At 45.9% G+C, this 70,641-nt stretch overlaps 1 protein-coding gene and 1 long non-coding RNA gene across 5 annotated transcripts; both read left to right on the forward strand.

The window, feature by feature from the left end:
- Positions 1 to 1,325: 1,325 nt before the first annotated feature.
- Positions 1,326 to 5,472, forward strand: LOC310916140. The gene is made up of 4 exons (XR_014591265.1): positions 1,326 to 1,501; positions 2,773 to 3,068; positions 3,692 to 3,793; positions 4,313 to 5,472. It is a non-coding gene; the product is annotated as an uncharacterized lncRNA (long non-coding RNA).
- Positions 5,473 to 5,711: 239 nt separating this feature from the next.
- Positions 5,712 to 45,410, forward strand: ARHGAP40 (Rho GTPase activating protein 40). Of its 4 annotated transcripts, none has more exons than XM_083873369.1 (15): positions 5,712 to 6,012; positions 27,926 to 28,128; positions 33,250 to 33,470; positions 34,600 to 34,675; positions 35,450 to 35,601; positions 36,210 to 36,375; positions 36,699 to 36,790; positions 36,909 to 36,986; positions 37,756 to 37,915; positions 39,142 to 39,224; positions 39,955 to 40,161; positions 40,418 to 40,558; positions 41,459 to 41,619; positions 42,453 to 42,508; positions 42,864 to 45,410. In XM_083873369.1, exons 2-15 carry the CDS (start codon positions 27,948 to 27,950, stop codon positions 42,968 to 42,970), a joined length of 1,881 nt encoding a protein of 626 aa, XP_083729495.1. In that variant the 5' UTR covers positions 5,712 to 6,012; positions 27,926 to 27,947; the 3' UTR covers positions 42,971 to 45,410. The 4 variants fall into 4 exon arrangements, with proteins under 4 accessions (XP_083729495.1, XP_083729496.1, XP_083729493.1 ...); XM_083873370.1 differs by having other exon boundaries at positions 5,712 to 5,992; XM_083873367.1 differs by lacking the exon at positions 5,712 to 6,012 and adding an exon at positions 18,562 to 18,713.
- The last annotated feature ends 25,231 nt before the right edge of the window (positions 45,411 to 70,641 follow it).

Raw genomic sequence — 70,641 nt, forward strand, 5'->3', positions numbered from 1 at the left:
ACTTGCCCAGGAGGTCACTGACACAGCCCAGGCACCTGCCACTCCTGTGCCACCAGCCCCTCTGGAGATGCAGGGAATAGGGAAGGCCTTTCCCTCTTATTTCAGCCCCCATTCCCTGGGGAGATGGGGCTCCAGGGTGGGACCATCCTGCTATGGCACCAAGGACATCCCAGGCTGGCTCAGCCTGGTGAGAGCCAGCGTGGACTCTAAGGGCTTCCAGTGATATGACTGACACAATTCATCATTAAAATTAAACAGATCACAGCTTCAGCTCCTTTGCATCCCTCTCAGCACTGCCTCTGTAGACAAACTATCAACAGCCTGATTTCCAGAGGTGCCCCCAACCTGCCACCCTCACTGTGTGAAATGGGGACTCCAATATTGAGCATCCTTGAAGCTCAGGGCATTAATGGCTTTCCTCACTTGTTTACCCAATGCACAAAGCAGGGCTAATAGCTTTCTTTTATCATGCAGAGGTGTTATTAATGTGAATTAATAAGAATTTGCAGAGTTCATTTAGATCTTGGGATTAAAAGGCTCATTTCAAGGGGCTGTTACTACATAAAAACATTTACATCACTGCTCTCTTCTCCTGAGAGCTACACAAATAATTAATCTAGCCAAACAACCCCCTGTGAGGTCAGCAATAGATTATGGCTTTATTTTAGTGAAGGAGAAACACACAGCACAATGAATATCAAATTATCAAGTCACGTATCTGGCTTCTTTGATCACTACTGAGCTCCTTTACTCTTAAGCAGTGCTTTTATTGACACACATCCTATGAAATGTGCTAGTTGCCTTTCTTGGAGGGCAGGGAGACAGAAGGGCAATTAACATATAAAGGTTTATTTCCCTAAAGGATTAACTTTAGATGAGGATAGATGAGGATATACAGAGTAGGCTAAAAATAAAGTCTATATGGGACGTATTCATGCTCTACATTGAATAAGGGCCTGGGAGATGTATCTTGTATCTCCTCATCCTCTACACCTCTCTGGAGGGTTGAATCTGTTTTATTCTCAAGAGCAACTTTGGCTACTCAGTCCCAAAGTGGCCAAAGCTCTTGGTTCCCTCCCCTATAGCCAAAGACAAGAACTATAACTGCAGTTTTAACATAAGCCTCAAAAGCTTCCTAACCTGCATTTATCCTTTAAATAGCCGCTGGAGAAAAGGTCCGACTTGATTGGCCTTTTCCAGTTGCCCTTATCCCCTGTTAATCCCTGTGCTCCCTCCCCAGCGCGGGGCTGTCCCCTTTGCTGATTTATCACTCCTGTTCCTGCCATCCCCAGCGCTGCAATGACAGTTATTAAAAGGTGGTTAGAAAGGGGAGCACTCGGGCCGTGCTAAACTTAGTGTAACCTGAAGCAAGCCATGAGGTACCCCCTGGTCCCTCTGGTGAACGAGCTGACCTTTCCTCTGCTTTTCTTCTGGTTCTGTTTGCCCTTTGTAATGCTGCTGATCATCGCCATTATCTGGCTACAGCTGCTGCTCAACGAAGGTAAGTTCTTGGGCAGCTGATCAGGTAAAATGCTGCTGCATGAAGTTAACTTCCTCTTTAAAGCACTCTGCTATTTTTAGGTTAAGGCCACTTGTCACAGGAGGAAGCTGAAGGTTTGTTAGTGCTGGTGGTAGCATACAGGAAAACCAAACAAATTATTATGTTTTTCAGTTAAAAATGCTGATAAGACAAACAAGCCGCTACTTACCCTTCTTACACTCTCCCTTTTTCTCAGTGGTAATTTGATTTAAGAAGGACAAAGGAGAAGTAATTTTTATAGGTTTCTTTTTCAAAAATCCTCCAGGAAGCAAGCCTAATCCTTTAATTCTGCACAATTAAAATTCTGGCCTCATGGTTCTCTTGCACCTCTCATTTTTGGGGGGGCATGGAGGGTTTTATTGGGGGAGCTGATACAGAATTCTTTTATGCTGAGGCTGACAGAAAGTTTTGAAGGGAGAAAGACATGCATTTTCATTTATTTGTGTATTTTGCCAGTTTGTTTTTCCAATCCACCCCTGATCCTTTCTTCTAACATGTCAGCAACCAATAACAGGCTTTGGTTAGACTAGTAAGAAGCTTGTTGTTGCACTCGTGAGGATAAAGTCTTGCTACTGTGCTCTAATGCTGGAGAAAAACATCTAATCCCAGCAGAGGAAGTTCAAATTGATTGACAAAATACATTTTTTACAAATCTGTGACACGTCCTTTCACTGCAGTTGAGTGCTCAGGCTTTTGTCTGGACAGAGTAAATTCTCCTGATGTTTTGAAGGAGATTTTTCAGGTTATTCTTGCTACATTTACATTCACAATTTCTGGCCCTGTAGTGACTGCTGTTAGCACCAGGCCTTCAACTATTTCCACAAAAGCTCTAAATTAATTTTAACCAGTAAGGCTAGACACGTTACTAAATTTTTACATACCAGCATATTTACAGAATAAGAACATGAAGGCTTTTCTCAATTACTAAGAGATAAAAATAAAAGTGCTCTTTTTAATAAACTTCCTAACCAATTCAGTCATATCCACTCCTTTCATGCTAGTTTACAGCAAGCACAAGTAAAAAGGAAGTGTTTCAGTTCTTCCTTTAATATAATTACTGGTTAAGAGCTAATTAGTTAAAATTAAACACTTGCAAAGGCCTTTCATTGTCTAGTTTGGTTTAAAAATCCTTTATTTTAGCTGGAAAAAGTTCAGAGGAACCTTGTCCAGCTCCTAGATAGAAAAGAGTCATATACAGGTGTTTTACATGTTCCATTTAAACCTGCTTCTAGCACAGATGCCCAGCACAGAAAGGATTGAGAAAGAATCTCCTGATGAGCCTGATTCTGACTCTGGGGATGAACTGACAGAGGAAGAAAACCAGAGTGATGCATCCAGTACAGAGGTGCAGGAGGAGTCACAGTCCAGTGGAGCTGTGGGAAGACTGAGGCCCAAACCTGCTTATCTGAGCTCAAATCCAAAAAGCCAAAAGAAAAGTCTTCTTGCTGTGACCTCAAACAGCTGGTCCCAGAGGCAGAAGATAAGATATTCCCAGGCTGAAAAGAGCATTTTCTATAACATCCTGATGGTGAGTAGTGGGACCAGGCTGCCTCCTTGTATTATCTACTGCTTTTGTGCCTCAGCCCTGACTTCTTTCACCTCGCCTGACTCAGAGGCCTCTTGGGCAAGACAAAGCTCCAAGATTGGTTTCTGCTGGGTTAATAACTAACAGGAGGTTTTATTTTCTGCCTTCTCTATTTGTAATGACTCCTGTTGTAGATGAGGTAAAGGTAACACAAAATTGTGCAGAATGACTATTATGAATATGTGTGTGTATAAATATTTAAAGGTACATATGCATATTTTACAAGTCCTCAAGAACTGCATTTAAAATGGCAGAATTTGCTACTTATTCCTCTAAGATAAGAAGTTTAACTCAACTGTGTGTAGAAACCCTCCTGGTATTTATGGCTGATAATACATATTTTTAAAAGTTGCTTCAGATTTCTTACAGTGGAGCATGTGACTAAAAATAAGATATATTTCTCTTGCTCAATAAGAACTGAGGGCAGAAGTCTCTTTGCAAACACAGCAGCCCTAATCCTTTTAGGCTTTACACAAATCCCAAGAGATAAATTTCAAGCAGTGGAAGAGCTTTGTGTCTTGTGTGTCTTCTCTTTCCCTGTGCCTTGACTGTCTGTTCCTTTGCAGAAGGGGCTCACAAAGGAAAGCTGCTCTGTGCCTCCACTGTCACTATTCCCAGCCCTGTCTGCTCAGTTACATTGCTGGGATTTTTGAATTGCAGCAGCTGAGGTACTCACTCATGTTTTGTTCCACCAGTTCTGCTGCAGTGCTGGCCTTGCTTAGGCTGGACTAGCCAAGGGCTGGAATCATCTTAAACTGTTGCAGTTATTTGACTAACACACCCTGAAGCTGAGCTTTAGCATGGCATCAGCAGTACCTCAGTTGAAAGCATTTTTAAGACTATTAACACCACCAAGGCAGTACCAAATCAGCGTGGTGACAATTTATTTAACATTCATTAATTTCATAGTCTTTTAAAAGCTAACAATGCTAACAGACAAACGAGCTTGGTCTTGTCTAGGGTGCCATTTGCTTCTCCTAGAATTCCTCACATGTACAACTATTGACTTGAGCACAGCTGCTTGAACTTATCTTTTTGTAGGACATAACATTTGTTGGTTGTGTTAGGTGGGTGAGGGAAGGGAACAAGCACTGGTGGTTTCAGAATCCTGTATGTCCTGCTGAAAATAGAACCTCTTCCAAAGACATCACAGCAGTGACAACTTTGTTCTTCCTTTTCTCCCCCAGCTGTTGTTTGCCTTGTTTTCTTCTCTCACCCGGAATTTTGTCTGCCTGTTGCTCCAGACCTTTAACATCCTGAGGACTCTCCTGCTGCCCTCCTATCTGGTTACCTACGTGGCTCAGCTGTTTGCTTTGCTGGGTGAAAAAGCTGGGACAGTCCTGGGCTCCCTGGGGCTGGAGAGCAGAGGGCTGCTGCTTTCAGTCCTGGGGAGGAAACTGCAGCTGAGCCAAGCTCAGAGAACCTGCTCAGGGTGAAAATAAAGCAGGGAGTCCCATGGCAGTCCAGATCAGCATGGGAGACAGCTACTGCAGCATGGCAGAGGGAATCCTCTGGAAAAGGAACCCACTCAAGACCAAGTCAGCACCTCCTCAGCTCATCACAGCTGCTTTCAGAGTGTTGACTGGCTGAATGTGAAATGGATGGCAGCAGCCAATTTCTTGTTCACTCTGCTCCCCTCCCACCTCAGAGGGATAAGCTCCTTCTTTATAAGGACCAAGCACTCCACCAGCACCAGTGGTGGTTTCTGCTCACCAGCACTAATCTTTGATTTCAAATAAATCAGATCAAGGCAATCTCTCTCTGTAGTAGCTCCTACTGGATTTTAAACAAAATACAGCCATAAGATTAATATACTCAGAGTCCAATTAGCACTTTTCTCATCTGCAACTTGTCAGTTCTCAAAGTAGGAAATGACTTTTCAACACTCGGGTCTAAGAAATGAAGCAGCCCTACCTCCAATTAACAAGAAATAATTAAGCCCTCGGCAGATCCTGAGCACGCATGTCCCTGATTTCCGTTCAGCTTTGCTCTCCAGCACAGCTGGCAGGCTGATGTAAGGTAGATTACAGCCTGGAGAGGCACTCACCGACAGCTTCATTTAACCACTTATTGGAGCCACGAGGAGGGCGAGGAGCCTGGGATGAGCCATCCCTTTGTTGCCTCAGGGTTTATCGAGGTGCTGGTTTTGAACAGAACAGCTGTGCGCTCTTGTGTTGGTGCACACGTTCAACACGCTCTTTTGTTTCCGAGAGAACCTGAATTACGAAGAATTCAATGAACGCGGTGCCGCTGGTGAAGTTCATTGTTTGCGCTGCCCGTGTGCGGTGCCGGTCCCTGCAGAGCCTCCCCGGGCTCACCGTGCAGCACCAGCCGCAGAAAGGTGAAACCTGCCCTGGCCGTGTTTGCCTTTCCCTCCGCATCCCCCGAGCCCCGCGTGGCCGAATATTTGTCCGCGCTCTTAAATAAAACTTGTCTGCCCGCATCTTTATTTTCGCGGCGCCTTTCTTTAGAAAGGAAAACATAAAAGAAAAAAGAAACCCTCTGTTTGCTGAGGACATCCCCCTGTCCCGGGGGGGAGCCTCGGGAGTGTTCCCAGGGGAGTCTCCAGCGGGGATCCCCCGTTTGTTCCCCCGCCCGTCAGCGGCCGGGAAGGGTGGGATGCTCCCGGCAGCGGGCGGGGAGCGGGGCGAGCTCCGGAGGGCGGGACGGGGGCGGAGGGAAGAAGAATAAGGGTCTCCTCTGCTGTTCTCTCCTCCACCGAGCTCCGCGCCCGGCCCTGGCGGCTCCGGCCAGCGGCTGCTGAGCTGCGGGGTCGGGAGAATCCCCCGCTCTCTGCTCCTCCTCCTCCTCTCCGGCGGTGATCTGCAGCGCTGATCCCTCCAGGGGGGCACTACTGACCGCTCCAGGTGGGCGCTGACCGCTCAAGGTGGGCACTGGATGTAGGATGACAGCTCCGGGTGGGCACTGACCCCTCCAGGGAGGGGCTGACAGCTCCGGGTGGGCACTGACCGCTCCAGGGAAGGGCTGACCGCTCCAGGTGGGCACTGACCCTCCATGTGGGCTGATGCTCGGCGGTGCTGGGAGGCTCCGGCCGTGCCCCGCAGCTCTGGGAGTCTGGGTGCCGTGGTCCTGCAGTGCTGAATTGTCGCTTTTCCCGCAGAATTTGGCTTCTGCCCCCTTGGGGAAGGGGGGTATTGTCTTGGCTGTGCTGACATCTCAAAGCTGTCTTCCCTGAGCCAGCGAGAAGGAGGTTTGCTGGTAGTGTCAAGGTTTTTATCTTTACCTTTTCCACCGTGTGCACTTTAAACGTGTTGGCAAGAAAGGCTTCATCTTGCAGCTGCATTGTTGGGGATGCCTCTAATATTGCAGCTGGGGATGGTACCTCCTGTCCCGTGGGATTTCACTTGTTTAGGCTACTTGAGTCTTTTAGACTCTGTTCAGAAAGAAACCCAGTTATCTTGAGGTAGTTGCCAGAATGCACAGTTTAAGTAAAAATGTCATACTGGGACTGTTGTAGTAGATGAGCTGAGGTGAGTAAATAAACAATCTAAAGGTCTAGGAGAATATTGCTTCTTGTGCTGCATGGTGATGTTCTGAAGCCTGGTGCTCCCAGAGTGTGTGCTTTGTGTAGTTTTTAGTCTGTGTAAATACACTCAGAATAGCCTTAGCTTGGCTGGGCTGGCTGTCCCTGGCAGTGTCACTGTAACAGCAGGGAGCTTGGTGCCAGCTTGCAAAAACCTGCTTGAGAAAGCTACTCTGAGGACTCCTAGTTCCTGCAGAATTCCCCAGTACCACAGCTATGCTGATGGCACTAGTGGTTTAAACCTGGTTTTCCTGTCTTTGAGCTATGAGAAATAATGCACAAATAAATATTTTGCTGCTAAGAATAGGACTTTTGTGTGTGAATTTAGCTAAAAGTAGTATAGAAAGGGCATTTTGGCTCTGCTGAAGGTCCGTGCCTCTTGTAAGAGGTTGGTGCTGTGTGGACCTGGCCTGGAGAATGGACACAGACCTACAGATGAGGGGTCTCCCTTTGAACCCTGTAGACTTTGTTTTGTGACCCACATTTGTTAAAATATTTCCTTTCCCCAAATCTGACTGTGATATCTGCCTGTCTTTGCTGGGCATTTGGAGCTCACAGCATGGGTGTAGCATGACCTTGCAGCTGCCTTGTAGCCTGCAAGTGCTTCAATAGCATCCATGAGTTTGTGCTTTAATTTCCTTTTGCTGTTATGTGCAAAAGCTGCTTCCTGGGCATCAGCAAAAGGGTTTGCAGCCTTGGATGCTGCAGTGGAGCTCCTGCCAGTGTGGTTGTTTACATTGACTGTGAATAGTTTTGGATTTACTTCACCTGAGGGTCTCTTGTTCACCTGGTGCATCATTTCTCATATGAATCCAGCAGCCTCTGTCCCAGACCTTGTCCATGCTGCAGCAAGCAGGTATTTTTCTCAGCTGAAAAGATAGCAAAACCTGGATTGAGCACTTTGGAGCACAGCATTAGTGAGAGTTGTAATTTGGTAGTTCCTTTTGGCTGAAGTGAAGCCTCCTGGGAGGTGGAGGATGCATTTCTGTGTGCCAAACTGCACTGTGTGCCTTCTGTGACCTTCTGCACATCACTTAATCTCTTTTTTTCCCCTCCTTGTTTGTAAAGACTTTACTTTGCAGGCATGTTGCAAGGGTGGGTCTGTTAAACATTAAGACTCTGTTGGGAAGCATTGTATGTGTAACAACATAGATAACAATTTCTTTCTCCTCTGAGCTCAAAACTCTGGAGGATGTCAGTAAAAACACCCAAACTCTAATCTAGAGTAAACTGAAGTGACCTAACATGTTTTGGTGGATTTAAGTGATAAACATATCTCCAATCACTTTGTTAAAGCATGTTGAAGGTCTTGCAGCATGTGGGGACCCCTGACTTGTCAGCAGGACCTCTGTGAGTAACAGCTGGGTGAGCTGTGGCTGTTTACATCCTCCTGCAGGAGTCATGGGATGATTTAACTTGGTTGACATCTGTTTCCAGTAAGGAGGAATTGGGGTTCTTGGGTCCAAGCTGTAGGAAGAAAAATAACACTGAAGGTTTGGCTCGAGATCCCAAGAGGGCGCAGCAGTAGCAGCAGCCAAGCTCTTGGGTTAATCAAGACATATTCTTGAAGTCTTTTTTTTAATATGGAAAGGAAAAATCATAACTGTTGTTTCCCACTTCACAGCACCTTTGATTAGTTGGATAGAGTCATGTTACTTGTCAAAGCTTTATAAACTGAAATGAGTGAGTGTCCAGCTTGCCTTAAGGAAAATATCACTCACTGGAGTGCTGAATGGGAGCCCAAAGAGGTGCTGGCACCTCAGTTCTTTACAAAACCCAACTGGCCAAAGCTTTCAGAACCCTTCTCTGGCTTGTGTCTGACCCTGCTTTAACAGGAGGTTGGCTGAGGTGGTGACCTGAGGAGCCCCTCACATGAGCTTGTGATGGTGTAAACTGCTCCAGGAGCAGTGCCCTGCCCTGTCTGCAGAGCACAGAGCCCCCACCCTTTAGGGCCTCCTTAAAAATCACTGTGTGACCTGCACTGGGATCTTCTCTTTTGGGTAAGGAGGTCACTAGGGCATACACACAACACACTCTTAGCTTTTTATATCCTTTAAAAGTTAGAAACTCCCATACCTGACTGACAGTATTGGGTATTTTAGCTTCATTTGCCTCTTAGGCTCCCACTTCAGCAAAATATTTTCTTAATTGGGGATGTTATGGCCCATATGCTTCTATTCCAAGCAGTTTAAATGCTTTCAGTTAGAGACATAAAAATATCTTAGTTGTGACATGATGTTTGAGCCTTCCTGCTGCGGATGCAAAATCCATATGGCAACAAGGCTTAATTGAAACCTGCTGGAGTTACTTTTCTCCTGCAACATATTATATGAAATATTCTTTATGCAGCTGGCTTGAAAGGACTACCCTTAATTCAATATTTCTAATCAATTAGTGCTTTTGGAAATTCTGTTCCTTTCCAAGACTCATGATTTTGATTTATGTAAAGCACTTCAGTTTGATAAACTACATAACAAGTACAGCCTATGTGATTTATTCATTATTTATTTCACAGACTTTAGGTGTAAGTCATCCATTACAGAGTTGTTGATTGGGTGGGTAAGTCCTTCCAGGTGTGTTGTGTAGGGAAAAGCTTGTCTGAAATCAGAACTTGTTGCTTGAAGAGTTGTGTCTCTAAATTGGTTTGAGATTCAGATGTTTGTAATGTTGCCTGGTATTTGTTGCTGTTTGGTCAGACCTTGGGTCAGTTTGCAGGGGAGTATGTTTTGTGATTGCAATTAAGATTGGAGAAAGAAATGCAAAAGCTGATGTAGCTTAAAGCATACTCCCCAAAGCAGATTACTCCAGGAGTCTGGAATGTGTTGGTGGGAGGCTTCAGCTTTAGTGAGATGTTGCTCCGTGCATGCAGGAGTCCTTCCCTTTCTAAATAATTGTTTCCATCTGCATGGCTTATTCCATCAGCCCCTGGGGCTGCCAGTGCCTGGACTGCTGAGCTATTAAAATCTGTGTCTCTTGTAAGAATGAGGATCTTTCTCGCTAAATATTCTGTGCCAGCTGTGTGCAAAGGGAACTTCGCTCTGATCATACTGAAAAATAACAGGGCAACCCCCAGTGGGGACCTTTTAGAACAAACAACATCCTGGTATTTCTTTCCCATACTTTAAAAATTTTAGAGGGAAAATTTCAGGACCCTTGAATCTTCCTGCATAACATCTGGCAAGCCCATTATGAATTCACCAGTTCTCTGAAAGTTGTTTAGTTCTTATATAATATGGAATTTTGGCCATCTGTGATAACTTGAATTGAAGGTGGTGGCCTCTGGTCTGTGAGATGTCCTTGTGAACATACACACTCCCATCATATGGTGGAGCCTGAGCACAGGGAGTGACAACAGCCTGCTTGGCCATTACACACTGGTGGCTCAACAGGAGCAAACTGGGCAGCCTGGGCACGGAGGAAGCACTGACAGGAGGCTGCTGGCCAGGAGTTATTTTATATTCCTCAGTTATCTCTGCTTGGGTCACCTAGGGAAGCATGGAAGGTGCATCATTGTAACTGAAGAAACATTGGAAAGGCACAAATCTGGAGTACTCTTCACTGCCTTGCCTCTGCACTTTTCTCTAATTTCTGAATTAGAGTTCAAGTGATGATCACTGGAAATAAAGGTGGAATTTCTTGTGTGTAAGCCCTTGAGTGAGCAGGAGCCTGGAACTCTTGTGAAACCCATAGCAGGTGGCCAATATATAATGGAACTGGAAGGATATCCTCTTTAGGCAACAAATAAATACAGCTTTGCTGATGAAAGTTGTTTTTCTCGGTCAAGGTAAAGCTGGGACAATGTTGCTGTTTGAGAACAGTGGGGCTGACACAGTGGAAGGAAATCCCTGTGTGTCTCCCAGCGGAAGGGGAGGCATGCAGGGCAGTGTATACATCCCTGCAGCTGATCTCCCAGCCCCTTGTTTGGGGCAAACATTCCTCAGCCCTGGCCTCCCTCCAGCCTGTGCACAAGCAGGGGAAAACTAGATAAAGGGAACAGCTGCATTTAGCTCCAGTGTTTCCTTTGACTAACGGGGAGAGGAAGGATCCCTCCTGGGAGCAGCCCTTGGAACCATATCCCTCATCCCAGAGTGTAGCTTGGGTTCTGTGTTTGACATGTTTTGGTTTTTTGAAATTCTTTTCTTAGGGATTTTTTTGTAAACAGGAGAGACGTTTTTCTAACTGTACCATGTTATTTATTTATTTTTTTTCTAAGAGGGACTTCTTCCTGATGTCTCTCTGGTCTGACTAATGTGAGTAAAGAAGTTTACCTTTGTGTTACCAATCAAATTGGTCTGTGTAAAATTGTATATGAGAGACACAACTCGAAAATAAGAGTAATTTTCAACCTTCTGATGCTCAGAGTCTGTGTTGTTGTGGTGTAAAACAGTGTCACCAGTTTCAGAGTTCATTCACTCCGTGCTTCCTACGCTGCTGGCGTGGAGCAGGCGTGAGGCTGCAGGATGTTTGCTGGCCAGGAAGGGTTTGGAGCCAGCACAGAACTGCCAGCTCCCTTGGGAGAACCCAAGGCTTGATGAAATACCAGCACTCACCCTGGAAAAAGCTTTTTCTGGAGAATGGCTTTTTGCGAGGCTCATTCTGGCTGTAATAATGTGTTAGATGGAAGGAAACCTGACGGGGGAGTGCAATTGATAGATGAGATCAAGGGATTGCTGCTTTCCTGTGAATCCTGCTAGTGTGGTCTGTGCAGTTTTCTAAAGGATTAACATCACCTCATTGTTAACAAAGCAGATAGCAAAGGAAAAACAGTCTTTGTGAAGGTCAAGAAGCTGCTAGCTGGGGGTCTATGAGTATCATTTAACCCCATAGAAGAAGCTGCTAGCTGAGGGTCTGTGAATATCATTTAACTCCATAGAAGAAGCTGCTAGCTGGGGGTCTGTGAATATCATTTAACTCCATAGAAGAAGCTGCTAGCTGGGGGTCTGTGAATATCATTTAACCCCATAAAAATTCTTTTTCTGACACTGAGTCAGGCATCACAGCTCATTTGGATCTCTCACAGTTCCAGGAGGATGTGCACTGTAAAACCAGCTTTATTATGTGAGCTCATCAGGTAAAAAAATTCAAATGAGGGCTCAGTCCCCTCTCAGTGGGATGGTAGCTTGTTAATTCTCTAATTAATTGGTTAATTGAGAAATTCCCTAACTGCCATGCTTATGAGGAAGCTGGTTTCCCATCCGATGGTGAGAATGCTCCTCCCTCCTCCTCCAGCATGGTGCAGGTACCACAATGGGCAGCCTGGGAGCCTCAGCAGTGTGGATGCTCTGGGGTCAGCTTGAAAGCGTTTTGGATAAGGTGATATATTTGCAGCTTCCACCATGGAAAATTGATTTCTGCCATTCCTGTGGGTTCTTCTGAGGAGTTTGTCATATCAGAAACTGCCTAAGAGTTGTCTTTGCAGAGATGCAAGCACAGCAGTTCTCATCACCTCCTCTCCTTTGTCTCTGCCATATGTGTATCTCCTGTTTTAGCCCAGTGGCTGCTCCCAGCATAGATCAGGCTGAGCTGTATCAGCATTTTTGGGGCCAAAACATGAGTAGGAGTCAGGTCAGCAACCACAGCCAGGTGATGCCTGTGTCAGAAAATGGTCATTGTACAAAAGTTTGGTTGTTTACACAGGGTTAAAACATGTGTTTCTGAATCTTAATTGGGTTAAAGTGTTTCTTCATTAAAATTACTAGAGCTGTGAGGTAAAAGACAATCACTTTAGTTCTCTTCTTGTGTATTTTTAGGTTTGTTTTTATGAGATCTTTGCAGTTGTGAGTCCAGGTTGAATTTCTGCTTCTTTCACTTGTTGTTTTCGACTGTAGCTGATCTATATAAAATCTTCTTTTGGCCTTGGCACCAGCCCTGCATCAGTCTGACCTTGCACACCAGGCGTAAACTGAACAATAAAAATCTGTCTTGCATCACTTGACACTGATGCCTGAGACTTTGTGTTCCATCTCCTGTCTGGCCCTCGAGTTAGGGTAGTGGGTTTTATACAGCAAACAGCACGTGGGGATTTATGGGCACTGCTCTAATCCCTGACTGACCTTTGAGATGATCTTACACCACCAGCCTCACCTGCCCTCATCTCTTCTCCTGTAAATCCTGCACTACAAAGCTGTTTGGGAATGTCTGTAGCAAGCTCCTCCATCCCCTCAGTGGCCCCGAAGCTGGATCATGTCTGACATCTTCCAGTCCTGGTTTTCAGGAAGACTCACGTAATTAAACTTCGTCATTAAAATTTGGGAAAAACAAGCCCTCTCCTAATGAGTTAACAGGCTCTTGACTACAAATAGCTCTGTAAGAGCTGGGAGCTGTGTTGTGAAATCAGGTCCAGCATCTCAACCAGTTTTGTTCCAGCTGTTGCATCGTTTATAGACAGAACCAGTACAGACAAGCTCTGTGTGGTGACTTCAGAGCCAGGCGCCAGCAGAGCAAAAATAGTGGATGTTGACTTTTTTTTTTTTTTCACTTCTGAGCCTTTAAGCAGCAGTCCAGCTCTCTTCTCGAGGACAAATGGGGAGAATGCCCATAAATATAAATTACAGGCCACTTGTCATCTCTTTCCACACAGAGAGGTTTGGATTCTTCCTGACAGACCTGTTACAGCTGAAGAGGCGACAAAGTGGAACAGAAGCCTGTTAGGATAAGTGATGGCACTTTGGAGTGCAACAAAACTGTTGCTTATGAGTGGAATAATTGGCAGTTACAATTGCCTGGCTGCTAAATAAGAGCTTCTGATACTGGACTGTATTAAATCTTATTTTTATTTTGGAAATAACTGATTGGGCAATCAGGATCTGTGAAAATGCAACTCCCCTGGAGAGGGGGGTGTCCTTCTGTTCTCCTTCTCAGAGTCTGGTGGATCTACCCACAAATGGGCACAGTGGCATTTCATTCCCAAGTGAACTCCCAAGAACAATGTGTGTGGGGACCTTTTTGGGAATTATTTTTCTCTGAATCTTGGAGTATTTAGGTGAGTGTATTTAGGTTTTAATGTAATCATTCAACAAGACGAGCTTCAATAACTGGGGGAGGGAGGAGGAGTGTCCAGTCTAATTTCTGAAGTAGTTTCAGCTAGTCTGACCCAATATAAAAACTTACGAGGAGATTTTAAAAACCATAATATGCTAAAATCTATTAAGACAAACAAATAAGAAAACCTAAGTGAAAAGTTTCATTTCCTAAATGAAACATTGCTTTGAAAACTGTATTTGTACTCAGTCCACGCTCAAGTGTTTCACTTTTAATCTTAACAAACAGTTTGGTTGTGTAACTATGATCAGGTCACTCCTATTTTCTCCTCCCCTTGTCTTACCATCCTTGCTAAAACTCCAGCTTATCAGCAGCTATTGTTGAGCTGTCTCACGGCCTTGGTAGCTGCACTGATTGTGGGGCCGTGCCATGGGCATGACTTCTCCCAGGAGTGGATGTTTGGCATTCTTTGGGCAGCAGCTGCTGTGGGATGCCCACAAACAGACTGACTCACGGCGAGTTCAGCCCATCCCGCTGCTGTGATTATGCCGCAGGAAATAAACAGGATGACAACCTAATCTATCACATCTTCGGGCTGAGAACTGGGGCAGCCCAGTAAGAAAGTCCATTTCTGGCATTCTTTCTATTTGTTGCTCCATTGTCCCATCCCTTTCCCAGAAGGGAACAGAAAACCCAATGTGCAAAAGTCAAAACGAGGTTTGTGAAATCGGCTGGGGTGTGAGCTTGGGAACTGGAGCTTTTGCATATTCTCCTTCTGTGAAAATTAAGGGTGTTCAGGGTGCTCCTTGGAGGTGGTGCTGGGGATGAGCTGTGCAGACTGGAGTCTGGAGGAACCCTGTGTGTACTCACAGCTGGAGAGGGGAGTGGCTGCTGGTCACTGGTCCCACCTGCCTCTCCTCCAGGGTGATGTGTGGCACTCTGTCCCTGGCTGCAGGGGTGATAGCTCCCTGTGCCTGGAGGAAGTGAACAAGGAGCTTGCTGGTCATTACTCTGGTGCCTGTGACTCCTTTCTGCTCTCAGTGTCCAGCAAGAGAGAGATTTTTTTGGGAGGCACAGCCTCCTGTAGATACCAGGCATGAGTTTGAGCAGGGAGGTAAATGAGGTCATCCTCTGAAACCCGCTAAGGCTTCTAATTTTACACAGTGCCCAGGAGGCAGAGGCATATTCAATTTACATTGATAAGTAAGTCTTGGTTATTCATCAGAATAAGTGTTTTTGAGTGTTAAGAATAGCTACAGTCTTAGTGCTTCCTCCTATTGTTACAACTCTTCCTTGAGCAGTGGAAATGTTTTGGGTGATTTCAATTACATTTACAGTAGTAATTAGGTTTAAGCAATTTTGCAGTTGACTTATCTGAATATACATCTGTGCCTAAAGAGAGTACAACTTTTTTTCCCCCCTGCCCCACATCCTTCATTTTCCCAAGGCAGGACATTTTCAAACAGGGTGGGCAGCTGGAGATAGAGATATTTATTGATATTGATTATTGATACCCCAGCTCCCCAGGCATCCTCCCAGCAGGATGACAGATTAGCTCCTGTCTCATGCAGTAAAGTCATGACTGGAAACACTTAGTAGGTCCTGAGTGTTGCTGGGGCTGTTTCTTGGCATCTCTTTCCCTGTGAGGTGCTGGTTTTCTCTCCCAGCTCAGGGCAGAACCAGATGTATGGCAGCCCCTAGGTCTGCCTTACCCAGACCTGACTGCAGCTCACTCTGCTGCTCCCTGCCAGGCTGGGAACAACTGGGCCTTGGATAATCTCACCGATTTAGTGACTCCAGAAACTGCAATAATCTCTTAATCTCAGTGAGTCTGTGTGATGGATTGGTAGCATCACCTGAGGATTTTCTTAAGTGGTGGGATTGAGGGGGGATAAATGGTTTTCAGCTTTTCCTAATGCTATGTGACCTCAAAATAAACCTGAGAAAAAGGAATTGCATTTTATGGGTTTGGGTTACAGCCAGGTTTTCCCACTCCACGTTGCAAGTGTGTCACTTGCATTCATTTTTCAGGGTAACAAATTAATTTTGGGATGCTTGAAAAGTGTAATTGTGCCATAATATCTTGCACTGCAGCCCGTGGATGTTTTATTCCAGCTGACCTGATGTCCAGCTCTGTCAGGCACCATGCACAGGCAGCTCTCCCAAACTACAGAGAGTTCCTGCAGTCTTTAGTTCTGCTGAAATTCCTGACTGTCCAAAAGCCTCTTGGATGTTTTTCCACCTCCTTTTGATCCTGAAAAAGTCAGGCCAAGTCATGTCAGCTTGGCAGGATGTGTGGATAGCTTCAGAAATAACTTGTGCACTAAAGTGGTGACGGTAACAGTGCTGGGTCTGTTCTGTGATTCATTTGGACTAATTGGCTGCTGAGAGCATCATATGTCTTTTTGTCTCCATATTTGAGTAAGATTCAGCTCCTGTGATCCAGATCATCTCCTCCTAGTGAGCTTGTCTCATCCCTAATGATGCCAGGGAAGGCTGTCCTGGAGCATGAAACATGCTGGAGAGCTTGAAACCAGAGTTGGAATATTTATCCTGATTCATTCTGAAAAAGCAGACTCAGCTGGCCTCTATTCCTCCACCTTGTTCCTCACAAGCACAATCTAGGAGATAAACTTACTGATTACTCCTCTCAAATAGCATGAATAACTGAAGGCCAGACAGGAGTGAGGACGTGAAAGGCTGTAGTGCAGCTGTTATTATCCACAGAGATCAGAAACTTTCAGCAGTGCTTGTGTACTCTTTGTGTGAGTAATCAAAGCTGAATGTACTCTTAGAGAATTCTGTCTTCATCTGGATGCTTTAAATTTGCCTCAGTTGTGCAACAAGCCTGGCTGAGTTATTACCACTGCATGAGAAACCTGAGGATGAAACTGCCTGGTATGAATGTCTGGCAGCCTCTGCCTGTAAATTGACCCATTAAAAAGGATGATCAGCTGGCTGCTGAAGTTATTAAAAGAAATTTAATGACAAGGAACAGCACTGAGGGACAAAAGAAATATACTTATGGGCTGTGGTGCCCATCTACTTGCAGTGCTGGCAGGTTAGAGGCGATTTTATGTCCAGGAGAAGGAATGGCCTGAAGCCCAACCCCTTGTTTCAGGGCAAGGTGTGCTGGGTGGGGAGTGGTTTGGAAAGGCTGAGTGCTCCCTGGGGAGAAAAAAATGCCTTTCAAAGTTTGTGAAAACAGAAAGCAAAGAGCAGCCACATCTTCTCTCACAGATGGTTTTGTTGTCACCCTTCCTTGCTCTCCCCTCCTGTGTGTGTGGTCACACATGATGGTGACACTTCTGCAGCAACTGTAGCCTGGGTAGCTGCACAAAAGGATAAAAAAAGATCTTTAATTTGCTTTCTGCATGTTCCTACAGTCTTCATTAGTGGATAGGTTTTTATGATGGATACTAGGACGAAATCTTTCCCTGGGAGGTGGCGAGGCCCTGGCACAGGGTGCCCAGAGCAGCTGTGGCTGCCCCTGGATCCCTGGAAGTGTCCAAGGCCAGGTTGTTCAGGGCTTGGAGCTCCCTGGGATAGTGGAAGGTGTCCCTGCCATGGCAGGGATGGCACAGGGTGGTCCTTAAGGTCCTTCCCAAACCATTCTGTGATGCACTGCCTGTGTGTAATTCTGTGCTATAAAACCTGTGGTCTGTGGGGTTTGGGTATAAGTGAACTTCACAAGTTGGCACTTTGTGTGGTTGATCTTGGTTTGGGGCTGTGGATAAACCTGAGTTTTGAATTACGGGTGGAGGAATAAATTTTACAGGAATTGTGGGTAAGGAGGAAAATAGGAAATTCCCATGAATATTTTTGCATAGTGAGTGTGAGGAGTTGTGTCCCAGAAGCACCTTCCCAGTGCCAGCCCTGGGACTGAAGCTGGGGAGTGGGACAGAGCTCCTTCAGCAGCAGGGCGGGCTCAAGTGATTGGAAAAATAGCTCTGTTAGTAGGAGCAAAACCAAAATGGGCTCTTTTATGATGAGGGGTTGTCTCTAAAATATCTGCTGCTGCCCTTGAAGCTGTTGGAGGCAAAGCAGGCTGAGCTGTACATCCAGCCTAACTAGAGATATGGGACACAAAGTGAGATTATCACTCGTGCTGGATGAACTTTGCATGGCTGCACTAAAGAACTTTAATAAATTACTCATTCCTTTAACTTCGGGATTATGAATAAAAAATGTTAGAAGAAAGGAGAGTTACTGTAACACGGTAGAGAGAGTAACAAGGAAAGAACAAAACCTGCCAGGAACGGCTACAGGGAATCCGATTGCTTTAACCCTTTGCTCACTTGTACATTGCATGTTGGTGAGATTTTTAAAGAATAATCTGGATCTTGCAAAATATTCTCTCTGGGTGTTACAAGTTTGCACTGCTCTTTCAACATCAATGTCTTACATCCAGCTGGGGTTTACTCACTGCTCAACTATGGCAAGAAATGCTGAATTGCTTTTTTAATAGGCACTCGGGGTTTTTGTCCTGCCCTCCCCACGTCCCCGGGCAGATATTTTGTTCTTTTATCGATGTTCTCTTGGAAGTCCAACGTTAAGGAGCGAACAGGCTGCTCGGCTCCTCCTTCCTGGGCCGCCTTTGGGAGTTCCTTTTCCACGTGGGCTGAGCCTTGGGTTAATGTTTATCCCTCCCGAGCCGCAGCCCAGCCTGGGGAAGCGCCGGGCGCTGTTCTCTGCTCGGGCAGCGCGGGGGGCTGGCCGTGCCCGTGTCCCGTGTGGGCGGCTCAGCCTCGGGCAGCGCTGCCCCCGGGGCTCGGCTGGACTGACTGTCAGCGCTGCCGGGCGGGGGACACCGCGGGCACCAGGGGATGCTCCTGCAGCGGGCACCCCGCGGGTGACGGGAGCGGCTCTTCCTTGGCAGCAGCGTGTGGACACCGGGGGTGGACAGAGTGTCCCTGTGCGGACAGCACGGATGGACTGAGTGATCTCCCCTCCCGGCTGGACATGGAGAAGCGCGGCTCCAGGATGGGCAGAGGAGCGCTGGGCAGGCCCCGGGCGGTGCTGGCCCCTGTCCGGGCAGCCAGCTGTGCCCAGCTGTTGAGCAGGTATGGAGCGCTCCCCTGGGCCAGGGGAGGTGGGGGCCGGGTGAATTCCTAGAGGTGAGCGGGCTGTGTTGTATGCTCTTAAAACACTGCTTTGAGTGCCTTGATCGTGAAATGAAACCTGTGGGGTTTCCCTTCCTTTTTCCTCATAGTAAGCCCATGAAAATCCCCCTTTCATTTCTCTGTGCTCACTCTGGGCTGAGTGCAGTGAGTTGGGGAAGTGGGGCCTGAGGGGCTGGGATGCTTCCCTGTGATACAGGACCTGCCAACCTGCCTTGGGGTCTGAGGGCTCCTCAGGGGTTTGTGGATCTATATGAACATAAGAAATGATTTATCACTGCAGTAGTGGAGGATAGAACTGGAGTTTGAACTGCTTTGCTTGACAAACACCATTCTGATTCTGTGTGCTTACTGGAGATTATATGAGTTAAGAATTCATCTAAGGTGTATTTGCATCAGTTGAGAAGTTTGCACTGAGTTTTAGACTGTTTCCTTGCTATGGTGGTCAGAATATGTTGATTTGGGGTGAATGTGCTGACAGTGATTTTACTTCTAATCACAGCTCACATTTTCATGTGTCTGTCTGAGTTCTCAGTTTTTCCGGTCCAATTTGATGAGACTGTGCATTCAAAGACAGGAAATGTTTAGAAGATCCCAGGCAAAATTTGAGTTGTGAAAAAAAAAAAAAATTAATAATCATAGGGGGCTGACACAGGAATGATAAGGTAAATTACTTTATAATTACCTACATGTAAGAGAACAAGATTGAAACCTTCAGTATTGCAGGCTTTCTTTGATAAAAATCAAAATATTTGCTAACAACTTAAGGCCTTTGCCAAACGAGTTAGTTGAGTTCCAGTGTCTGTGCTGGTGCCAGAAAACACCTCTGTGGTCAGCTCTGAAGAGGTGCTGCAGCAGGAACCTCAAACTTGCTCACCAACTTTGCCCAAAAACGTTGAACTCCAGCCAAGTGACACTTCCATCTGCTTCCTCGGGACTCACCACAGGTGTGAGGTGTCTGTGTAACTAAGCCTCTTTCCTAGGATTGACCTAAAACCTGCCTGTACAATAGGGAAGGATATGCCAGACTTCTTTCTTAATTAATTGACCGTAATCAGTGTTTATTTTTGATCAGCAGCTCTGACATGCTCATTGAGTTCCCATAAGATTCCTACTGGCTTGTATGGGGCTGGTGGTGCTGTCATAGCTCCAAAACAGCACCGGGCAAAATCCACTGCTGAGCCAGATCTGCCTCCCTCCTCCTCTTCCTCTCGGTGTTGTGAGGCTCATGGGCAGGGCTGGTGACACTCCAGGTACAGAATTGGTTATAAATCCCGGCCAAGGGCTTCTCATGGCGGGGTAACAGCCAAGCACCTTGTGCTGTGTGTAATAATTCAGCCCTGAGAAATCCACACGAGGAATTTATGGCTCCTCCCTGTCTTCCTGCAGCCCTAAAGCTCTCATGAGTGAAGCAGAGCTGGATTCCAGCACACCTCTCCACCCTCCTTCCCTTGTGCTGGCCAGCACGTCACTCCTGTGGCCTCTCCAGCATCTCTGGGCTGTTCTCATGCAGCTGAGCAACACCTTGCAGTTACTCATCCTGTGCTCCAATGCAGCTACAGCTGGTAGAATGGGCTACAAGAAGAAATAAGGATGAGTTCTATCATCCTGATTTACTCCAAGTTCAACCTTTAAGAAGCTGTAGGATAAGTGTTCAGTATGTGTGAACCTGCTTCAGTAAAAGGCCTTTGCCTTAATGAATGATCACACAAGAAATAAGTTCACAACCCTTTTGTGGTGGATTCAGACACGCTGGCAGCCTTTCCTCTGGAAGCCAAGTGGTCCCTCAGCCCCTGGTCCCTCAGCTCAGTGTCTGAGGTGTGCACAGGCTGAGCATCTCTCTTGAAGTCCCAGCAGTGATGGCAATAAAGCAAAGGTGTCTCAGCTGCTCTAACGGTGGCGTGTTGTGAGGATGTGTTTAGTGACTGGGAGGTATTGACTCATCTGCAAAATCCCTGGCAGTGTGTGCTCGGGGCTGTGACAGCAAAGCCACCAAAGGGCAGAGATTCCCTGCCTGCTGCTCTCCTCGTGGCACTCCTGTGCACAGGCTCAGCCTGGGGCAGCCTCTGTGTGCAGGAGAGGGGAGTGGGTGAGGACAAGGTGTGGGAGCTACTGGGCTGTGGGGTTTGCAGCCCCATGGCAGCTGGGCTGAGGGGTTTGGGATCCTGGTGCCATAGTGACAGCTGGAATTGGAATGGCAGACCAGGTCCTTGTGGGAGCAGGATCGACAGAGGTGCTGATGTGTTTAAGTGGACATGGATTCAGTGGAGATGGAAATAGGGTTAGGAATGCCACCTTTTAATTAATGATTGCCATCTAATCATCCTGCAGCTCAGCTTTATCAATTCACAACCACATTAAAGGTCCCAGTACTACTGAAGATTTGTTTTGGCCAGGTACCCCATGCTCCCAGCAGGATTTCCCTTTGGATGAGAGCCCTTTCCTGTTTGGCTTACACTGCTAAAGCGGGGAAAGTGAACAACGGGCTCCACAGTGACCTTACAGTCAAACACAAAACCATGCACAGAGAGGGTGGCTTGTGTCTTCTGAGGCCAAAACAAACCCTAGTGTGGTGGGAGAGACACCCAGCTAATAGTCTAAGCTAAACATGGCTTTGAATATTTTTAATTTGGCTGTATCTGCGTGGGGTTATCAATCCTGTCTTTGCTCTGCTCTGAGTTTCAGTCAGAGACGCCTCTAGGCAAATCTGTAATTAAAGGCAACTTTCCCTGTTCCTTAGCTTGTTTATTTAGCCCCTTACTAGATGGAGTAGAGACAAATCTATTCCAGATGAAGGCCTGAGACAAGGAACTAGAGATGGAGATTCTTTGCCCTTAAATTCTTTGATAGAGATGCTAATTGTCAGGAAAGTTACAACCTGTGCTTTAGTTGAGATCCAAAGCTGTGGTGGAGGTAACAGAGTCATAGAATGGTTTGGGTTGGAAGGGACCTTGAAGATCATAAAGTTCCAAACTGATCCATGGGAAGGGATGCCCACGATCAGATCAGGTTGTTCCAAGCCCCATCCAGCCTGGCCTTGAACAATTCCAGGGATGGGACATCCACAGTTTCTCCACACCCTCTGGAGTTTGTCCAGCACAGAAAATACTGGAGGTGCTGGGCTGAAGCAGTGGGATACACACAAGCCTCAGGATCCCCATCTTTCATTTCACACAGCCCTGGGCACAGGATTGCTGTTTGTTTTTCCTGGTGTCACCAAGAATGCCGGGACAGGAGGTGAGGCTGTGCTTTCTGCCTGCTGCACCGGGGGAAAGCTGCAGCTGGTGGGAATTGCTCCACACACACGGCACGATCCGGCATGTCCTCTTTATCACTTGCAGAACAGGCTTCTTCAAAACAACCTGAAGTGACGCTGCTCCCTGAGCTGCTTGCATAATGGAAGATCTTGATGAGCTGATTGCTGTGTTACTGAAAACAAGCTGTAATCTTATTAGCAAATTGTGGCAGTGACATCTTAGCTATTCTCGCTGGTGCTGTAGAGACAGACCTTCAACTGTACCATCCCACACGTGCAAAGTCTTTGATAAAATGCCTTAATGGGGACATAAGGGGGGGTTGGCAGCAGTGCTGGATGAAGTAACTGGGCTAAAGGCACTGTGACTTCTCACAGGGGATACTCTTGGTGAACTATTAAATATGTGAGGAAATCTCTGGTCAGAGATATGCTGATGCACATCAGCAGTGGCAGACTACTGCTAAAATTGCTTTAATTGTGGCTTTTTAGCTGCTCAGGTTGAGTTAAGCCAGGGAAAGGAAAGCATGGTAAGAGTCTGTTGAGTAAGTTACTGTTCATTGCCACTGCAGTAATTTGATAATTAGGCTCTCTTTGCTTTTATGGTCTGGTCTGAGGAATCTGAACCAGCCATCTGCTTTCCATTTTCCCCTAGGAGTAAGAGAACTCCTTAGTAGTTCTTTTCTGCTTATTGGTGTGGGCAGAAAGGAGCAATTGATAGTGGTGTCCATGTACAAAATCTGGGGTATTTTGAGGGTAACTAAGCCAGGCATTAAAAATTTGCAGTAGGGTTTAGACCTTTGGTAGAAAAGTTGTGGAATTTTTTGTTCATGAGGCATCTCCTGCATAACTTTGCTCTCTGTGGTAGGAACAGAATTTTGTGTAGTTCTGTATGTCTGAATTAAATAGTGATCATGTGCATTTCATGTAAAGTTTTGATAATGAGTAGATTGGCTTCTTCCATACAGGAACCTGTTTTTATATTTGCATTGATAATTTTGATAGACTTAAACCTCCAATAAGCAAAATAGCTACAGCGATATCTATGTTTTGAAAACAAAGTATATATATGTGAGTTACTGCTTCAGGATTTTCTCAGTTTTTCAAATACTCCTGTCTGTTATTCCTGGATGCCTTTATATCCCACTACATGATAAGCAAGAAAAGCTAGTATGTTGTGTTCATGTGATGTGCTAATCTTTAGGTGACTTTTTTTTCTCTTCAGAATTAACTACACATTTCATCATTTAGGTTCAAACTGCTTGCTTAGGGGTAAGAACCTGGAAGCAATGTGAGGAGAGCCTGCATGGACTTTTTGCTTGTTTCTTTCAATTTTTTGCTTTTATACCCATGAGTTGGCTTTGACCTTGAAGTAAATTGTAAGCAGGCAAGATGTGCATGGTTTGATATTAATGTAGTTTTGTTCTCTGACAAAAGGTCTTTATCTGTCAAATACTGCAATCAGTTGATAGACTAATCCCTCTTTTTTCTCTTGCAAGGTGGTTGTGTTCCATGCTCACGGCCTGGGTTGTTGTGAATGATGCTGTGACTTGATGTGCTACTCCAAAGCTGCTCTTGAGGCTCATTCAGACTTTCTGTCTGTTTCTTTGTTCCATGTGTGCCTTTGTGCTTGCTCCAGATCTTTGGAAATGTCTTTAAAGGCTGGGTGCTGCTTGTGTGGCAGGACTGCCTTGTCTGCCTGAAATCTTCTGTTCCTGCTGCATTTTTCTCATCTTACTTTTCTGGAAGCAGTTTTAAAAGAATTCCATTTTCTTGGCTTGCACTTGTTGCCTCTTGGTCTGTTTGAAATGCTTGAGAAGGAACCTTTTTATTTATTCATCTGCTAGAGAGGTATTTCAATGAGGGAGGGACGTTGAGCAAGCAGAAAAGAAGCCCAAGCAGCTCCAGGTCCTTTGAGAAGCTCTCTCATGGGAGTGATTCAAGCCTGGAGTGAACATAGCAACAGTGTTTATTGTATTTTGGTATTCAAGAGGGCAAAGAATTACATGAGTGTTTGCAACATATTTGCAATGTGTTGACAGTATCTAGGAACAGATCAAAAATTACTCTGAGACTGCCGAGGATCAGTGAGCCCCCAGCACAGCCAGGCATGCAGGGTTTCCAGAGGTCCTCATGGAGGGATATTGAGAAGGAACAATAAAAAAATGAGCTCTGTAAGGTCTGTGCCAGCCTAACTCCTCATAGCTGTGTTATTAATGCTGGGAAGTCAGGCTTAGACTGAAGGTGTCAGGTGAATCTCAAGCCTTGTTAAAACTGGCTGTGCTCTTAAACAAGAGGAGAAGGCTGGATTAAGATGCTCAGTCTTTCCACAGAGCCTTTCCTCTATGGCTGTCCTTAACAAGATCTTTCTGCCAGCCTCCTTTTTGTTGGGTTAATTTTTAAAGCTTCATAATCTGATGCTTTTTTTTTTTTACATTGACAGTGCAGTGGAGTGCACTCGATTATTCCACCTACTCTTTGCCCAGTTGCACTGAGCCATTAACATTTTAAGCCAACAATCTCTGCTTTCAATCTCAGCTGTTGCTGTGCTTGCACGCCACAGGTTGCCCTCCGGTTGACTCGGGTATGCAATGAGGAAGAACAATCTTTTAGGTGCACTGAGTCTAAAATTAGCCTTCCACCTGGGCAGCTGGATCTGCAAAGAGCTGTGCACTGAGTTCAAGGAAAAAAAAAAAAACCAACTTAGACCCGAAAATAAAACCTTTTCTAAATGTGAAGGCCTGATTTTTATGTTGTCCTGTGAGGCAGGAGCAACAGCTCTAGTTTAACACAGGCAGAGCTGGGCTCTGGATCCTGCTGCCCCTCTGTAGAGCTGCTGTGTGATATTAACATCCTGAACTCAATGAAACCAAGTTTAGTGCATCAGTAATTGGGCCAACTAAGGGAAAAAAGTGAGGATGGCTTTTGTTTGACACACAGGTAGTTCAGCTGTGGCTTTCCTAGGGTAGGTTTATAGTGTGACTGGTGGGCTTTTGGTGCAGTCCAAGAAGATCTGTATTTCCAGCTGTGGAAGGAAGCAAGGTAACTGTGGGCAGGGTGGGAGCACAGGCAGGCTGGGATGGAGTGCAGCAGTTCCCTGTTGTCTGACAAAACTCTGTCCTTGCACCAGAACTCTGTGATGTGGACTGAATGTAGATCAAAACCAGCTGCTGGCAAGGGCATAGCCTGAAACCTGGGCTGTGAGGACACTGTGAGCCTTCTCAGGTGTGCTCCAGGAACATGCCCTAATGCCTCACATAAATAATGGTTCACTTGGAGTTACATCTCCTGGCCTGAAACTGGCATTCAGAGCCTGGTGTCTGGGTAAGTAATGCAAAAGATCTAAGTCGAGAGCCACCCTATGGAAAGAGCTGAAGGTTTTATTTATGTTGGCCTAAAATGGTGTTGTTTTTTCCAGGCAGGTATGGGGAAGAGATTGTCACAGCCATGTGTGACACAGGCTTGTCACAGAGAACATCTGCTGGGTGCTCCTGCTGCTCAGCTCTGGGACAGGTTCTGCTGGGGCTGCAAACCTAAATTCTGTTCTGGTGTTGATCCCTGGAGATTTCTGGGTTTATGAGGCAGCTCCAAACCAAGCTGAACACAAAGGAAAGGTGCATTTCAGAGCTGCTTTAATCTCTATAACCTGGATCCCACAGGAATACAGGGCAGTAACTCAAGGCAAGAAGAGCTGTTTTGTGCCTGCTGAAAGCCTGCAGTGCAGCATTAGGAGAGTTTCTAAGATGGTTCCTGAGTGTTGTGCACTGGGAGACTTCTTCAGTGCAAGTTTGTCTGCCAGTGTCCTTGATAGGGACAAAACCAGCTCCCTCAAAATAATCTGAATTCCTCCTTCCACTTAATTTCATATTGCAAGTGATGAGTTCTGTTGACTTCTAGTTCATAATAGAATCCTAGCAGGGTGTTGAACAGTGTTTTTTGATGCTAGCAAGGTATCTTTGTTTAAATCTAGTCTTATGGTTGTTAGCAAATGTGAGAAAATAGAGAGGAATACTGAAGATGAAGAGTTAAGTTGAGGGATGCAATTTAACTTTTTAACTCTTAATGGTAAAGATAGAAGTAAAAAGTTGAAAAGAGAAAAAATAAATTGAGTTGCTGCAGCAGAACTGGGAGAGTTGGATATGAACTATGCAGGTAAAAAAAAAAATTAAAAAATCTTATATTGACTATTTAGGTGTTTTACCAGGTTTTAAATCAGTATCTTGAGTGCTATTTGGATATTTATAACCTGTTCTACCAGGCTATAAATCAGTATCTTGAGTGTTATTTGGATATCCCAAAATAGGGAAGCAGATCACCTCTGTTCCTGCCTGATGGGTGGTAGAATAGCTCAAGTCAGTCTTTTACTTTTGTCTTCCTGTAAAACAAACAAACAAACAAACCCCTTTAATTCTTGTTCTAATCCCTGTGGCTGCCTCCAGATGTTGCTGGAGGGGTGGTAATTGCTGTGGTTCTGCCCCCCAGGAGAGAGGGGCTGCCTGTGTGCGTTAGAGCAAGGTGTGTGCATGATGTGTGTGCACGTGTGTAAATACAAGTGCAGAATGGCCCACAACATTGTCTCTTAGTCGTTAGAGTTTCAAATTTAGCCCATTATGACTTGAAAAGCTTCTCATGACTGAAGCAAGTCAGTGCCAGAACTGCTAATAATGACTTTCTGGCTAAAACTTTCCAGATATTTTGCCATCTGTAACTTTTGGCTCCAAGAGCTAGGAGGCTAAATAGCATTTAATGGGTGTTTTGTTGTCATGGTTTTCAAGGTGTAAGATTTAGACTTGATTTTTTTTTTTAATGAAACTAGAAAGGAATTTTGGCCTGTGTTTGGTGATCCTGGCTGTTCGTGGGTGTTTCTCAAACCACCCACAGTTGGAGTAGTGTTCCATCTCTTTAATTTTTGTATTCATCAGTGGAACCATTGAGGTGCTCTCATAAGTATGTTCCACTTATCCCATTTCTTTGTAAGTCTTTGAAAAATATGTATAGCAGGGCTTAAATGGCTTGGCACTCTTTGAAGACAATTATAGCCCATTTTAGGAGAGGCAATGTTTTATGAAGTGATGAGAAGCTCAGAGCACAGGGGCTGAAAACTGAACGAGGCCAGTCTGAGACTTCAGCTGTGCACGAATGAATCAGCAGGGTGGTAAGAAAATTCCTTGTGCTTGGGTTTCCCAGGACACCTTGTGTTGTTTCACAGCTGAAAAATCTGGTCTGGGCAGGCAAAGGGGGCCTCAGCCCTGTTATAAATACATATTATATGATTGGCTTTTTGCAAATATTGAAATGAATACTATGTGTGTTATTAGAAAGTTATGTTGTATTAATATAGTGTGTCAGAAATGTATGTTGTAAAGTTGACTTCTTGCAAGTATTAATGTGAATGCTATATGTATAAGGACATAGTTTTGTGAGTTATTTGTGCAGGGGATGGAGCTGTGCCAGTTTTTGCACGGGGAGCCCAAACCTGCTGGGTTGGGGCTGCTGTGGTGGGAGCAGCCAGGCTCCTCCCTGTGCCAGGTCCTGGAGCACACGTGCACTGAGCCTGGAACATCCTGGGTGGCTGGGAATGCACAGGGTGCCTGTGCAGACTTGCAGGGAACTCTTGGAATGAGTGTGGGGTGGTAGGTGGTGTGCCGGAGGTCACTGGAGGGACAGCACTGAAAAGACTCTGTTGATCCTGTGTCCTCTCACATGTTTGGACAGCAGTTTTCCCCATTCTCAAGGGGATTTGGTCCCAGCCTTGTCTGTATTGCTAAACACTAAGCAAAGGAAGCTCAGCATTTACCTCTGTTTGGCTTTGCTGCAGTCATTAATCAGTGGAGGCTGGACACCAACGCCGTGTGTAATAAGTGGAGCTTAATCTCTCTCTCCTTATCTCTTCCTCTCTCAGCACCAGACATTGCCCTTGGAAAATGAACCAGCTTCCTCCAAAGAGTCCTGTGGCATCCCCGGTGTCAGAGAGCACGAATTCCAGGGGAGAGGCTTTGGACAACTTGTCAATGGACAGTTTTTGGCTGGAAGTGGAGAACATTAAGCAGAGTGCTGAGGCCGAGCAAGAGGAATGCAGCCTTGCAGATGTCAAAACACAGGAGGGTAGGTTGCCAAAAATGTTGGGAGTGAGGGGAGGAATGTGAACATCTGAGACAGAAGATTTGCTTATGCACCTGAACGATTCAGGAGCATGTTGGAGTATGGTTAGAATATTATCAGTCAATCAGGGATAGAGATATTATTTTAATTGGGTGGTGGATAATGCCCTGCAGAAGGGGAGGGTTGGTCTGGCCTGGTTTCGGCTTCTGAAGCAAAGCTGACTGCAAAGACCAGCCCCAGGAGCATGTTCAAGGCTCCAGGTTTTTCAGGCAGCCCCACCAAGGGTGGGGGCTCTCAGTGCCAGTTCAGGTGGTGTGTGGTAAACACTCTGTGAGAGCTGGGGCTGTTTGGGAAGCCTTGTTTGTGTGGATGGTTCTGAGATTCATCAGAGTGGCTTCTATGGGAGCTGCTTCTGTGGAAGGCAGACTGTTCCCTCTCTAATTCCCTGTTCAAGAAACCACAATACACACCCAGAAAGCCTTCAGTCCATCCACTCAAGGTTTTTCTTCCATATCCTTTTTTTTTTTTCTTTAGGAGAAATGTCTATGGGGTGTTTCTAATGCACTTTCTGTAGCACAGATGTTATCCAGTGCTTTGGAATAGTTGGAACCTGAGCCAGTTATTCCAAAACTTTTGGAATATGTTTTTTCCTCTATAGAATCATAGAATCCCAGGATGGTTTGGGTTGGAAGGAACTTTAAAGCTCATCCAGTGCAACCCCTCCTATGGACAGGGACACCTTCCACTGTCCCAGGCTGCTCCAAGCCCCAAAGTCCAGCCTGGCCTTGGACACTTCCAGGGATCCAGGGCAGCCACAGCTGCTCTGGGCACCCTGTGCCAGGGCCTCCCCACCCTCACAGGGAAGGATTTCTTCCCAATGTCTAACACAGCTTTCCCCTCTTTCAGTGTGAGCCCACCACTCCTTGTCCTGTCACTGCAGTTCCTGATGAGCAGCCCCTTTAGACATGGGAAATGCAACACCCCGGGGTGCTGGAGGGGTGATAAGGGCTGATAAACACCCAGTGACCCCTCAGGGGAGAGTCACACCTTTCCTGGGTCCATTTTGGAGAGATGGAGGCGGTTGGCTGTGCATCCCCTTGAACACAGGTTTGCAGCCTGCACAGCTGCCAGGCTGCCTGATACTGAGAATGATCTGTGTCCTGGGGAAATGTTTGTGTGACAGTCCCAGTGTGCTGCTGTGCTTGGGAAGGGCCAAGAGCTCTCATGGGGGCATAGAGAGGCTCTGGAGAGCAGGGTGGGAATGTCATTGTCCCTGTCTGCCATCCTTGGCAGGACATGGTAAACATGAAGGTCTGCTGTTAATGTCCCTTCATAAAGGACACAAGTTTGACTTTTGGAACTGGAAGAGATGCAAAGTGATTCAGAAAATGAGTGCACCAGGAAGGAGACTGGAAAAGAGACCATCCCATGAGATGAAAGACTGTCTGGGGTATCCTAAAGACTGATATGCTGGAGGCAATTTGATTACTGTGTATAAGCAGGGATAGGAGGAAAAGTGTCTTTTAATGCTGTACCTTAATCTAGCAGGCAGGAGCTGGGTGCTTAATTGGCCATTGAAACCAGACAGGCTTGAAATGATGCTCCAAGTAGCAAAGCCTTCCCAGCAGCCTGGGGAAGGAGGTGGGGCAGTCTTGGGCTCCTGATGCCTTCTCTGAAGGAGCTTAGGCAAATAAACCTTGTGCAGGGAGTGGGGAGGCTTTGGATGATGTGCAGGGTTTGCCTTTCACCTCCCTGCAGCTCCTGCTTGGAGCATAGAGGCTGTGGGGCTTCTCAGAGCCAGAGGCACCATCACTTTTTGCATAGATCTGGGGATTGAGGATTGGGCAGCTCTGTCTGGAGACAGCCTGGGAGATGGCTGTGATAACCAGGGCTCAGGGACAGTGGGGAGGCTATGTGGAGATAAGGCATTGCAAAAATGCTGACCCAGCTGGGAGCCCTGGGCTCCTGTGCAAGCCCTGGCTGAGGGGTGGTGTCCTGGGGAGCTGCTGGTGACCTGGTGGCAGTGGGAGGTGTAACTGCACATCTGGGGCAGCTGGAAGGTGCTGAGGGTACTCGTGGCCTCATTAACAGTTGGTGGGAGCAGAAAGTAGCTCTTTCCTGAAATGCAGCATTGTGCTGTCCCTGCTGTCACTGTTTGGCCAGCTCTGTGCAGGTCTGACAGCACAGCCAGCTGGGGACACAGGCACTGCCACTAAAACACCTGTTTGTGACCTTACAGCACAGAACCACGGCTGAGAACTGTCTGCAAAGGGTGATTCTTTACCTTCAAAAATCAGATAGGAAGTTGTGCTCCATGTTTAGTCTCAACATGTAGGATGCTGTAGCTGTCCTTTAAATATCTGGAAAGTGAATACTTTATTGTGAGTGCTATTTTTGACTAGGTTATGTTTCAAGTAAATTTGTGGAACTGGTGTGGAATGCAAAATCATTCCTGATTGTGCCCTCCTGAAATGCTGCTTGCCTGGAAAACTCACAAGGCAAACCTTAGCAGCTCTCCAGGCTTAAACCTGCAGCTCATCTCCTGTGGATTTCTCCCTTCTGACCTGATTCTCTCCATTTTTTCCCTTTTCCCCAGAAACAACCCATTTTGCTGGTTTCCTTTTGTGTTACTGGCAAGCACAACTGGGCCAAAATAGTAAATAGAGGGATTACAATCTGGTGCCTTGGCATCAGATGTGGCAGCAGCTCACACGGATGTCCGATGGAGGGGCTGCTGTGTGGGGTTGTGTATAAGATCAGCTTCCTGTTATGACTGGAATTGGCTATTTTCAAAATTTGCAAGCAATACACTTCACTTCCTCTAGTTCCCAAAGGCAAAATAAACCAAAGGCTTTTTGTGTGTTGTTCTGCTGTGGAACCATGGATGTAGGACAAGGAGGTGTTTGGTGAGGAGCTGTGAGTGAGACCACAACTGGCTGTGCCCAGGGGATGCTAACTTCTGTAAACCAGACAGGGGAAAAGACCAAAACTTAGGGATGTGTGGGAAAAACAGACAATTTCCTACAGTATTTGCTTAGAGAAATTCTTGTCTTCAAGTTCAGCTCTATTTATTGTGGTGTGATGATGAAAAAAGCTCTGTCTCATTATGGCATCTAAAGTCACAAAGACCATGCTCTGAAGACTGAGTTTTAATTATGTCACAACATGTACTGTGCATGAACATGAGGTTTCTCCAGAAAAGTTAAATTATTTAATCTCTTAGGGAGAGCTGCATGGCTGCTTTTTATTGATGCTGCAATAATAAAACTTGGCCTGAGCAGCTGTGATAGCTGAGGAGGTAGAACTTTGCATAGGACAGGGAGAGTGGGAATGAGCTGCTCTGTGCCAATCAGTTCAGTTGAGATTCTTCTTTTTTCCCAGTTTAACCTTTGGTAGGGCTGTACTGGAGCTGCCTGCAGTGAATGAATGTGGTAGATGGAATTGGACAGATAAAGGCTTTGTGGTGTTTGCTGTGTTACAGTTGAAGTCACCTGCTAAATTGTTTCTTTCATCTTTGAATTTCAACTAGCTGCCTTGCTCAGGGCACTTTCTCACTTGCACTTCCTTATGAGTGTATCCCATAAGAAAAAAAAATCTTCTGTGTTTGAAGTGCAACTTTATATGTATTGAAGAATGAAGTGGAATTGATTTTGTTTGAATAATGCTGCTGTACTGTCTCCAGGCTTCTCACACTTCCTTCTGGAACTGGAATGGTCTTTAATTTTAATGATATTTTGAATAGGCATAGACATAAAATGAATGCATAGGGTAAAGATAACGTTTTTACTTTAGTCAAGTATATTGATACCAATCCACTTAAAAAATTAAAGGGTAGGGGTGATGCACACAGATAGTTCAGCAAGTATATTAATATATTAGGTAAAATACATTTGAGCCTACCAGATCAGGATCCTGGATATTAAATTATTTATATATATATATATGCATGCATATAGATTGAAAAATAAAAAGTAAAATAAGCAACCAAGGCATTTGGAAAAGTATAAAAGCCAAATAAGCAGTGTTGTGTGCTGTGGCTTCTCACAGACCTTTTGTCCATTCTCAAAGTTGTTGAAAGATCAGGTGGGATCCAGGGAAGCCCTGCCATTCCTTCTGAGAGGATGTATGCTGCTGCCAGAGCTCCCCTTTGCACAGGCAGTCCATGGAAAGGGAGATTTATCAACTCCACCTGACTTCACTCCCATATCCTGTCACAATCCTTGCCTAAATACCCCCCAGAGTCACTTGTGCCCTGTTCTGCCCAGCTTCGCTGAGAGCCTGCACTCCTGGGAGTATCTCTACCTCCACAGTTCTTTCTTCTCCCTTTTCCTCACCTGGAATGAGCAATAAGACCTGTTTGAGCAGCTACACCAGCCCAAAGAGCTGTGTGCTCTCTGGTGTCCCCCCACACCAGCTGGGCACTTGGGATTAGGGCTGAGATTCTGACCATGGCCATGGCTTCAGCACAAAGCTGTGGCTCCCTCCAGTGATGTCCCACTGCCAGCCCAGACAGGGAATGGCCCAGGCTGCTGCTTTGTGCCTCTGAAGCACTGCAAGCACCCAGGTCACTGCTCTCTGCTCACCCTGCCTTCAGTTTAGGAAGGACATTGAGTGCTGTGTCCAGTTCTGGCCCCTCAGTTCAGGAAGGATGTTGAGATGCTTGAGCAGGTCCAGAGGAGGCCACGAGGCTGGTGAGGGGCTGGGAACACAAACCCTGTGAGGAACAGCTGATGGAGCTGGGGTTTTTTTCAGCCTGGAGAAAAGGAGAATCAGAGGTGACCTCATCACTCTCTACAACCCCCTGAAAGGTGGCTGTGCTCAGGTGGGGTTGGTCTCTTTCTCCAGGCAGCACTGACAGAAGGAGAGGACGCAGTCTCAGGCTGCACCAAGGGAACTATAGGCTGGATATCAGGAAAAAGTTTTTTACAGAAAGGGTAATAAAATACTGGAATGATTTACCTGGGGAGGTGGTGGAGTGACCATCCCTGGATGTGTTTAAAACAAGACTGGATGTGGCACTGGGTGCCAGGGTTTAGTTGAGGTGTCAGGGCTGGGTTGAACACAATGATCTTGGAGCTCTTTTCCAACCTGATCATTCTGTGATTCTCATGCCCCCCTTGGCAGAGGGAGAAGCCGAGGCCGAGTGGCTGCAGGACGCGGGGCTGTCCGAGCTCCTGGGGGATGCAGGCTCAGACAAGGACAACCTGGTGCTGCTGTCCACGCTGACCAGGACGCAGGCGGCAGCCGTGCAGCGCCGGCTGGACACGTACTCGCGCTCCCGCCGCAGGAGGAACAAACACCCCGTGCGCGACGTCCGTGACATCTTCGGAGTGGCTGGCTCAGAGGTGGGTTGGGCTGTGGGGTGTTGGAACCCTGGGAGACGAGAATTTGAGGCTTTCTGTGCTAACAGGCCCTGGCCTCCAAGAAAGGATCATTTGGCCAAACTACATTTGGCCTGAGGCTGTGGAAAAGGCTTCCAAAGCTGAGTGATAGCACTGGGATTGTGGGTGTGGAGTTTGAAAAGAAGTGTGGGATATCACAGGGTCGAAAAAGTTAAGAGTTTAAGGTTTTAGAATATAGTAATATATATAAGGCAAGACGGAGGATTTAGGGCATAGGGTAAGTTCTTCTTTCACCTTCTTCTCCTTTCACCTTCTTCTTCATGGGTTTGGGTGGTGTATTGTATTTGGGTGAAAAGGTCCGCATTGCAGACCATGGGTGTTTGGTTATTGGGTTAAAAAGTATAAATAATATAGGTGTCATCTTGTAATTGGACAATTAGTGCTTAAAATACCTTGGAAAGAGATAGAGACAGGGGCACTTTTTACCTTTTGGCTGGAACTCACAGCTTGTGAGACTGTGCTATAGATAAGAATTAATAAACAACTGAGTACGAACACAAAACTGTCTCCCGAGCATTTAGTTCCAGCTCTAATAGAAAAAATGGAGATAAAACCCCCACAATTGTGAGCTCCTGAAAGAGCTTCTTGGGACCTGGCTTGGCTTTCTGGGCCTAGGGCTCCTGTTATGGCTTCATCTCTTGAACTGGAAGGAAGCTGAGACTAGAGAAATCCTGGTTGCAGTGTTGAGGAGGTACCAGAAAACCTGCAGGTCCATGGCCTTCCCAGGCTGGAATAACATTCCTGCTGGAATGCTTCTATATAGCGCAGACAGCATGGCAGCCTGGTGGAGCACTGGCATCGTTTGGAGCCCTCTTGTGTTTTCTTTGTTCCAGTGACATGTTAAATCACCGTTAAACAAACCTTCCCAAACTCAGTTCTGATAAGCTGACCTGGTAGAGATGGAAATCCTGGAGAAAGACTAACACTGCCTGTTTTTTGCGGGGGGAAGGTTTGTTGGTTTATTTAGATTTTTTTTTTCTTGATAAAGAATTCATAACCACAGTCTTTTCATGTTTTCCTGCAGTTCTGCTCCTTTGGTTGTGGCTAAAACAACTTCTTTCTTATTTTTCAGGACACAGCAGCAGAGAAAGAGGAGTCCAGCCCAGATCCACTGTGGCACAATCTACGGACTTCAAACACCCAGAAAAGTAAGGGAGACTTTTTCTTCCATTTTTAAATACAGAGTAGGATCTGAAGTAGGGCTGGAATTGGAAGGAAAGCCACACATACTTAAGTATGTACAGGTACTGAAACACTGAACTTGTTTGTGTTGGGGTGTGGGTTTCTTTACATGATAATTCACATCTATGGATTAAACTTTTCCAGGCTCCAGTGTTGTTAGAATTGTCACTCAAGCTGATCATTTTAAGTTCTTGATAAAGCAACTGAAAGGTGAAAATAAAATCAGTCTAGTAAAGATCATACAGTGAAACCTTATAAATGCCATGAGTAGTTGTGTAAAGAGATGTTCAGCCATAAGTATGTCATTTAATTTATGGCTGTGGTCTTGTCTTACCAGTGACCTGGTAATTTTAGCCATAATGTTGTGACTTCACACTGATCATGGAATCATTAAACTTGGAAAAGATCTCTAAAATCACAAGTCCAACCACTAACTCAGCACCAGTGTGTTCACCACTAAACCATGTCCCCTGGTGCCACATCTGCATGACTTTTGAACACTTCCAGGGATGGTGACTCCACCACTTCCCTTGGCAGCCTGTTCCAGTGCTTGACCACCCTTTCAGGACAGACACCCTACTGATCACCCTGGGCTATGGGGACACTCTTTTCATGCATTACTGCAGGATTTTTTAAAAGCAATGAGACCAAACCTATCTCAAACCGCATTTTTAGCACATTTGCTTTCTGAGCTTCACCCTCCTGGCTTGCAGAAACTCAAGACAATTTCTCCTCTGCAGCAGAAACCCAGGATTATTCCTGCACAGTTCGAAACCCTGGGAAAGAGGAGGTGTTCAACATGGATGTTGCCTACTCAGAGCAAGCAGCTGTCCTGCTCAAGGGATCGTTCCTGTCTGAATCCAGGAAGTTAAAGGATGGAAATGCCCTGACTGTAAGCACTGGAGGAATTCTTCCTGTTAGAATTTACTAGTCTTGGCTTGTCAAGGTGGTACAAGACACCGAAATCCATTCATATCTATGGGTAGTGTTGCAATGGGTCTGTGTTTGGTGGTATTTTTGGGTGTATTCTGCTGTTATCTTTGCAATGTTGGGTAAGGATAGACATTGTGCAGTCGAGGATCAAAAGAAATAAGTCTTTTATCTGAAACTCTTTATTTTGACAGACATCCATGTTGTTTTTGCTGAAAAGAGGAGAGTAACTAACTGCACTTTTTTACTCATAATTCTAAAGTTTTCTCCTCTCTGCAAATGAACTGGGCTGCTTCCAAAGTTCAAGTTGATTAGGGTGGGTGTCAGGCTGCCATTAACTTGGAAAAACTGGCATCTCCAGTATGATTAAAGAGCAATATTGAAAAGGGAAAATATTTATTCAGCTGGTGGTTGAGTAGGAGTAGTTTTGGGCATATGTCTGGTCTTGAACACAGCAGGAAGAACAGATGCCTGGTTATGATAAAAAATAATAAAACTACAGCAAAAGTTGCTCATTAGTGGAATTAATAGTGACAATTGAGCTGAACATTTTGTGTGTGTTTCCTTTAGAGATTTAAGATCCCGAAGGGCAGACTAGGAGTGACCAGGATTGGAGATCTGTCAGCTCAGGACATGAAGAAGATCCCCACATTGGCCCTCATAGAACTTACAGCTCTCTGTGATATTCTGGGCTTTGAGCTGAAGAGAAACAAAGCAGCAAAACTGAAAACAACAGGTTAGTTGTGCTTTTTTTGTATCTTCTTTTTTATACTCATTTTCTCATCATACACTCATCAGTTGTGTTTCAAATGTTAGAACAGAGGGTCTTTGATAAGAAACCTTGTGACAGGTGTCTTTTCCTTGGATTTCTCCTGGAAGTTAGTGGATCATGACATCAAGACCTACTACCACATTCATGTCTAGCTGCAATTGTGCTGTTTAACTATTCCTCTCTTTCTCCAGTATCTGTGTTTACAAAAGTACCATCTTAGTGGGGGATATATCCTTTACACCTCTATTAGGGGTGATACAGACTTGGAAATGTTGTTTCTGTTGCAGAGAAAAGACTCTTTGGAGTTCCACTCAACACCCTGTTGGAAAATGACCAAAAGCTGCTGCCCAACACCAAGGTCCCTCTGCTGCTCCAGGCAGTAAGTTCTGTACTGGTTTCATTTACACCTCTGGTCCCCAGAGTCAGGAGTGTGTGATTAGGACAGGCGGACTCCTTATCCTCTGTGCCTAAGAGATTTCTGTTTCCCCCTTTAACAGCTGCTGTCCTGCCTGGAGAAGAGAGGACTTGAAACAGAGGGCATCCTGAGAGTTTCTGGGTCCCAGACCAGAATTAAGGTAGGAGCCCTTTAGCTTTGTTTGGAAGTGTCAGGGGTGATCAGGAAGCTTGTTTACTGAAACAAGTGCTTGAATGATCTGAATCATCTCATCCCCTTCCCAGTACAACCAGAAACATCCATTGCTGGGAAATCCTGGAGTGTGTGCTGGGGCTCTCTGCACCACTTTGACTTTGATGTCTTGCCCTCCCAGTGCTCAGCTATAAACTCCCTCTTACATTTGCTTGTTAAATGCTTGCCACGCCTTGAGTGCTGTGTCCAGCTCTGGCCCCTCAGTTTAGGAAGGACATTGAGACATTTGAGCGTGTCCAGAGGAGGAAACGAGGCTGGTGAAGGACTTGGAAAACAAGCCCTAGGGAGAATGACTGAGAAAGCTGGGGTTGTTTAGCCTGGAGAAAAGGAGACTCAGAGGTGACCTCATCACTCTCTACAACTCCCTGAAGGGTGGCTGTAGACAGCTGAGGGTTGGTCTCTATCCAGGCAACAACTGACAGAATGAGAGGACACAGTCTCAGACTACACCAAGGGAAGTATAGGTTGGATATCAGAAAGAAGTTTTTCACAGAAAGGGTGATAAAGTACTGGAATGATCTGCCTGGGGAGGTGGTGGAGTCACCATCCCTGGATGTGTTTAAAACAAGACTGGATGTGGCACTCAGTGCCAGGGTTTAGTTGAGGGCTGGGTTGGACTTGATGATCCTGGAGATCTTTTCCAACCTACACATTCTGTGATTCTGTAAAGCATGTGATAAATTCCATCTCTTTCACAGAGCCTGGAACAGAAGCTGGAAAGGGATTTCTACAGTGGGCTGTTCCGCTGGGATGAGGTTCACCAGAACGACGTGTCGGGGCTGCTGAAGAGATTCATCCGAGAGCTGCCGGCCCCGCTGCTGACAGCAGAGTACCTGCCTGCCTTTGCTGCTGTCCAGAGTGAGTGCCTGCCCTGCCCTGCCCTGCCCAGCACCAGCTGGGGTTGTGCAAAGCTCCACAGCTCTCCTGCCAGGTGTGTTGGGAGCCTGTGGATCCAATGATGGGAGCCTGCGGATCCTCAGCACAGCCGAGGGCTGGAGTTGCTGGTGTGTGACTGAATGTGCCTTTCTGTAGAGGCTCTGTCCTGGGGTGTGGGTTTGTTCTCTTATTTTCTGTTAGAGCAGAGATTAAATGCTTGAGAGACTTTTCATGTTCAGATTCTGATGTTTATTAATTCTTATCTATGGCACAGTCTCACGAGCTGTGAGTTCTAGCTAACAAAGTAGATGATGGCTCCTGTCTCTTTACAAGGCCTTTTAAGCACAAACTGTCCAATTATGAAAGGTCGCCTGAATTATTTTTACATTTAACCCAATAACCAAACACCCATGGTCTGCAATGTGGACTTTTCTACCCAATTCCAAAACACCACCCAAACCCATGAAGAAGAAGGTGAAAAAAAAGGACTCAGCCTATGCCCTAAAACCTCCATCTTGCTTTATATATATTACTATATTCTAAAACCTTAAACTCTAAGTTTTTCCACACTTCTTTTCAAACTCCACACCCATAATTCCAGTGCTATCACTCAATTTTGGAAGCCTTTTCCACGGCCTCAGGTCAAATATAGTGTTTTTTTGAGGGTCAGTGCCTGTCAGCACAGAAAGTCTAAAATTCTCAATGTCCTGGGTTCCAACACTGGGGTCTTCAGTTCTGTGTCACTTGAGCCTGCAAGGCTGCTGCCATCAGTTAGGATAAATTGATCAATAAAGACACACAGACTGAGGTGTAGAAACTGGCCAGGGCACACTGTCTGCAGGTAATGTGCTGTTCTGCAAGCACATTTCTCTGAGGTTGGTGCCTCTGTAGGTAGTTTGGATGTGTTAAGCTGACTGAGTGCACAAGTTCTTTGTTAAAAAATGGAGAATTGTGGGTTCTTTTGCTGCCCTTCAAGGGCATTGGAGTTGCTGGTTGATTGTGCACTCTAAAGGAAATGAATCAGTCTTCTAAAATATGAGTACTTCCCTTCTTAAGAACAGTGTGAGTTTGATTTACTTATGTGAAACAAGGTCTCAAATTCTAGATGACCAGCCATTCAATAAGTAATTGTCTCATTCCTTGGAGGATTCCTGTGCTCAAAAAGAAGGGTCAGAAACCTGAATCCTCTGTTATTACTCTCCTTCTAGATATTCCAGACCTGAAGCAAAGGTTGCAAGCTCTGAACCTCCTGATCCTGATTCTGCCAGAGTCCAACAGGAACACTCTGAAGGTAACTGTTTGCTTTTGATTTAGCTGGCAAAACAGAATCACAGAATTGTTTAAATTGAAGAAAAAAACCTTAAAATCATTGAGTCCAACCATTCCCCCAGCACTTCCAAGGCCACCACTGAGCCATATTCCCAAGTGCCACAAAGTTTTTAAATAGACACCCCCTCTGCCTTTCTGTGCTTTATAAGGGCTATGGTGGTTGTTCCTTTGTTTTTTCCTCCTGAGTAGTTCAGCTCTCAGGTATTAAAGGTAAGGCTGACTTGGCCTGCACACTTCATTTAGAGCACTGGAATATATAATTCAGTCAAAGATGGTTTGTCATGGCTCTGGTAGAGGTGTGCAGGGAAAGAGATAATCCAAAAGGGTTTATTTTTCCATGTCTGGGAATGGCTTTGAGGGGACACTGAAGGAAAGGGGAGATTCATCTTTGGATTCAGAAACTTTTGCAGCTAAACTTTGTAAATTACCACCTGCCAAGGAGTAAAAAACTCATCTGTTTCCCACACAGACTGTTTTTCCTGATTCATGAATACTGGATAAACCTCTCTTGCTGTGATTATTTGTTGCTATCCCAGTATTAAATATTGGTGACTCTACTGCCTGACTGGAGAAATGGGATGTGCTGATCTATATCAATTAAGTGCTAATTAATGATCTCTCCAGCAATTGCCATGGTAGTTTTTTGATCATTACTGTTAATGGATGGCTGACGTCTCTTTCCCTCTTCCCAGGCCCTCCTTGAGTTTCTCAGCAAGGTGGTTGCCAGGGAAAACAACAACAAAATGAACCTCTGGAACGTTTCCACAGTGATGGCCCCCAACCTCTTCATGCACAAGGGGCTGCCCAACAAGATCCCAGAGGGGAAGGAGAAGCAGCTGGCGGAGGGGGCGGCGGACGTGGTGCGGATGATGATCCACTACCAGGATCTGCTCTGGACAGTGAGTCCCACTGCAATTCTGTGGTGTGGTGCAGCAGTGCCTTGGTCTTATTAGAACTGGGATAAGGAAGGGATAGCCTAGGAAATTTCAGAGGAATTAAACAGCTGTGAGCAAAACATCTGCTGAATTCCAAGGCTACCTGTCCTCAAGGTAGACAGACATTTTTGTTTATTTAAGGAGCTAAAGTGATTATCAGGTTCCTAAACCTTATCTTTTCTTGATTTAATTCCTGTTTTCACCCTTCTCCCCTGCCCAGGTCTCCTCTTTTCTGGTAGCTCAAGTGAGAAAGCTGAATGAGAGCAGCAACAAAAGGTACCAGTTCTGTGACAAGAGAATTAAAAATCTGTTGCGGAAGATTCACGCTGATAAAGACAAGGTGGAGAAGCACCAAGGAGAGGTGAGTTAGGACTTCGGGGAAAAAAACCCAAAAAACAACACCTTTGTGGCAGTGTCAAATATTTTCCTGAGGACTCAGAAAGATGAAAGGGGTGATACCCTTGAAAAGAACAAGAGGGACAAAAAAAAGCTGAATAATGAGGAACACTTTCCCAGAAGCTTTTGGCCACGTTGTGGCAAAAAGTGATCTCAACAGCAAGAGCACTAAATACATTTCAGGCTACAAAACACTTGGTTAAAAGCAGGGAAGAGATCAGGAGCAGAAATTATTTTTCCCTGTATGAAGAGCAGAATTCTTATGGCTCTGAGTATCCCATGTGTTGGCACAGATATGTCTGTGTGATAAAGGCAGACTTATTTTCATTTTTCAAAGCATAAATTCAGGCTATTGCCTAATTTTCATTTTGCTCCGTAATGTGAGTTAAGATGTCACATCACTTGGTGCTTTCTTTCTTTGGAAAGGACCTTTCTGGAATTCAGTAACCTGCAACCCAGACCTCAAAATTCCTTCCCAAGTAATTCAAATGAATTTCAGAAGAGTCATTCACACTTATGCAAAACAGTTTGTCAGAATTTCTTCTGACAAACCCTCTTTTCACCCGAGCTTGTGTCATTGCTGTTTTTGAACAGCAGAGAGCACCAGCACACGCTGATGGAGAGCACAGAGCTCCTCTCGTGGCCTCAACACCAGAACATTTATGATTTATTCATAATGCTCAACTCGGTGCTTCCATAAGCTTTCAACCTGTACTGTGTGTGTAAGAAACAAGCCTCAATTCTCTGAGCAGCTCTCTGGACAGGTTTAATTCTTCACACTCTCCAATCTATTTTGAAAATTAATGTTTTGACTGATAAGAGTCTTTTTTAAAGCACTTCTTCTCTTTTTTTCTGCCTTGTTCAGCCTTCCAAGATTGTGAAGGTCCACGCCTCACTCCTCCTGAAGGACTCTCTGGAGGTGCACTTGAACAATGCCACCAGAGTTGCTGATGTCTTGAGGCAGTTTCAGAAGAACCTGTGCCAGAATGGCTGGAATATTGTTAACACTGTCAACCTCCTCAAGTGGTAAATGGCTTTTTCTCTGCTTAAAAAAGAAAAGGAAAAAACACCCAAACTTAAGTGGTCTAGGTGCTGTTTTCTGTTTTGAGGTAGAGGTGAGGTGGAAGCACAGTGGGTCATGAGGAGAGATTGTTCTCTGCTCCTCTGTTCCAAGCCTAGGAAATGGTGCTGGATGGAGAAGGCAGATTTTAGCTCAGTGAGTCCTTCCACCCAGTGCTCAGGCTGTCAGGAGGTCAGCAGTCCCCTCTGGGCTGCTGGACACCCAGTGAACTCCAGGATCCTTGCTGAAGGGAAGGGAAAAGGCAGCAACATTGACCCCGATGAGCAAAGCCCCTCCAGCTCTCCTGCAGAAAAGCATCACCTGTATCCTCTGCCTGGAGTAGTAATTGCAGCATGCTTATGTTAATGTAGGGATTTCCTAAAATAAACTCTGCAATTCCCTCCTGTGCTCCTGTGGAGAATTGCTGAACTAACCCAAAAAAGGAACAGAAGAGTTCCTGCCCCCTCTGTCACAGCTCCTGCAGCCTGTGTTTAGCAGGTGAGGTGGCAGTGCCTCTCCTGTGCCCCAGGAGGTGTCCAGACAGGGAGGGTGGAAGGGAAGTTGCTGGAGATGGGTCAGCTGCTGTCTCACCAATAGCTTCCCTTGTTTGCTTTTTGTTTCCAATTTTGTGTCTCCTGCACTGTGCAGGAGGATCAGCAAGGTCTCTGTAAAATGACCTCTTTGATCATTACTGGCCTCTGAACCACAAACAATCCTTTTGGAAGGAATATTACCAAACTACGCAATCTGTCTGGGCAGAGATTTAACTTTCAGTGGTTTTTTTCTTTTCTTTCTGCAGTAACAACTCCACAGAGTGCACAAACCTGCTCCTGTATGAAGTGGGAGGCAATATTGGTAAGTACCAATGGTGGCTGAAAATAACGACTCTGATGTCCAGTTCTTACGCTCAGCTTCATTTAGGATAGGAGGTAGTTAAAAAACTTCTCTGGGCAACTCTGTCTGCCATTGCCTTACCACCCCAAGACTGAAGAATTTCTTCCTAATTCTAATGTACATCTACCCTCTTTTCTCTCAAAGCCATTACCTGAGATTTGTGGAAATGCTTCTGAAGGGTTGTAATATTGAAATGAATGTGAACAAATCCTGGGTTTTAGGTGGGGGCAAAAGCAAGCAAAAAACAAATCTAGCAGCTAAAAGACTAATGATAATAAAAAATATGGAGCTTTTTCTGAATGTCTTGTTTTAACAGGTGAACATTGCCTGGACCCTGACACTTACCTCTTGGACTTGTACCACATCAACCCCCATGCTGAGTGGATCATTAAGCAAAACCCATCTTATCCTCGGATGTTCTAAGGAAAACATGGGCAAAACAAAGCACTTGGCTGCAGTTTTTGGAAGGTGTGGAAACAGAGACTTTCCTGTTGTAGTGTCAGAGCAGACACTGCTTGTTTCCTGGGAGGACAAGCACCTTTATTGAGTGCTTCCATGGCAGCTGGCAGTGAGAGCCAACTCTCTGTGCTAACAGGGGTGTTGGAAACAAGCAGCAATTACTGTGTAGCAGAGTTTGCAGGGGGAATGACTGTTCCTAAACAAAATATCCCCCAAAACAAACCCTGAAGGCAAAGCTGCAGTGGTTGTACAGCAAAGATGGAACAGAAGAAGAACAAGATTGTCTTGAATATGGTGGAAGGCATTTGTATGTTCTGGATTTGCTCTTTCTTTTGGAGGAGAGACAGTCAAATGCTGCTGTGGTACTGAGGACATCCCTTTGGTAAGGTCCATCCTGTGGCATGTCACCAGAAGAGTTTATGATCCACTATTAAACTGCTGTTATATTCTCTGAAGAATGAAAAAGGATGTTTCCAAAAAGGCCAGATGGGATGTGACACCAGCACATTGTGTATTTCATGGCTGCAGTTAAATACATATATGCAACACAAGACAATAACTTTCCTTGGAAAAAGGCATGGAAAATACAGCAGCCTTTCAGATGTGCAGTGTGACAGGACAGGTGCCTGTGCCATGCAGCTCTGCTGGTAATGCAAACCCAAATTGCCACTGATGAGGGTAAAACATGCATTTATTTAGATGGACAAGCTATACACCAACAGACAAGGCAGGAGATACCCTGAAGCTAATGTGAGGTTGGTAATCTGAGCTGGCCACGTGAACTGGACCTCTTTGTGGAAGATTCTGTGTGAATGTGTTTGTTCAAAAGTCAACAAAGCTCCCCTGAGGTGTGAGGTGGCTGAACTGAGCTGAGCCCTCCCTGCCCTGGCTGCACATTTCCATCACACTCACCTGGGCTGGGCAGGTGAGGGCATGACAGAACACCCACACCTTGCTGCTGCATCATCATCATCATCATCACTCAACCTGGGCTGCAAGAGGACTGTGCCTGTGAAGAAAGTGCAGAAGTGTTGTTTCCTTGGTGGTGATGCTGAAATACCTCATTGTGAGGGCCCCACTGTGCAGTGTGAGGGGTGACACACTCAGCCTGTCTGGAAATCTGGACATCTTTCTCTAAATACTGTTTTTAAACACGGTTGGATATTTATTCATGTGGCAGAAGCAGGGCTGCCCTGCAAGTGTATACTCAAAGTATTTCATTTGCCAAATCCCAGCTGCACTAGTGACAATCTCCAGTATTATTTCTTTTGTTAGAGAAGTTTGTTTCCATTGCAATCTGAATTTTCCCTTCTCTCCTTGATTTTTCCCCCAGGATGAAGCGTAGCTTTCCTCATTCATTATCTCAAACTCCTAGATTGTGTTGTAAAGGTGCTTCACTCTGTGATTATTCTGTCTGTGTGGTTAAATCCTCTTGGTGGCTGAGATCCCTGAGGAGCAGGTGAGCCACAGGCTACATTCTTTCCAGCTTTTTGTGTATTCTGTGTGAGTGGTGCAGATATCTTAAAATTATTCATATATTAGAGAGTCTGTCTATTCATTTTGGCTGAGATGGTGCAGATGCAGTGACTGGTTGGATCACCTTCACAGATGTCTCCTTAAGAACCTGTAATAGAACCTCCCAACTCTGCCCCAGCTGTCAACAATTCTTGAGGTGCCTCTTTTATAGGGCTTAAATTGTGCCTGAAAGAGCCTGATCCTTTTCCCCGAGAATGGGTCATTTATGTCTGTGGAAAGATCAAGCTGCTTTAAAAACCAAAGGTACCTATTCAGCTTCCCTTCTGGAAGGAATTCTTTGTGTCAGTGATGGAGTAAAGATGGCAAAGAGCAAATGCCAGAGATGTGACACCCTGAAAAATACCCAACTCATAAAGGTATCACTGTGAGCTCAAACATCCTTTGGAAGCAGAATTTCACTCTGCAAATCACACAGTGCTGCATTTTCCACCCCTCATGTGCTGGTTTATTCAATATTCTGCCCATATGTATTGAGGGGTCAGGACTGCATCACTGCTGCTGTGAGCTACAAATGAGTGGGGTTTTTTGAGCACCAAACAATGTGAATCAGTGATGTGAAAAGGTTTTAAGGGGAGATCCTTGTGGGACAAATATCAGATTTAAGTATGAAAGGAAATGTAAAAAAAAAAAAAAAAAAAAAAAAAAAAAGAAAAAGAAAACAACAAAATGAAACAGCTCTTTCCCAATGCTGGAAATGCTTTTTAAATTTTTTTTCCTATCTTTATATCAAAAAGTAAGTGTAAATTTTTCAGTGAGTGATGTGCAACTCACTCCTGAAGGATGGCTTTTAATACCTTTTTTTTACAAATTTTTAATTCTGTATTTAAATTTCATTTATTCGGCAAAACAGTAAAAACACAGGAAAATCTCTTGGCTCTGTTTTCATTAGTGCTTGAGAACAAGTTAAATGACACCACATCTGTGAATGCAGCAGGATCTGCCCCATGCCTGAAGAGGGATGTGTCTGGGGAGTTTTGTGTTACAGCTTCAGGAGAAGCTCCTCTTTGGCTGATCCAAAGATGTGGAGTTGCTGCACAGGGATGTCCAGGAGGAGGAAGAGGAGGTTGGTGTTGGGTGTAAAAAGCCCAGAGAAAGGTGAATAGGAGCTGGAAGTGAGCACCAACCATTAGTGACTTCAGAAGGAAGAGGAGCAGTTGTTGAAGATTTAATCTTGAGGAAATGTGTCCATGTCCCATGAGAAATCCCCTTCCCAGCCCCTCAGTCCTGCTCAGCTGAGCTCTGCTCAGGGACTTGGGTGCTGGACCAAGACTAACGGGAATTCAGCCTGGATTTTTGATTAAATCACGACTAATAATGTTCAACAGTGCTGAAATGTGGAATAAATCCACTGTGAACTGTTTAAAAACAGTGCAGCAGCCTGTCCAGCAATGCTGGTGGAAAAGCAGGACTTGCCCTCCTACCCAGACATAAAAGGAAAGGGGAGGGGGGATCCAAGCAGCTTCAAAAAGCTTCCAGAGCAATTATCTGAGGAAAACACCAGTTTATCAAACTCATACCACCCATTCATCTTCAGTAGTATCAAAGTGCTAATCTCTCCCATCCCCGAGGGCTTTTGTGATTGATCATTACACAGCTCTCCCTGGCTCCGAACAGGAGCCCAGGATTTATTCTGAATGCAACTGTGTGTTGTGCTGAGATAAGGGACAAAGCATAAAAGGATCTTGCAAATTCTGGTTAAACATAGTTGTGGATGAAGTTGAAATATCAAAATAATAAATTTTTAAAGTAGTTTGCCTTAGGAAAAAGGATTTGCAAAAAATATAGAATCTTCACAGGAGCGAGGGAAGTTTCAGCTCTTGGAGGGAAATGCTACAAGTAAATGCATTTCCTGGAGCAAAGCAAGTGACAGCAACTATTGTTGTAAATAAATTACAACTGCATTTGATTAAATCTGTTTGTTTACCCCCATGCACTCCCCAGTGCTGAAAACAAGACAAATGACAGCTGTGGTTTTGCATGCTGAGAGGATGGAACCCTAAAGTTCTCTCCAAATCCTGTTTGCACACGAGGGCTCCACATGTCTTCACCTTGTGTGGGGGAAAGAGAGGCTGAAGTTCAATGTTTTAAGACACTGGAAAAGCAAAAACTGCACTGACTTACCAGCTGGGAAAAGGCCTGGGCAGTCTCTAGTCCCTCCAATACCAGGTTTATTTCTTGTTTGTGGTGGCAGACACCCTTTGCCAGAGCAGTTTGTGTTGTTTGTCCTTCCCCAGGACAGGGAGGAGTGGTGACCTCCCCTGCCAAAGTCCTTCCCCCAGACCTGGAGCTGGCAGGACCCACTGAGCTCAAGGGGCTGAAGCCTTTCCCTCCACACTGAGCTCTGTCTCCAGCTCTGGCCAGGGGCTGACCCACAGAATGGCAGGGGAGGAAGGTTTTCCTTTTCTCCTTAGTCCTTGAAAGGGAATTGGAAGTGGTGATGTTTTGATCCCTGTCACCATTTTGGCCATCTGCACTCTTCTAGCAGGTGAAGTTGCAGGGGTAATTATCCGGAAGGTAAAGCAGGAAAAGAGGAAGAAACCCAACAGAAATGGAGGGTGTGGGTGTACCTGTGTGGGTTGTGTGTCATTGTTTGTTTTTCAGGGTTTGGAACAGACACAGAGGCACACAAGTTCTGCTTCCCTCTCCTCGCTCATCCCAAACCCTTGCTCTTGGCAGGCTGTAGCAGAAACCTGCTTCAGAAATTCCCTATCCTGTGCAGGATGAGGATGAAAAGTTGGCTTTCCCTTGGTTTCAGCTTTTGCCAGTATGTCCTTTCAGAGCTGGAAGGGTGAGGTGAGCCCTCAGTACTGAATATACTTGTTTGTCCATGTGAGTGGATGGAAGCTCCAAGCTGAGCAAGGGCTGCTTGTGCCTTGTACTGAAACTTAAACTTTTAAGCCTTACCCAGAGTTAAAACTCCCAAGGAGAGTGATTATCTGTAACCCACTGGTGTTACCTCCCACCTGACCCTTCTGTATATGCCCAGTCAGTGCAGGAGGAAAGAGCCACCCTCACCTGCCCTGATGACTCTGGTTAAATCTTCTCTGGACACAAGCACAGCCACAAAGTGGAATAATTACCTTTTACTTACAACAAACTGGCAGAGCTGTCTCAGGGTTTCAAGAGAGACAATTAAAGATTTTTACACTGTTTTCTTCAAAAGGAGAAATAGACCTGGGGGTTCCCTAATAGCCCTCCTGATTCTGCATCACCCTCTCAGAGAGTGTTGTTGTGGGTTGCATTTATTATGAGCCACTTATTATTCCTAATTATTGAGCAGGGGGTAGGGCTCTCGGTAACAGGCGGAGTTGTGACTTGATGAACACTCAGCTGTCTCTATTTAAGATAAAATTACTGTAATTAACAAATCGATCAACCCTACTTTCGCTTTGCCTGGCTGGGACAGAACAAATGAACTAAATGAGACCTATTTAGCACAAAAGCAGAGAAAGGGGTTCGCAGACCTCAGGATACACAGGCTCAGAGCTTTTCTGTCACACACTGCTTTTAATGCTAATGTCACATAATTGTCTCTTGTTAGGCAATTTTGTCTCCAGAAAAAAAGCACCCACGCTGCACTTTCTCCATCTCAGCCCACGAGGCAGAGTCAGCGGGTGAGCAGCCAGGTGGGTTGTTTGGTGCAAACCTCCCCCTCGAGCAGGGCTGGGCTAGATTCCCTGCCTGCTCTGCTCACTTGTGAGTCTTACCAGGTTGTTTGCAGCATTTCTGTCTTTGAGAGTAAGATTGATTCCTTAGGTTGTCTTTAGTTGAGCAGAGTCACCTTCTCCAGCTCCGCAGTTGCTGCTCTTCACATTGGTGTCTGAGGGTGTCTGCGCTTTTAGCCCCAGGAATCCTCCCAGCTGGTGTGGGAAACACTTGTCCCTAGCTCTTCTCCCAGAGCCATGTGCTGTCTGAGAAGCGTTTGGCAACAGGAATTTGTTCCTCCTGAAGCTTTTGTGTGTGTCTGTGCACTCTGGTAAGCCAACACTGGATGTGTTGTCAGCCATCCTCCCTGCCTGGAGGGCCAAGGAAATTCTCTGTTTCACCGTGTTCTGCCCTCCTGGGGGATGAGCTGGTAAAGGGCAGATCTGCTACATCTGGAGAAGGGTCTGGAGCACAATATGGGGAGCAGCTGAGGGTGTTCAGCCTGGAGAAAAAGAGGTTCAGGGGGACCCCTTATCCCTCTTTACAGCTACTGGAGAGGATATAGCCAGTTGGGTATTGGTCTGCTCTCCTAGGTAACAGGCGACAAAAATAAGAGGAAATGGCCTTGAGTTGTGCCAGAGGAAGTTTAAATTAGAGAATAGGAAAAATTTCTCCACGGAAAGAGTGGAACAGGCTGCCCGGGCAAGGGGTGGAATCACCATCCCTGGCAGTGCTCATGAGATGTGTGGAGGTAGCACTACAAAATGTGTCTGTGCCAGCCTCTGGTCTTTCAGGAGCTGTAGGAGCATCTGTGGATGTCAGGGAGAAGGAACTCTGCAGACCTGAGATATTCTAGAACATGTTTTATTGCAAGGGTCGAGGGTAAAGAGGGCTTTGCCTTCAGCCACCAGCCTGGGCTGGAGGGAGCCCCAAAGAGAGAGGGAGAGAAAGGGTATGAGGTGAGTGAGGTAAGAAGAGTGCAGGGGCCAGAGAGCGAGGACCTTGTTACAATCCATTATATCTCCTTTTGTGTTGAATATTCTAATTTACAGTGACTAACCAGCGTGAGATACAAAGCCTAAAAACTTTGCATGCAACCTATGAAAACTGCTATATCACCATATCATCCTGTATTCTAAACTCTAAAGACGACTTTTCTTATCTATCTTTTCCCTGATGCCTTGGCAGGATGGAGAGGGGCTACATCCTTGGGTCCTTTTGTTTTCTGTTCAACTTATTTCCAGCTCATCACCATCTTCCTGCCTGCCATGATCACATCTCAAAGCTCAGCCTTCACTTCTATTTCACTCACAGGTTTTACATCTCCAGTATTTCTTGCCAGGCAATCATATCCATAAGCCTTTCCTGTCCCATCTTTCTCAATAAGGAGCACGAAGCTGGTGCTGCTGCCAGCAGTGTTTGTTCTTGCTACACCAGCTCACACAGCTTTACCTACACATCCTCTGTGAGACCATCACAGCCACATTTATTTAAATCTGTTCTTAAAACAAATAATCTGTAAGTGCTTCAAGGAACTGAACCGCTTAACCTGGGGCGTTGTGTTCCTTCTGACCCTTTTTTTGAGCCAGGCCAGGGGCAGCTCATCCTGGCTGTCCCCACACCTGTGGCAGCACTGAGGGGTGACAGGGGCGTTAGGGCAGAGGGACAAACGGGACCAGAGAGTGTGTGACCGGAGCTGTACCGCTGATGGCTCAGCACCGCAGAGGGCCTGTTCCTCACTGCCCGGCCCCGGGGCAGGCTGCCTGTTCTCCCTTCTGGGGCCGCTCTTCCCCAGCGCTGCCCGCGGCTCTCCCTCCACCCGGCAGGGACAGCGTGTGGCTGCTGTCACTGTCACACACAGCAGGTAAAACCCGTGTGGAGCCGTCAGAGGCGAGAGCCGCTGAAAGCTTCATTAGGCGGGCTTTGTTCTGAGGGCGCGGGGATAATGGCGGCCCCGTTATCAGCCCCGCGCAGGAGCCGTTGCGTAGCAACCCCGATGGGCACCAGGCCGCCGCTCCGCCCCAACACGAAATACTCATTTTCTTCAATTTACAGGCATTTCAAACAGGCATTCATCGCTGGTGGAGGATTCGCGTAGGTTTGGCATCTCTTAAAGAGGTGGCGGCTGGTGTTGGCCTTGTGTGAGCATCGTGTGGGTCTCACAAGGTGAAGGAAGCCCAGACAATCCAGGTTTTGTTTGGGTTTCCATGGGCTGGTTTCCATCCCTTTGTCCTGCTGGGGATTGAAGTGGGATGAGGACTGGGAATTTCATTGCTTCTTTCAGGCCTGCTGTAAAGACATCCCCAGGGAGCCCTTCCTGGTCCCACAGTGGTTATACCAGAGGTGACAGGGTGACCACGGTCCCTCTTCTCTCTGGGCCCTGTTCAGAGAGCAAAGTGCAGGAAGGGCAGAGCTCTGCTGCTGCTTCTCCTTGCCAGGCTGGAGAACTGGTCACACTTCAGAGAAACCACAAACCTGCAATACCTGTGAGGCTGCTGAGGAGCTCTGGATGTAAGGATAGGAAGGAGATCCATCAATCTGCTTTTGTCTGGACCCTGAGATTGGGGCCAACAGAGGCTGCCCAGGCCTGTTTTGAAGGGCACCATGATTAAATGGTGCAGTTAAGAAACAAACCCCAGCTCTGAGTGGGATAAGTGTGCAGGTAGGGCAGGGCACCCTGTGGTCTCCCTGTCCTGCTGCAGCTCTGGTTGTTTCACGCAGAAGGGGCTCAAAGAGCTTTTTTAAACCTCAGCTTTGGTGTGTGTTGTGCAGGAAGAGCAGTGAGGTCGAGTCAGTCTGCCCTGAAAAAGAAACTGGGATGCCCAGACATGATGAGGGCCTCCCTAATGGGTTTGTCTGGATTTTGGTAGAGGGATTCACATGCTCCTTGTGCCATCGCTCTGAATGATGTGTCTGGCTTTCCAAAAACCTGTGTGAATTTGCACTGTCTGGTGCCTAGAACAGACAGGGCATGCCTGAATGTTCCCAACTGGAAAGATTCATACGGAATTAACAACTACAGGATATTTATTGTTCTTCTGCGTACACACAGAACACGGTGGGAATCACAGTTTTATTCTTTGCTCACCTGCTCCTGTCTGTATTATCAGGGTGAGCAGTAACAGCAGGAGAATACTGGTATTGGCATTGGGATCTGAGATTGAGGAGGGATGAAATGAGCATCCTCTGTGTGGCCCCACCTGCTGAGAATGTGGAGGCATTTTCTGTCACTGATCAGCTTGTGCATCAAGTGATAGCAAGTACAAAGAACATTATTTCTACACAGAAAACTCCTTTCTCTGCTCTGTCCTCTGGCTTCAGCCTTTCAATATTGAACAATAATACATCTTCCCTTCCTATTAACAATTCAGTTTGAAGACTGATTCAGATTAACTTGGCCTCTCATTGTATTAAGCACTTGAGGAAAAAAAAAGCCATAGGAGATCAGGATGTTTATGAAAAGCAATTTCCTCAATGCCAGGCAGTTTAATAACTCCAAGGCCATGGCATTCAGGCTCTCATTTATTTTAAACTGTGTTTCCAAACTGTGACGGGTCAATAATAAATAAGGCAGGGTGGCAGATTTTGTGTGGAAGGGAGCTAAAAGGAAAAAGGCACTTTCAGACAGGAGCACAGAAAATAGTGTAGCTCTTGGGTCTGACAAATTAAAGGCTCATTTGAAAAACAAATTCTTCTTTAAATCAATATTTCCCACCAAACTATTGAGAGCAAGGGAAATTTTGGAGCTATATGTGACAAAAGGGAGAAAATTCTGATCCTCTCTCATCCAAACTGTTTCCCTGTAACAGTAAAATTATTCTTCTACATATTGCTCTGGATTTTCCCTTTAATCAAGTCCCTGGTGGAAGGAGACACATAGCCCCAGGCAGGCTTTTGCACCTGAGACCTCCAATCTAGTCAAGCAATAAATACAAACATCACAGAGTGTTTCAAAGGACTTGTTAAAATATTGGAAATCAGTACCTTGTAGGAAACAAAGTGAGTTAATAGTATTTGCTGAAAACACCTGTTACAAACCTCGTGGGACACTGAGCAGGTCAAGTGCAATGTGTAACAACATTCACCTATCTCCTGCTTCCCTCTGTGGATATTCAGGCAGAGATTTGGGTGGGTTTAGGTTTTATTCTCTCCCTTTGAAGCACAGAACATGCAGAACTGAGCTGAATTGCTCTGTGATGTGTCCTGCCCTGCTTACCTGAGCTTTGGGCTCTCCAGCTCAGGGAGGGCTTTTCTTCTGCATCTCCCATGTTCAGAGCAGCAGGTTCAAAATGTAAATAAACCTCAAAAAGCTGGAATAGTCAGATTGTTGTCAGTATACAGAGATTGGAAATTTGATTTCTGTTGGTCACGTTCCCTTTCAGATTACTCCCGATAGAGACATACCCTCTTCTCTATGTGAGGCATGAAGTGCTGTGGATTTTTCCTGGATTATCAAAATATTGAGCTTGTTAAAGTGTTACTAACTCAACAGACATATCTGTTGGATAATTTCTGTGAGTAATTGAGCAGGGAGATTATCTCTGCCATTCCCACCCAGCTGGAGCTTGGGCTGTGGCTGGCCAGGGAGCTGATCTGCTTCTGCTTTTGTTTTGGTTAAACAGAATATTTATAAATCAGGTGCTCAGCCTGAGTGTTTACTTTAAAATCCCAACTTTTCCCTTAATGTTCCTGAGTGCTCACTTATTAGAAACTCACACTGTGAACCCCTAGGAATTCATAAGATGTTTTCTGTATCTGGGTACTTTAAATAATTCTCACAAGTGCAGGCTGCAGGGCCTGGGTAGATGAACTGCTTCTAAACAGGCTTCCCTCAGTAACCTTCCCCTTCTCCAGCTTGGCAGGAAGAGCTGCACCAAAATCTTGGGCCTTTTGGCTGTGGATGGAGTTACCTCTGGAATTTCGTATTTGAACCAGAGGCTTCAGTGGTGGTCAGGATGACACTGGAGCTGCAGGTGATGCTGTCCTAGGGGTTGTGGGAATAATGGTGTGAGCTGGGTGGGTTGGGCCTGGCTGGGTGCCAGATGTTCCCTCAAGCTGCTCCATCACTCTCCTCCTGCTGGGCAGGGGAGAGAAGATCTAGCAAAAGGCTCGTGGGGTGAGGTCAGGGCAGGGAGAGATCTCTCACTTTTACCACTACAGGTGGAACAGACTTGACTCATGGAAATTAGTTCAATTTTTTTATCAACAAAATCAGAGTGGAGTAATGGAAAACACAAACAAATCCTAAAAATACCTTCCCTCCATCCCCTTTTTTCCTGGGCTCAGCTTCACTCCTGGATTCTCTCCCTCCTCCCCATGGTGGTACAGGGAGTGGGGTTGTGATCAGCTCATCACACACTGACTCTGCTGCTCCTTCCTTCTCAGGGGAGGACTCCTCACAATCCTCCCCTGCTCCACCACAGGGTTCCTCCCATGTTTCTCTAAACTTCTCCAGCACTAGGTTTTCCCAGAGGCTGCAGCTCTCCATGAGCTGCTCCAGGATGCGTCTCCCCCAGACAGGAGAGGAGAACAGGAACAGGCTGCTCCATCCTGAAGCCCCTCAGCATCACCCCCAGCATGGGCTTCTCTCTCCATGGGGCCACAGGTCCTGCCAGGAGGCTGCTCCAGCATGGAGCTCTCCCTCAGTGCTGCACCAGAATCAGAATCATTAGGTTGGAAGAGACCTCCAGGATCATCGAGTCCAACCCAGTCCTGACACCTCAACTAAACCCTGGCACTGAGTGCCGTATCCAGTCTTGTTTTAAACACATCCAGGGATGGTGACTCCACCACCTCCCTGGGCAGACCATTCCAGTACTTTATCACTCTTTCTGTAAAAAACTTTTTCCTGATATCCAGCCTATATTTCCCTTGGTGCAGCTCAAGCCTGTGTCCTCTGGTTCTGTCAGTGCTGCCTGGAGAAAGAGACCAACCCCCACCTGAGCACAGCCACCTTTCAGGGGGTTGTAGAGAGTGATGAGTCTCCTTTTCTCCAGGATAATCAACCCAAACTCCCTCAGCCATTCCTGATAGAGCTTGTGCACTTCAGTGGGGCTGCTTCTGAGACCAAGACCTGGATCCTCAAAGGAACAAACCCCAGCTCCTGACTGTTTAAGGAAGGTCAGGCATAAAAATATCTCCTCCCTCACCTTCTTCCTCCCTCCTGTCCTGAACCCATGATGTCTCTGCCCCAGTGAATCAGGACCCTGGGTTAAGTCTGTTTTCCATGGGAGTGCTGCAGCTGGCAGGGTGCTGAGACAGAAATGTGATGGATCCTGAGCTCCCCTTCCCTCCTCTGCTCCTGCTCGGTGCCCACACACTGCCTTGGCCATGGGCCTGAGCTCGTGTCAACACCTGCAGCAGGATGCAGAGTGCTGCACAGGGACACACTTCCCTTCTCTGCTGCTTCAAGGGCTTTATTTTTAAAGCTTTCCTAAGAAATGTGCTTACACTGGCAAGGATTAAGTGGGCAGAATGTGTTATGCCTCGTCCTCCAGCAGTGCTCTCCTCAAGGATGTCTCTGCTCTCAAAGCCATTTCTGAGTCATCCCTTGATGGCTGGGCTGCAGGGCACTGACCAGGGGCTGCCAGGGTGACTCTCAGTGTGAGGAGGAGGGATGCTGCTGCTGCATTGGGTGACCAGAGCCTGCATTGCTGCCTGGCTGCTTTTGTAGTCCCTGGATTTAAAGCCATCCTGCAGCATCTGGGGATTCATTTTGCTTAGATGTGCTACTTACATCTGTAAGATTTGTAGAGAGCAAGAATTATCATCTTAATTCATACTAATATATCCAGGCAAAGCCTTTGATTGGGGGTGCTTTTTTTTTTCCTTGTCTGTTCATGTTTTGGCTCACAGAGGATTTGCTTTCTATCTGGGTTTGGAGGGATATGATTTCTTTGTTTGATTTTCCTTCCCAAATATCCTGTCAGCTGCATACTGAAGGAAAACTTTTGTCTGAAAAATAGAGTTATACTTTATTTTAGGCTCCCCTGCTCTAATCTCTGGTCAGGTAGCTGGAATTGTATGTAAAAATGATGGAGACAGGAGATAATCTGCCAGTCTTGACAGTCTTCAGCTCTGCTGGTGGCGTCCCAGCCGTTTCCAATCTTCACCTTGCTGGAGAACCCATTTCCATGATGATAATAATTTGTCAGCTTTTAATCTCCCAGTGCAGATGTGACAAAATAGTTTCATAATCCTCTTGCGTGCATCAGGCTGCTCACTTCTATTTTGGGAAGAGCAGGGCTGACTAATGCACAGCTCTGGCTGATGGTGTGTGACACTGCTGTGCCAAGGGCTGTCACAGTGCAGCAAAAGCCTCCAGAAAGGGGCTAAATGCAGGGATTTTTTAGTATCAGTTGGAAACTCCAAGCAAAAACATCACACAAATCCATGGAGAGAAGCCTGAATTGTGACTCTGAGGAGGAGAAGTCACTCTGTGTGTGTGCAGTCACTGGGGTGGAGCAGGGCAGTGATATCCCAGTGCTGCCCTGCCCTGCCCATTGCAGCAGGGGGAGAGGGAAACCTGGGCTCCAGGCCAAGCCCAGGGAATGGTGACTCACTGCTGCTCCAGAGGGGTGCAGAGCAGCCTGCAGTGTTCCCCCTGTCACAAGGGTAACTCCTGAAATCTCCAGGGACGTTCCTGTGAGTCACTTGTGGGATGAGAAGTGGAGGGATAATGGAGAACAGTTTGAGCATTGTGTCATCTGAAGTGTGCTTGGCTTGTGGGAAGGGAATAAAGCACTAAAATCTAATGTGGCTGCACTGAGTGTGGGGGATCACTGGGTTATATGGCTGAATATTCCACCATCACCTGCACACGTGGCCATTTGGCTGTATGTGCTTATCTGATTTGGTATCATTAAAGCTGAGAGAAAGGATGGTCAGACACTTGTCCTGAGTAAGAGTCTAGACATTCAATTGTTCCTAAATAACCAAGAGTGTTTAATTAAAAAATAATTAAAGTTTCAGTAAGTCTCAATGTGTAGACAGTTTAATATGGAGATAACCAACCAAGAAACTTGGCTGAAATATAGTCAATACCTTGATCAATCAAGGAATCTAGTTTTGGGAAGTAGCAGTGGGTGTATGGAGGGAAAATGGCAAAAGTCTTCAGTGTTTTGAGAGCATGTTTGATTAAGTCAGAAAGTTAGTAAAAAGAAAATGCAATTTCCAGTCGTGCCTCATAAACCCACTAACAAGCTTGTGAAATGTCTGCATGGAAGGTCCTGACAATGTTGTTTTCCTAATAGTAATAATACTTAAATATAAGTAAAGATGAGAACTAGTCCAAAGGCAGAGTCCAGGCATAAATCCTCCCATTTATCATCTGTGTTCTTCTGGAAACAAGAACTGACTGGCATACATGCTTAATTCAAACTAAATAGCCTATAAAACAAGTTCCCTAAGGCTAATAATAATAACAATATCAGGAGAAATGAATATAAGGATGATTGAATGCAGGATATGCTGAGGAGTGAATGTGGGATATAGATACATATCGTACTGGCAAGGATGGGCTGCTGTTTATGGTGTGCTGGGAACTCCAATCCATCATCTGACCAGAGAATATAATGCAGTTAAAATCAAAAAAGATGCCTCTGTCTGAAGCAATGCAGGGAGGTTATAAACCAGCAAATGCAAATAATTAATCAAAAGCGGCGAGGGGGCCCAAGTAGAATATCATCAAGCAATAATTCAAATCACAGCTGTGGTTATGAGAAATAACCTTAAATCTGCTATTTAATTAATATTAAGCTCCTGACACCCTCTAGGATGGGGCACACAAGCCTTCTCAGGCTAATATGATAATAGTCAGAGAAAATATTGTGTTCCTTAGAAATTTCAGAGAGGGTATTAACCATGGAAGGCTCTCAGACCTGTGTGAATATACCATGTTCTCTGCACCCAAACACTGCCCAGGTCTCCTGGGATCAAACATCCCTTGTGAGAGATGCCAGTTCAGGCTGGGGCAAGCTCAGCACTCCCATCACCTTTGGGGTCCCTCTTTTGCTGTTGATCCATGGCTGCTGCAGACCCTGACCCTTTTTGCCTCTAGGGAAACAAGAGAGGTCCCCTGTGAGACCTGCTGAGCAAGGCTGGCTGCAGCAGTTCCTGGGGACTGAAATTTGGCTGCCTCAGTGTGGGATGAGGGTGCCCAACCAAAGCACTGAGCTCCAGAGGAGATCCCAGGGTGGTTTGGGTTGGAAGAGGACCCTGAAAGCTCATTTCTGTCCCAGTCCTGCCACAGCCAGGGATGTCCTCCCCTGGAGCAAGTTGCTCCAAGCCCTGATGATGATGATCTGGCACCTTCAGCAGCCCCAGGTATGTGCAGAGAGGTGTCTTGCACTTGCTCCCAGAGGCTGGATGCTGGACACAAGCTGATCCATAGCAGGAAGCTTTTTCCAGCCAGGAGCAGATAGAAATATCTTTGTAGTAAGATTGTAGATATGCTTCATTAATGGAGTGACTGACTCCTGTGCCTGGGAATCAAGCAGCTTCCTTCACCTTCCCCTGCTTTGTGAGTGTGTGTGTGTGGTAAATGACCTTTGGAATGAAAATATTAACAGAAAAGGAAAACATGATTGTAATTTATGAAATGTTAACCCAGCTGCCTCTGGGGGGGAACAGACCTTTCAGCCCTGCAAGCTGATACTTTGCTGGGTGCCTGCATTGACACAGGTGCATTTAAAGAGTCAATTAGGGGGAAGCTGTGTATTTACACAGCCTCGATTCATTTCATGTTTTGGCAACTTTCTTTTTAAGCAGTTGAGGATAATGATGCTGCTCAAAGAGGTTTCTTGTTGAGAAAGGGCTGGAGAAGGTTTTGGAGTGAGGAGATGAAGCCCATAGCTCTGGTAACAAAGCATTTGGGTGGTCACTGCACCCTGAGAGAGCATCAGATTGAACAGCCCCTGCCTGTGCTGGAGCAATGCTTGATGGTGGGATTTGGGCTCTTGAATGTTGGCAAATGGCTGCAAATAACTGTCTAACCTCCAGGGATGTTTTCTGCAGGAGAAGAAGGGAAGTGGGTGCTCTCTTGGCAGCTGCTTTGTGCAATTCTATTTTCTGGGTAAAACCCCTGAGTTTCTGTCTTCATTACTGGCCAGGGGCTTCCATATTAAAACCTTAAAAGACTCTCTTTGAGGCAGATCAATGCAAAATGAAATGGGGGAAAATTGCTTATTGCTGAGGAAAATACAGCACTGTGAATAACAAGGAAGAAAATGCAGCTGAAGGCTCAAATTGAATCTCTATTATGCTATGATTAAAGATAATGTGCTGGGAAAGGGGACTACAGGAGGGTTTCTGTGCTAGGTTGGATGGCTAAAAACGTGGTGATTGTGGCTGCTGGGCCCTCATTGGCCTGGGTTTGATATCTAAATTATAGGGCTATTACCCAGAAATGAGTTTGATGCTCAGTCTGAAAGGCAGAGCCCCTCCACAGCCCAGCTGGCTGGGGGCACTTGTTCTGCTTGAGGCTTGGAAATTCTGCATTTCTATTTTCCTTGGCAACTAAGGGCTTGTAGTGCTTTGCATAACAGTTTTAAAGTTTTTTAAGAAGCTTAAGAAATTAAAGATGGATAGGTCCTTCCAGTCACCTACATTCCCATATCAACCTCCAGAGAGTCCGTGAGGGACTGCTTTGTTTTAAAGCTGGGGATTTTTCTTGTTTGTTTTAATGAAGTCAATGTCCTTTATTGATGAGGGTGATATACGGAGTGACAGCACAAGATTTGTGATGTTTTCCAGAATAAACTTGCATGTTTGTAAGTAGCTGATGTTCGAAGCAATGGCTGAAGATTTGCATTTGGCAAACTTAATTATATTTGAAACTAATTTGGGCTTGAACTTGGGAGATACTGCTTTCTGTTTAAAACAAAACTGTTCTCTAGGATAAGAGAAAGATTTCAGTGACATGTTTGTATTTAGTAAGCTCAAGGCACTTTTCACAAACTTCAGAACCATTCAGCATCACAAGTTGTTTTCTCCAGGAAATCTTTCCTGCTCTGCATCCTCAGCCCCCACCAGCCCTGATCTGGGAATTGCTGCTATCAGCTGCCTGCAGTGTTCTGCTCCTGGCTTATCTGCTCCTGCCACAGAAAGGACACTGACAACTGCTAATCAACCCCCAGCACACGGATCTCCCTAAAACATCAACAGCATCTGCACTGCTCCCTCTTCCTTATTCCCTTCTCCTCTTATTGGAGGGGGGAGCATGCTTTGCTGTCTGCAATCTCCCAAGCTTAAAAACTGGAGCACAGTTAATTATGCTCATTGAGTTGCTGCATCTACGTTTAGCTGAACCTTAATTTGCAGAACAGAGCAATTTGAATTTGGAGTTTTATGTCACCCACCTGGTTTTTAACAGGTCAGGTCTCCCTGTGGCACCAGTAACACCAGTGTTTGCTCTGTGGTGGTGAGTTCTGTAGCCCTCCTTCCAGCCTCTTTGCTTTTGGGAACCTGCTGCAAATTTGTTTCCTTGGAGCTCCAGCCTGGTTGGTGTCTGCCTGGTGTCACTTCTGGGTCACTCTCTCTGTTAGTGCCAAGTGGTTTTTGGGTGACCCACAGAAGCCAGTCAGCACCACTGCAGGTGCCAGGGGCTGATGTGACAAAATGTAGCTCCTCAGCAAAGGACAAGAGGAAAGATGTTCTGGTGAGATCTACATCCTCTGGAGGACAGGCCAAACTGGGATTTGGTCCATCACCCACACAGGTATCTTGAACTGGGGTTGACCAGTTTTCTGACCTTGGCGTTTCTTGGATTATTTTGTAAAAAATCCCATGCAAACAAAACGCAGTTTTACTTTCAGTATTCCTGTCACCACTCCTATTTCTCCTGCTTCTCTGGCTGCCTTTGCCTGGAACATTAATATCCCAGTTGTCATCTGTGTGCCAAAACATGGCAGGAACAGCAAGTAAATAGCAAGTGTTTCTGCAGGAGAGGACTCAGGGTCCTGGGGACTAGAGGCACCCAGGGAGGGATTGGCTGACAAACTTAAACATGTGTTTGGTGTTTCTGTGATTTTACTGAACAATCACATAATGTGTGCAAGGTGAACCTCCAGCTCTAAGTTCTGTGCAATCTTTGCTGTCCTTAAAGGAGGAAAAGGGATCTGAAGAGGAAGGTGCAGCTGGTGGTTCCAGGGTGGCTTGGGTGATGTTCAGGTCTGTGGTGAGGATGAGGCACTGACTCCTGCCTTGTTCTCTGGGTCTTGTAGGACTGGTTCATGTGCATTTCCCAACAGCTCTTTGTGGCTAATGGAAAAGCCAGAGTGTGTCCACAGAGAGGTTCAGCCTGGCTGTGTCAGACCCTGCCTTGTCTGGTTATTTAATGTCACAAACAAGGTCAAAGATAAAATAACTCCCCCTCCCCCTTTCACAATCCTCCTACAATAATTTTTTAAGAGCCAGCCATGTGTGAGATCAGGCAAAGGTTAAATTGTCAGACTCTCTTAGCCAAGGAGAGATTTGACTCCTAGCCTGAGGCAGGGCAATCTAACCTGATCTGTTACATTGCTTGTTAGATCCTGCTTTTTCATAGCCAAAACACATGGACAGCAGAGCCCCACCACCACTGCTGGCTGTGGGGGGTGCTGGGGTTGAGTCAGTCTGTGTAAGCCTGGTCTAACACACCCTGCTAACCCTAACCTGCTATCCAGAGCTCATCCAACTGCAGGCTGCTAAACTAGCTGCCATTGCACTTCTGTTGGCTTATGCCAGGAAAAAGTGTTTTGTTTCTCTGCATTCACTACCTGGGGAGTGGGGACTGGGGATTATTAGATGTATTTTCAGATCTATGCCGCTGCAGATGAGCAAGGCTTGTGTTTCTTGTGTTTTTACACAGGGCACAGAGTTACCCATGACATGGCTGTGAGTGCTGGCTGATTGCCTCTGCCTCATCAGGGAACTGAGAAAATTTAACTCCTATTACATAAGTTCACCCCCACTGAAATTTATATAAATACAAGCTGGAGGTGTGTTGCTGCAACACCTGAGGTGCCTGGGGTTGCTGAGGGGGAACCTGTAACTTGACATCAGATTCTGCTGGTCCTGACAAGCCTTTATGTAGCTTTTCTTGCACAGAAGATGAAGCTGCAGCACAGCAAACTGCATTACAGCTGCAGTGGAGGCCTCTCTGTCCAGACCATCTGGCAGAGCCAACAGAATGGCTGAGCCTGCAGGCTCAGGGTCCTGTGACACACAGGGTGAAGCCAGGCATGAACAAAGCACTGCTCATTTCATCAGCAGGAACAGTGCTTAAATACAAGGAGGATTTTACAGTGCCAGTCATTTCTGTGAAATCTGTTGTAGTTAATTCTTCCCTATGAGGAAGGCAGAGCTTGCCTCTACCACAGGCTGGATTTCTCTTTACTCAACAAAGATGTTGCCTTGTTCCATTTTCAGGTCTCTCATCTCATGATGAAGGTAGTGGCTTCTTTAGTCCATCCTTCCAGATTTCCTGAATCTGGAGTAGAACGAAGCAGGAAAAATAGCAAGAAGTCCAGCAATGTTTCATCAGTCTCGAGTATTCAACAGACATTGGGTGGTTTTCTTTCTGCCTAGTCCTTCTAGGCATCCCTCTCTAACTAATATACTCATAAAATCAATATTTTGGTAATCAGCTCCCAACTGCTGTTACAGAATAGCTCCAAGCTTCTTTAAAAGGCCAGCAGACCCAATTTTATGAGTGTTATGAGTTGAAATGTGTTATGAGTATTGCAGTGGAAATGTGGACAGTGGTACAGCCACAGCAGGTCAGGAGGAAAACCCATCCTTGTTTCAGGTGAGACTAAGACATTGACAGGGACCTTCTGGGTGATTTGCTGCATTCTGGATTCCAAATTAAAACACCTGCAAATTCAAAAGAGTCAGAATTTAAGGCACTAAAGCTGCCAGTGTATGAAGTGGATTTTGAAAGAAAGTGTAGCTGATCTATACTGGCTTCAGTGATAGGTTGGATGGCACTCTGAGCAAACTGTTCTAGTGGAAGTTGTCCCTGCCCACATCAGGGGGGTTGGAGCTAGATGGTTTTTAAAGATCCTTTCCAACCCCAACCAGGCTGTGAATCTCTGACCTTTCTTTCCCTGACATGGGCTGTTTATTCCTCCAGTCTGTCTGTGACACATGCCCCTGCAGACAAAAAAACAATCTTGGCTTTCACGTTGGGACTCAGATAAACAAAGGCATCATCAGCGGCCCCCAGAGAGGCTGGGCTGTAATTGAGGTTATTAGCTTTGCTGTTTTTCAGAGCACAGAGCAGGCTGGCAAGAAGCCAAGCCTTCCCTGAGCCGGCAGCATCTCTGCTGTGTTGGACACCTCCTGCTTCCTCCCCAGCCCCTGCTGCCTCTGCTCTCCCTTCCCCACACTGCCCATCCCCTGCTCACCAGGGAGCTTTTTAAATGGCAGCATGTCTGCCTAAAAATAAAATGAAATTTTAATGACTGCAAAATGTCCCCCTTTCCACTCAATTGCTCTCTGGAGGAAAGGGGAGGGCTGGGAAGTCAGGGAATGTTCAAGAGTGGATGCAGAGGTTGATGCCTTTCACCTGCTTTGCTGAGGTGGTAGGGAGGAGTAAAGAAATAGAACAGATTCTTCAATTAACCATTTTTAAAATTTATTTTATTACCTTTTGGTGTTGTGGGTGAAGAAAATTTGCTGGGAATCATTTGCTTGGCCTGGAGGTGGCATGCACAGGCTCATGGGTCTGCTCATACAGCTGCAATGTAACTGAGACCTGAATACAGAATGTGTGTTTTGTGCTCTGAGCAGCACCTCCAAATCTGCCCCAGCCTGGGCACTCTGGGAGAGCCAGACTGGCCAAAACTCCTGAGCACCAAGTCAGCCCCTCCTGGTGGAGTCCCATTGGCATCCTGGGCCTTGTGACTGGTTTCCAGAGAGAGCTCAGTGCTGCAGCAGCCTGCAGAGTCTGCTCAGTGTAGGTTGAATCTGTCACTTCCCCCCAGTTTTTCCCATGGGAACAGATGGTGTTACAACACTTGGTGTTTGTGTTCATTTATCCTCACTGCTGAACCCCTGTGTGGCTTCCTCCACCTCCCTGAGACCACTGAGATCCAGCACCTCCCTGCCTCTCTCCTGGCAGCACTTTGTGACCTGTTTTAAAGAAATTATCTGGAGACATTGGATTAACCTGTAAGTCAATAGTAAGGCAGGATGGGGCTGGGAGGGAAAACAACCACGAGTGCTAAGATCCACTCAGTGTTTCCTTCAGGAAGAAGCATTCCCTGTGGCAGAGCACTATGATGACCTTCCTCATCTGAAATCCTCCTCTGGGGGTTTGCAACCCCCAACTTTCTGCTCAGAGTCGATAAAAACCTTTCCCTGCCTGTACATCCTTGCCTGGAAGGGCACAGAAAGCCTCAAAGCTGGAGCACCAGAGCTGCTGCAGTCCCAGGATGGGGCAGCCAGGGGTGAGGCACCCCAGGAGCTGAATAGGTCACACAGCACCTCACTGTGCCGGCTGCTGGGAAAGTCAGAGGGAATCCCGGGGGTTTTCCAGCCTCCCTGGTTGCTCCTCTGCCAGGTACAAGCTGGCAGGATCCCAAGGGTGCAGCTCAGCACAAGCAGCAGCCCTGTGGGGGACAACAATCACATCACCCTGCTGGGATTCCCCTCTGTCCTCAACAAAAAACCATCATCACAATCACTGCTTCATCCTGTGTCTGCTCAGTCAGAAAAGATAAAGGCACTCGTTATTTTTCTGTGCTCTGTGACTTTGTGGATGAACATGACATTTCTGACTGCTGTAATTTGACGAGGAAAACGAGGTATTGGCATCTGAAAATTAGTGATGGGTGCTTTACAAATGTCTGGATACCCAAAAATAGCTGCAGAAGACAGTGCTGCTAGTACATCCTAAGCACAAGAATGAGCAATGAAAGCATTCCCAGAACTGCTCGAGGGAATAGCAGACTTTTCATTTAAGGCTGTATTATTTAATTGGATAATCTGATTAAATATATAGGTTATGTGAGGACCTGATGCTATCCCCTTTAGGAACTGCTGCATACAGACAGAAATAAAATAACAACCAATTGCATGTGAGGGAGGGCTACAATAAATGCTATTTTTGATGCAATTGCTCTGGAGGAATTGGTGGCAGATGCATCACGCTACTATTTGGTGAAAAGGGCTGTTTTCTCCCAGATGAATCAGTTTATGAACTGCAATGAATTGGCCTCTGCCAAAACAATTTATAAATTCAGAGCCATTGATACAGGGGCTTTTTTGTTGGCATTTCCATGTTTTATTTATCCTGTGCTTGATTTACATGTATATTTATATAAATGCCAAATGTACTTGGCTTGCCATGGATGGGTGTCAGGGGGAGGTGCTGGAGCTGCTCTTAGATCCCTGTGGTTTTGGGTTTGGGAGCAGTCACACCGGTGCTGTGAGTTGAGCAAGCTGAATATATTTAACTCAGCTTTTCCTGTGTCTGAGCAGGGGATTTGCCATAGCCTGTGGCTGGCTGTTTATTAGCATAATTTAATAGCTGGCTATAAATAGAAATGAAGGGAGGTGCAGACAGCGACTTGCCTTGCTAACCTGTCTCTTGGGCCCTTGCCTGTGATCTTCCTTTTTTCTAGTTTTTTCCCCCTCCTTTTCCACAGCGATAAATAGTGAAAACGCAATTACAACGTTAATTTGTTGTGTTAATGTGCTACAGCAGGAAGCCAAAGGGAAGGGCTCTGGCAAACTGGAGAGCCAGACAGCTCCCATTAACCATCCGGGCTGCTGGGGGAGTCCTCTGCCACGGGAAAACCGGGAAACACAATCAGCATCTTATCAAGGCTGACACCGAAAGTGATGCAATCAGCTTCAAGAGTCCCACAAGGACCACGGCACTGAATAAAGATAAAGCCACTCAGCCTTTTCTTGCTTCACTGGGGTCATTGGGAAGGGAAGGATGTCGTTAACCAAGCAATAAATCTCGTTCCTGAGGCTGCCACTTTTGGTTTTCTCCCCTGCAGCTCCTCAGTGATGCAGGGGAGGGGACGGCACCCAGGACCCCTCTGTCCCCGCATGGAGGGTCCTTCCCAGAGTTCTCTCCTCTGCTTGTCCTGGGAATCCTGCCGGGGGACACTTCAGGGGTTCATGGGCTCCAGCACAGGCTGCTGTCCTTCCCTCAAGTCCATCCCTTTTTCCTGGGTCTGCTGCTGTTATCAAGGGCTGCAGTCCTCCTCTCACAGGGCTTCTCATGGCTCTCCTCTGCCCCACCAGCGGCTGTCCAGACCCCCAAACTGTACCCTAGTGTTCCTTAACATCTTGCTCTTCCAGAGACAGCAGGTTTTTCATCTCCTTCCCATTCATCTGGCATTCCAGTTTCTCTCCCAAAGAAGATGGCAAAGGCAGCAGTGTTGTCTTTTCTGTTCTTGAAGCTGGAAGGATTTCTCCTGCCACGGGCAGACAACCCTCTGGTGAAGAGCCCAAATTGTGAATTAAAGTCTGAAATATTATTCTTGTCTTAAGAGTGATCAGGCTGCTGCTGCTCTTCTTGTAGGGCCTAAACCACTCTGTGGGTGTTTCAGTGCTCTCAACCCATGGAAATGATGTATGGACCAGGGTAGGAATGCTCACATTTTTTCCTTCGGTTCATGAGTCTATTCCATTCCACCTCTCCTTCCTTATGGATGCTTGCAAAGTCCAACCTGCTTCAGCAGCATCTCTTAGAATTTATTGAAAGACTAAACACAGCCTTAATCAAATACTTTTTTGCTCAAGTATTATATAAATAAGTAAACCAGTCTCCAGAGCAGATAATTTGCTGGTAATAGAAAAATATCTTTTTATTGCAGTAGCTGACTTTTCAAGGAATTAAGACTCATTAGCCTCTCCCATTTAGAAAGAAAATAAAAGGCTTTTAAACATCAATTTAGAATCCATTTACAGGCTCTCTCAAGGTCCTGTGTTACCACTTGGATTCAGGGTTATGTCTCCTTAATAAAATACTGGGAAATATGGAAAAGTAGTTGGGGAACTGGAATTTCTGAATTTTTTTTTTTTAATAAAAATATGAAAATAAATGTTCAGATGCCAAATTACCATTTAAAAAACCCACAAAACCCAAAAAATACTCCCAGCCCCCTCCAAAAAACAAAACAAACAAACAAACAAAAAGATTAAAAAATCCCCAAACCAAACAAAAATCTGCCCCCCCCCCCCCAACTCTTGTAAACAGGATTAGAATTAGAAACTCACTGCCAAAATATGCAAATTATGCAAAGTTCAAAGAGGCCAAATGCCACACTCCTGTTTATCACAGCCCTGGTCTGGCACAGTGCTCAGTGCTTGCAGAGAGGGTTAATGAAAGATATTGGCATTACAATAAATGTTATCAAGCTGAAGAATATTTACTTTTTAAACACTGTTCACAAAAGAATAAAGGTACATCTATATCAGCCCTTTGCAATCTGCAATACTCTGAATCCTGATTTTTGGGTAGCCCAACTCCTCCAGTCTGCAGTTAAAACCAAGTGGTTTGGATTTTGAAGACACCAGAGGTGGGAGAATATTAAAGACCTTTGGAAAACCAGGAGATCCTGTGTGTGTTCCAAGCTGACTGCAGAGCCAAGCCCTCTGCTGCAAAGGTGGGATGGGACTGATGCTGCCATGTCCTACTGGATCCTTGAGCAGATGTATTTATCAGTGCTTGAAAGACCTATTGCTGCTCTATTGGTCATGAAAAATGGCCTGTGGGGAAACACAAACTCATCACTGAGAACAGTGCCTGCCTCTGTGCAGGGAATGGAGCTTGTGGCCACAGGGGTGAACAGCAGGAATAGATGCTGCTGCTGCTCTTCATTCCCTCCTGGAGCAGGGTCCTTTCCATGTGTGATGTGAAGCAGGACCTGTGTGTTGGCTGGAAACCTTGCCATGGCAGAATACAGGGCATCGGGAAACTTTCCAGGGCAGAGATACAAAATGAAGTAAAAATTTAGATTGGATATTTAAATGTGGCAGGAAGTGTTTCAAAAACATTGGTAAAGACCATCTGCCAAAGTAGCATTTGCTCCTCCTAAAGCAGGCTGAAGGGAAGGGCACTGTAAGTCAATATATTCCCAATTTACAGAGATCATGCCTTGAGATTGCTCCATGTGTCTGCACTTTCCCCTTGTTACATCTCATTGGATGTCTTGGGTCCTGTTCCCTCTGTTATCATCACATCAATGAGCTTATGCTGCTCCTGTAGGTTATTTTACAGTGTCCAGAGGCACCTCATAGACCAGAGCTAAAGACCAGGAGCTTACAGCAACCCATCCCCTCAGAAGACTTCATTAAATGAGTGATTGCTGACACAGTGTTGGTGTTTCCCTACAGCCTGAGGGGTTCACAGTCTGAGCCATGGTCTATTCCAGTGCTCTTCCCCCTCAGTGTAAAGTTCTTCCTCATGTTGAGATGAAATTTCCTGTATTTTGGCCATTGCTCCTCATCCTCACTGGGCACCTTAAAAAGTCTGGGACCACCCTCTGACATCCCTTGGAGATGTTTATATGGACTGATGAGATCTCCTCTCAGTCTTCTCCAGACCAAACAGCTCCAGCTCCTGCAGCCTCCCCTCATAAGGGAGATGCTCCAGACCCCAAATGAACTTTGTGACTTCCACTGGACCTCTCCAGTGGTTCTTTCTTGTTCTGAGGAGCCCAGAACTGGACACAGCATTCCAGATGTATCTTTTCATATGTCTCTTTGCTGTAAAACTCTGTTTAATGGTAGTACATCAGCCCTGACAATTATTTTTAAAGGGTATTTATCATTTTATATAGCTTTAAATACATTCCCATATTTGCCAAGGGAGACAGATTGTTAAAGGCCAGAAAAACCCTCTCCCTCTCTTGGCACTCCACAGGGTCACACAGCTGGAGTGAGTTTATTATTATTGTCTCCAATAAAAAAAAAAATTAAGCCAATTTTAGGAAAAGAAATAAGCAGTCAGGATTTTCCAGTCAGCCTAACTCATGCCTGCCCTTTAAAATGTTATAAATAGAAAAACATCATCAACAAACTCCTTCACTGTGCAAGAGCCTAATTTCTTCCTCTCCGCTGGGATCTGGTGTGTTTTTCAGAGTCTGTCATTAATTGTGCTGTATTGTGAGCATTTTCTGCTTCACTAGTTAGTCAGATAGGCAGCAAATGGAGTCAGCTCTAGGTCAGAGAACACAAAAAGCCAACTCCTGCTGCCTCCCAATCAGGTAGGGATATTGAATTGGGCTCCACATAATTGAAAACATTAGCAGGCTGGACAATAAGCCAATTCTTAAACACATGAGCATGAAACACAACAAAGAGAGAAGGTCTGAGATTCCCAATGAGTCTGATCCATCTGCCCAAAAAAGCAATAGAATTACCTCCACCTCTGGCAATGGGATCAGAGTAGGGGGCCTGGAAAGAAATACCAAGGGCACAGTGATCTAAAGGTAGAGATCAAAATATTTAACTTCCTCAAAAACTGTGAACAAAAGTAGGCTTAGCACTGCCAGTTTTTGAACAGGCATGCTGAGACATAGAAAAAGATATGGAGTGTTTTGCCGTGTTTTTAAAAGTGGATGAATAAAAAACCTCTTTCTTTCTATGAATAAATAGGCACATCTTACTTGTCCAGAGAATCTCCTTCCTTAATTTCTTGTCTAAAGTTGTCTTTAGCCTCTTTCCAACAAAAAAGAGGGTTCTGAAAGGCAGAATATACCCCTCTGTTTTGTAGTGTGCATCTTCCCAGACATCAGCTCTCGTTTAAATGAGACCTGGACCTCCAGCTTTCCTGGACATTGTTGTGTTTTCATCTTGGCTAAAAGCACAAAAGCTGAGGGACATCACCTGGTGCTGCAGACATCATACACACAATGTTTGCTGACTGGGCCTTCAGCCTAGAAAGAGCCACCCTTGAGAATCAGACATGGGCCACTGGATGAGTGATGGACATTTCTGAGCCATCCTCCCTCTCTTCTGGCTGAGGAGATAGCACAGGCTGACCCCTCTTCCCCTGCACAGTCTAGAGCTAAAGGCTAAACAGGGCCTCTGCCACAGGGAATGGCAGTATCTCAAATGATCACTGAGCCTCACCTCTGTTGCTAAATGTGGGGAAAGGAGAGACACAGAGGTGAGTGTTCACCACATCTTCTTTTGCAGACAATTTTTTTCTGGGGCAATTATCATACTGCTTCCCATCAAATATCAATTTGCATATTATGCTGTAATATCAGGCCTCCAGGCCTGGTCCTCTCTGTGGATGCTGTGACAGCAGCAGCCTATACATGCATTTTAATCAGAGTTCATTGCATGTGCTGTCTTCCATGTGTCTTCTTGTATAAGAAATGCAGAATAACAATCGTGGCTACGCACAATATGTAAGGAAAGGAACTGCACAAACACACGTGATGGAGCTTCCCTTATCAGGTGAGCAGCATTGGCAGCCAGGTCCTCTGGGAGCTGTGAGATCAGGGATGATGACGTGCACTGAGCAGAGGAGATAAGGCAAGGAATAATTCCCTGTTGCCTCACACTGTTTCAGGCTCCTATCTACACAATCACAGCCCCTCACTCTGTGTAGGCTGAGTGTTTGGCACTCTCCCCAACAATACCCACCCCACATATCAGCAGCACAACAAAATGTTCAGGATTCAGAGCTCTGAAACTGCCCAGCTCCACCCTGCTGAGAGGGGAAGTCACTGCTGGCTGCTCCTCTGGGATTGGCCTCCAGAGAAAGAAGGGGTTTCCTAGCAAAGGGACAGCTGGAATGAGGATGGAGGGATGGATGGATGGATGGATGGATGGATGGATGGATGGATGGATGGATGGATGATGGAGGGATGGATGGATGATGGAGGGATGGATGATGGAGGGATGGATGGATGGATGGAGGGATGGATGGATAGATGGATGGATGGATGGATGGATGGAGAGATGGATGAATGGATGGACAGATGGGTGTTAGCAAGTGGCTGTAACTTCAATATCTGCCCAGGAACCTACAGAAACTGCCCTAGAGAGAATCTGAGGACATAAAACCTGACCTAAATCACACTCTGCTGTAACTCCATGGGGGAAAAAAAAATATCTCCTGTAGCCGGTGTATTCTGTATGTAATAGATGAAACTGTGTCAGGGCCAAGGCTGCCAGGGCTCAAGGAGTGCTTGGATGCTGCTCTCAGGCACAGGGTGGGATTCTTGGGGGTGCCCTGTGCAGGGACGGGGCTTGGACCCAATCCTTGTGGGCCCTTTCCAGCTCAGGAGATTCTTGACTCTACATACGGGCCATATGCATACATTTCTCCACCTCCACGTTTGAAGACAATTATTTTATTATGTCTCAGGAAATAAACTTCTTTCATACGGCAGTACTCTGCTGAGGGGGGTGTGCCCATTCAGAAATCCTCCTTTACAACTTCAGGCATCGTTTTTCTGCTGATGCAAATGGCACGTCAGAGCAGCTCTGCAGCC

Source organism: Zosterops lateralis, assembly GCF_965231275.1.
Source record: "Zosterops lateralis genome assembly, chromosome: 16".
Classification (NCBI taxonomy): domain Eukaryota; kingdom Metazoa; phylum Chordata; class Aves; order Passeriformes; family Zosteropidae; genus Zosterops; species Zosterops lateralis.

What these genes read in the sequence shown, in the direction of transcription:
- ARHGAP40 (XM_083873367.1), top strand. Translation starts at nt 18,613, where the DNA reads ATGGAGAAGCGCGGCTCCAGGATGGGCAGAGGAGCGCTGGGCAGGCCC. An exon ending in TCCCTCTGCTGCTCCAGGCA is followed by an intron (nt 36,791 to 36,908) that starts GTAAGTTCTGTA and finishes CCCCTTTAACAG; the next exon opens with CTGCTGTCCTGCCTGGAGAA. An exon ending in TGGAGAAGCACCAAGGAGAG is followed by an intron (nt 40,559 to 41,458) that starts GTGAGTTAGGAC and finishes TGCCTTGTTCAG; the next exon opens with CCTTCCAAGATTGTGAAGGT.